This window comes from Elephas maximus, chromosome 5, assembly GCF_024166365.1.
Source record: "Elephas maximus indicus isolate mEleMax1 chromosome 5, mEleMax1 primary haplotype, whole genome shotgun sequence".
Taxonomy (NCBI): domain Eukaryota; kingdom Metazoa; phylum Chordata; class Mammalia; order Proboscidea; family Elephantidae; genus Elephas; species Elephas maximus.
Window position 1 is genome coordinate 158,964,930 of NC_064823.1, and position 55,481 is coordinate 159,020,410.

The 55,481-nt window shown below is 51.0% G+C and overlaps 2 protein-coding genes and 1 non-coding gene across 8 annotated transcripts; 2 read left to right on the forward strand and 1 right to left on the reverse strand.

Annotated features, from left to right (window-relative positions):
• Positions 1 to 12,038: 12,038 nt before the first annotated feature.
• LOC126077618 (U6 spliceosomal RNA) lies at positions 12,039 to 12,142 on the forward strand. Its single transcript, XR_007517793.1, has one exon. It is a non-coding gene; the product is annotated as a U6 spliceosomal RNA (small nuclear RNA).
• Positions 12,143 to 20,974: 8,832 nt separating this feature from the next.
• Positions 20,975 to 49,600, forward strand: IDUA (alpha-L-iduronidase). Of its 6 annotated transcripts, none has more exons than XM_049886532.1 (16): positions 20,975 to 21,265; positions 22,127 to 22,267; positions 36,465 to 36,550; positions 36,728 to 36,835; positions 37,158 to 37,253; positions 37,421 to 37,623; positions 37,755 to 37,934; positions 38,094 to 38,310; positions 38,789 to 39,001; positions 39,137 to 39,258; positions 39,370 to 39,495; positions 39,578 to 39,654; positions 40,871 to 40,971; positions 41,141 to 47,482; positions 47,604 to 47,676; positions 48,568 to 49,600. In XM_049886532.1, exons 1-14 carry the CDS (start codon positions 21,072 to 21,074, stop codon positions 41,245 to 41,247), a joined length of 1,971 nt encoding a protein of 656 aa, XP_049742489.1. In that variant the 5' UTR covers positions 20,975 to 21,071; the 3' UTR covers positions 41,248 to 47,482; positions 47,604 to 47,676; positions 48,568 to 49,600. The 6 variants fall into 6 exon arrangements, with proteins under 6 accessions (XP_049742489.1, XP_049742491.1, XP_049742492.1 ...); XM_049886534.1 differs by having other exon boundaries at positions 41,141 to 47,012; positions 47,239 to 47,676; XM_049886535.1 differs by having other exon boundaries at positions 41,141 to 47,012; positions 47,355 to 47,676.
• Positions 24,423 to 27,711, reverse strand: SLC26A1 (solute carrier family 26 member 1). The gene is made up of 2 exons (XM_049886565.1): positions 27,121 to 27,711; positions 24,423 to 26,062 (listed from the first exon to the last, which is right to left on the reverse strand). Exons 1-2 carry the CDS (start codon positions 27,709 to 27,711, stop codon positions 24,542 to 24,544), a joined length of 2,112 nt encoding a protein of 703 aa, XP_049742522.1. The 3' UTR covers positions 24,423 to 24,541.
• Positions 49,601 to 55,481: the final 5,881 nt, after the last annotated feature.

Here is a 55,481-nt window from a genome sequence, read left to right on the forward strand (position 1 = left end):
CACTTTACCTATTGAAAAGGGTAGTCACCTACCCAGATTAGGGTCCTAAGGACTGGTAGCTCCACCCACATCACCTAGCCACCCATGACAGGGGTCCAAGGATATGTGATACCTCCCAGTCTTTACAGCCAAAAGCAGTGGGTGCCCATGGTCCAGCTGCAGAACCCACCCACCTGTACGCTGTAGGGAACAGGGATGTGCTTTCCTCACAGGCACTTGGGGGACAGTAGTCAGCCCCCTGACTTGTTCAGAGCATGACCCCCTGCTGCAACCAGATACCTGTGCCTACAACAATCACCTCCTCCCCTCTAAGACTGTAGGAGAGAGCCTGTATCACACACTTGATGACAAACTACCTGGACACCTGAGCTGAATCTATACAAGAAAAGTGAATGAACTCCTACGCTCATATACCTGATAACAGCTCTAGCCATCTGGTGACAGGATGTTAGAGCTTCAAAGATGAAAATACTCTAGCTAGCTCACTCCAGCAGCCTATCTGGCCATATCAAAACAAAACAAAGCAAGAAGCTAGGATACAGTAAGCAAACATAAAATAAATTAACATAATAACTTACAGATGGCTTGGAGACAACAGTCAATATCAAATCACATAAAGAAGCAGACATGATCACTTCAATAAGGTCTCAAAACAAAGAATCAAGTAATCATCCAGATGAAGGTGTATTCCTGGAATTACCAGATGTAGAATACAAAAGATTAATATACACAGCTCCTCAAGACATCAGGAACGAGATCAGGCAAAATGGAGAGCAAGCCAAGGACCACACAGATAAAGCAGCTGAAGAAATTGAAAAGGTTATTCAAGAACATAATGAAAAATTTAATAGACTGCAAGAATCCATAGATAGACAGCAATCAGAAATTCGGAAGATTAACAATAAAATTACAGAAGTAGACAACTCGACAGAAAGCCAGACGAGAATAACTGAGGAAATGGAAGGCAGAATTAGTGAGATTGAAGATAAAACAGTTGGCACCAATATATTTGAAGAAAAATCAGATAAAAGAATCTTAAAAAATGAAGAAACCCTAAGAATCATGTTGGACTCTAGCAAAAGAAATAACCTATGAGTGATTGGAGTACTAGAACAGGGAGGGATAACAGAAAATACAGAGAGAATTGCTGGAGATTTGTTGGCAGAAAACTTCCCAGATATCATGAAAGATGAGGAGATATCTATCCAAGATGTTCATCGAACTCCACATAAGGTAGATATCAAAAGAAAGTCACCAAGACATATTATAATCAAACTTGCCAAAAGCAAAGATAAAGAGAGAATTTTAAGAGCAGCTAGGGATAAACAAAAAGTCAGCTACAAAGGAGAGCCGATAAGAACAATCTCAGACTACTCGGCAGAAACCATGCTGGCGAGAAGGCAATGTGATGACTTACATAAAGCACTGAAGGAAAAAAATTGTAAGCCAAGAATCATATCCAGCAAAACTGTCTCTCAAATATGAAGGCAAAATTAGGACATTTCCAGATAAATGGAAGTTTAGTGAATTTCTGAAAATCAAACCAAAACTACAAGAAGCACTAAAGGGAGTTCACTGGTTAAAAAATAAATAATATCAGATATCAACCCAACTAGAACACAGGACAGATCAACCCGATGTCAACACAGATAAGGAAATCACAAAAACAAATCAAGATAAAAAATGCTGAAAACAGGGAAACAACCATGTCATTATGTAAATGATGACAACATTAAAACAATAAAGAGAGACTAAAAAATGTAGTCATAGATCTTTCACATGGAGAGGACGTCGAGGTGATATAAAGAAATAAAAGTTAGGTTTAAATTAGAAAAATAGGGGTAAATATTAAGGTAACCACAAAGGAGACAAACAATCCTACTCATCAAAATAAAATACATGGAAAAAAAAAAAAGACTCAGCAAAAACAAAATCAACAACAACGAATAAGAGGAAAAGACAATATATAAGCTACTCAGCACAAAAAATTAAGTGGGAAAAAGACACTGTCAACAATACACAAAAAAAGACATAAGAATGACAGCACTAAACTCTTCATACCTATCCATAATTACATTGAATGCAAATGGAGTAAATGCACCAATAAAGAGACAGAGAGTGGCGGAATGGATAAAAGAACACGATCCATTTGTATGCTGCCTACAAGAGACACACCGTAGACTTAAAGACACAAACAAACAAAAACTCGAAGGATGGAAGAAAATACATCAAGCAAAAAACAATCAAAAAAGAGCAGGAGTGGCAATATTAATTTCTGACAAAATATACTTAAAGTTAAATCCACCACAAAGGATAAGGGAGGACACTATATAATGATTAAAGGGGCAATATATCAGGAGAATATAACCATATGAAATATTTATGCACCCAGTGACAGAGCTTCAAGACACATGAAACAAACTCTAACAGCACTGAAAAGTGAGAGAGACGGCTCCACAATAATAGTAGGAGACTTTCAGTGAAGGACAGCACATCTGGAAAAAAGCTCAATAGAGACACGGAAGATCTAAAGGCCACAATCAACCAACCTGACTTTATAGACATATACAGAACACTCCACACAACAGTAGCCAAGTACACGTTCTTTTCTAGTGGACATGAAACATTCTCAAGAATAGACCACATATTAGGCCATAAAGCAAGCCTTAGCAAAATCCAAAACATCAAAATATTACAAAGCATCTTCTCTGACCATAAGGCCATAAAAGTAGAAATCAATAACAGAAAAAGCAGGGAAAAGAAATCAAACATCTGGAAACGGAACAATGCCCTGCTCAAAAAAAGACTGGATTATAGGAGACATTAAGGATGGAGTAAAGAAATTCATGGAATCCAATGAGAATAAAAACACTTCCTATCCGGATCTTTGGGACACAGCTAAAGCAGTGCTCAGAGGTCAATTTATATCAATAAACGCACACATACAAAAAGAAGAAAGGTCCCACATCAAAGAATTATCCCTACAACTTGAACAAATAGAAAAAGAGCAACAAAATAAGCCTCAGGCACCGGAAGAAAGCAAATAATAAAAATTAGAGCACAATTAAATGAAATAGAGAACAGAAAAACAATGGAAGAGTTAACAAGACCAAAAGCTGATTTTTTGAAAAAATAACAAAATTGATAAACCATTGGCCAAGCTGACAAAAGAAAAACAGGAGAGGAAGCAAATAGCCCAAATAACAAATGAGATGGGCCATATCTCAACAGTCTCAACTGAAATGAAAAGAATCATATCAGATTACTATGAAAAATTGTACTCTAATAAATTTGAAAACCTAGAAGAAATGGATGAATTCCTAGAAACACACTACCTACCTAAACTAACACAAACAGAGGTAGAACAACTAAATAAACCCATAACAAAAGAAGAGATTGAAAAGGTAAGTAAAAAACTCCCAACAAAAAAGAGCCCTGGCCTGGACAGCTTTCCTGGAGAGTTCTACCAAACTTTCAGAGAGGACTTAACACCACTACTACTAAAGGTATTTCAGAGCATAGAAAAGGACGGAATACTCCCAAACTCATTCTATGAAGTCAGCATATCCCTGATACCAAAACAGGTAAAGACACCACAAAAAAAAGAAAATTACAGACCTATATCCCTCATGAACTTACATGCAAAAATCCTCAACAAAATTCTAGCCAATAGAATTCAACATATGCAAAAAATAATCCACCATGACCAAGTGGGATTCATACCAGGTATGCAGGGATGGTTCGCCATTAGAAAAACAATCAATGTAATCCATCACATAAATAAAACAAAAGACAGGAACCACATGATCATATCAATTTATGCAGAAAAGGCATTTAACAAAGTCCAACACCCATTCATGATAAAAATGCTCAGCACCATAGGAATAGAAGGGAAATTCCTAAATATTATAAAGGGCATTTATACAAAGCCAACAGCCAACATCACCCTAAACGGAGAGAGTCTGAAAGCATTCCCCTTGAGAACAGGAACCAGACAAGGATGCCCTTTATCACCGCTCTTATTTGACATTGTTCTGGAGGTCCTAGCCAGAGCAGTTAGGCTAGATAAAGAAATAAAGCGCATCCGGATTGGCAAGGAAGAAGTAAAAGTATCTCTATTTGAAGATGACCTGATCTTATACACAGAAAACCCTAAATAATCCTCAAGAAAGCTACTGAAACTAATAGAAGAGTTCAGCACAGTATCAGGACACAAGATAAACATACAAAAATCAATTGGATTCCTCTACACCAACAAAGAGAACATCGAAGAGGAAATCACCAAATCAATACCATTCACAGTAGCCCCAAGAAGGTAAAATACTTAGGAATAAATCTAACCAGAGATGTAAAAGACCTGTACAAAGAAAACTACAAGACACTACTGCAAGAAAACAAAAGAGACCTACATAAGCAGAAAAACATACTTTGCTCATGGACAGGAAGACTTAACATAGTAAAAATGTCTATTCTACCAAAAGCCGTCTGTACATATACAATACACTTCCGATCCAAATTCCAATGACATTTTTTAAAGTGATGGAGAAACAAATCACCGACTTCATATGGAAGGGAAAGAAGCCCCAGATAAGTAAAGCATTACTGAAAAAGAAGAAGAAAGTGGGAGGCCTCACTCTACCTGATTTTAGAACCTATTATACAGCCACAGTAGTCAAAACAGCCTGGTATTGGTACAACAGGCACATAGACCAATGGAACAGAATTGAGAACCCAGACATAAATCCATCCACATATGAGCAGCTGATATTTGACAAAGGCCCCAAGTCTGTTAAACGGGGAAAAGACAGTCTCTTTAACAAATGGTGCTGGCATAACTAGATAACTGGATATCCATCTGCAAAAAAATGAAACAAGACCTGTACCTCACACCATGCACAAAAACTAACTCAAAATGGATCAAAGACCTAAATATATAATCTAAAATGATAAAGATCATGGAAGAAAAAATAGGGACAATGCTACGAGCCCTATCACATGGCATAAACAGTATACAAAACATTACTAACAATGTAAAAACATCAGAAGAGAAACTAGATAACTGAGAGCTCCTAAAAATCAAAACACTTATGCTCATCCGAAGACTTCACCAAAAGATTAAAAGGATTACCTACAGACTGGGAAAAAGTTTTTAGCTATGACATTTCCGATCAGCGCCTGATCTCTAAAATCTACAGGATACTGCAAAAGCTCAACAACAAAAAGACAACCCAATTAAAAAATGGCAAAGGATATGAATAGGGACTTCACTAAAGAAGACATTCAGGTAGCTAACAAATACACGATGAAATGCTCACTATCATTAGCCATTAGGGAAATGCAAATCAAATCTACAGTTAGATTTCATCTCACTCCAACTAGGATGGCATTAATCCAAAAAACAGAAAATAATAAATGTTGGAGAGGTTGCAGAGAGACTGAAACACTTAACACTGCTGGTGGGAATGTAAAATGGTACGACCACTTTGGAACTTGATTTGGTGCTTCCTTAGAAAGCTAGAAATAGAAGTACCATATAATCCAGCAATCCCACTCCTTGGAATATATCCTAAAGAAATAAGAGCCTTTACACGAACAGATATATGCACACCCATGTTTTTTGCAGCACTGTTTACGACAGCAAAAAGATGGAAGGAACCAAGGTGTCCATCAATGGATGAATGGATAAATAAATTATGGTATATTCACACAGTGGAATACTACGCATTGATAAAGAACAATGATGAATCCATGAAACTTTTCATAACATGGAGAAATCAGGAAAGCATTATGCTGAGTGAAATTAGTCGGTTGTGAAAGGACAACTATTGTATGAGACCACTATTACAAGAACTCAAGAAATAGTTTAAACAGAGAAGAAAATATTCTTTGATGGTTATGAGAGTGGGGAGGGAGGGAGGGAGAGGGGTAGTCATTTTTTAGATAGTAGACAAGAACTATTTTAGGTGAAGGGAAAGACAACACACAGTACCGGAGAGGTCGGCACAACTGGACTAAACCAAAAGCAAAGAAGTTTCCTGAATAAACTGAACACTTCAAAAGCCAGAGTAGCAGAGGCAGGGGTTTGGGGACCATGGTTTCAGGGGACGTCTAGGTCAATTGGCGTAATAAAATGTATTAAGAAAACATTTTGCATCCCACTTTGGTGAGTGGCTTCTGGCTTCTGGGGTCTTAAACACTAGCAAGCAGCCACCTAAGATGCATCAATTGGTCTCAACCCACCTAGAGCAAAGGAGAATGAAGAACACCAAGGACACAAGGTATTTATGAGCCCAAGACACAGAAGAGGCCACATAAATCAGAGACTACATCAGCCTGAGAACAGAATCAGATGGTGCCCGGCTACAACTGATGACTGCCCTGACACGAACACAACAGAGAATCCCTGATGGAGCAGGGGAGCAGTGAGATGCAGACCTCAAATTCTCATAAAAAGACCAGACTTAATGGTCTGACTGAGACTAGAAGAGCTCCGGAGGTCATGGCCCCCAGACCTTCTGTTAGCCCAAGACTGGAACCATTCCCAAAGCCAACTCTTCAGACAGGGATTGAACTGGACTATAAGACGGAAAATGATACTCGTTAGGAATGAGCTTCTTGGCTCAAGTAGACGCATAAGACTTTGTGGGCAGCTCCTGTCTGGAGAGGAGATGAGAAGGCAGAGAGGGACAGAAGCTGGGTGAATGGACACGGGAATACAGGGTGGAGAGGAGTGTGCTGTCTCATTAGGGGCAGAGCTATTAGGAGTACATAGCAAGGTGTGTATAAGATTTTGTATGAGAGACTGACTTGATTTGTCAACTTTCACTTGAAGCACAATAAAAATTAAAAAAAAAAATCAAATGACGCGTTGCATTGGGCAAATCTACTGCAGGAGACCTCTTTAAAGTGGTAAAAAGTGAAGATGTCACCTTGAAGGCTAAGGTGCTCTTGACCCTAAAAAAAAAAAAAAAATTGCCATCGAGCTGATTTCAACTCATAACAACCCTGTAAGACAGAGTAGAACCGCCTCATAGAGTTTCCAAGGAGCACTTGGTGGATTCAAACTGCTGACCTTTTGGTTAGCAGCCGTATCACTTAACCACTATGTCACCAGGGTTTCCATCTGACCCTAGCCATGGTGTTTTCAGTTGTCTCACATGCGTGTGAAAGCTGGACCATGAATAAGAAAGACTGAAGAAGAATTGACACCTTTAAATTGTGGTGTTGGCAAAGAGTGTTCTTTCTGTATTGGAAGAAGTACAACCAGAACGCTTCTTAGAAGCAAGGATGGTGAGACTACATCTCACATATTTTGGATATACTATCAGGAGGAATCAGTCCCTGGAGAAGGACATCATGCTTGGCAAAGTAGAGTGTCAGCTAAAAATAGGAAGACCCTCAAGGAGGTGGATTGACACAGTGGCTACAGCAATGGGCTCAAGTGTAACAAGGATTGTCAGGTTGGCATAGGACCAGGCAGTGGTTCGTTCTGTTGTACATAGGGTTGCTATGAGTTAGAACCAACTGGATAGCACCTAACAACAACATCTATTCTGCAGCCTATGGATCAAGGTGTATTACTGGCTTCCAAGTCTTATTATTTAAGAAACACATTTCATAAGGTTATAGCTGCCATAGACAGTGATTCCGCTCAGGGATCTGGGCAAAGGAAATAGAAAACCTTCCGGAAAGGATTCGCCATTCTAATTGCCACTAAAAACATTCATGATTCATGGGAGGAGGTCAAAATATCAACATTAACAGGAGTTTGGATGAAGTTGATTCTAACCCTCATGGATGACTTTGGGGGTTCAAGGCTTCAGTGGAAGAAGTAACTGCAAATGTGGTGAAAATAGCAAGAGAATTAGACTTAGAGGCGGAGCCTGAAGATGTGACTGAATTCCTGCAATCTTACCATAACCATAAAACTTTACCGGGCGAGGAGCTGCTTCTTAGGGGCAAACAAAGAAAGTGGTTTCTTGAGAAGGAACCTACTCCTGGTGAAAATGCTGTGACCATTGTTGAAATGTTGACAAAGGATTTTGAATATTACATAAAAGTAGTGGAAAAAGCATCGGGAGGGTTTAAGAGGATTGACTCCAATCCTGAAAGACGTTCTGCTGTGGGTAAACTGATATCAAATAACATCACATGCTACAGAGAAATTTTTCATGAAAGGAAGAGTCAACTGACGCAGAAACTTCATTATGGTCTTATTTTAGGAAATTGCCACAACCCCCCCAACCCTCAGTAGTAACCACAGTCCTGATTAGTCAGCAGCCATCACATCGAGGCATACCCTCCAATAGCAAAAAAGATTATGACTTGCTGAATGCTCAGATGATGGTTAGTATTTTTTAGCAACAAAATATTTTTTAGTTAAGGTATGTACATTTTTTTTTAGACGTAATGCTATTATACACTTAATAGGCTACCATATAGTATAAACATAACTTTTGTATGCTCTGGGAAAAGTAAAAATTTGTGTGACTCGCTTTATTGTGGTGGTCTGGAACTGAATCCACAATATCTCTGAGGTATGTCTGTATTACTATTTTATACAATGTCTGTTTGGATTCATATATGTGTATTAGGCTATTCTTCCGAGATAATTCTAGGATAAGTTTCTTTCTTCTTGAAGAACATCATTTAGAAACCCCCTTGGCATGGGTCTCTTGGGGAAACTTTTGCTTTTTGTTAATTTCCAAATGTCTTTGTTGTTGTTAGGTGCTGTCCAGTCCATTCCAACGCATAGCCACCCTATGCGCAACAGAACGAAACACCGCCCTGTCCTGTACCATCCTCACAATTATTGCTACGCTTGAACCCATTGTTGTAGCCACTGTGTAAATCCATTTCCCTGAGGGTCGTCGATTTTTTTGCTGACCCTGTACTTTACCAAGCATGATGTCCTTCTCCAGGGACTGAATCCTCCCGATAACATGTCCAAAATACGTGAGATATGGTCTCACCATCCTTGCTTCTAAGGAGCATTCTGGTTGTACTTCTTCCAAGACAGATTTGCTTGTTCTTTTGGGACTCCATGGTATATTCAATATTCTTTGCCAACACCACAATTCAAAGGCTTCAATTCTTCTTTGGTCTTCCTTATTCACTGTCCAGCTTTCACATGCATATGAGGCAACTGCAAACACCATGGCTTGGGTCGGGCGCACCTTAGTCCTCAAGGTGACATCTCTGCTTTTCAACACTTTAAAGAGGTCTTTTGCAGCAGATTTGCCCAACCCAATGTATCTTTTGATTTTGTGACTGCTGCTTCCATGGGTGTTGACTGTGGATCCAAGTAAAATGAAACCCTTGACAACTTCAATCTTTTCTCCGTTTATCATGATGTTCTTTATAGGCCCAGCTGTGAGGGTTTTTGTTTTCTTTATGTGGAGGTATAATCCATACTGAAGGCTGTGGTCTTTGACCTTCATTAGTAAGTGCTTCATGTCCTCTTCACTTTCAGCAAGGAAGGTTGTGTCATCTGCATAACACAGGTTGTTAATGAGTCTTCCTCCCATCCTGATGCCCTATTCTTCTTCATATAGTCCAGCGTCTCAGATTATTTGCCTAGCACACAGATTGAATAGGTACGGTGAAAGAATACAACCGTGAAACACACTTTTCCTGACTTTAAACCATGCAACATCTCCTTGTTCTGTTTGAATGACTGGCCTCTTGGTCCATGTACAGATTCCTCATGAGCACAATTAAGCGTTTCGGAATTCCCGTTCTCCACAATGTTACACACGATTTGTTATGATCCACGCAATCAAATGCCTTTGCATAGCCAATAAAATACAGGTAGATATCTTTCCAGTATTCTCTGCTTTCAGCCAAGATCCATCTGACATCAGCAACGATATTACTGGTATCCTCTTGTAATCCAGCTTGAATTTCTGGCAGTCCCCTGTTGATATACTGCTGTAGGTGCTTTTGAATGATCTTCAGCAAAATTTTGCTTGCATGTGATATTAATGATATTGTTCGATAATTTCCGCACTCGGTTGGATCACCTTTCTTGGGACTAGGCATAAATATGGATCTCTTCCTGTTGGTTGGCCAGGTAGCTGTCTTCCAAATTTCTTGGAATAGATGAGTGAGCACTTCCAACACTGCATCTGTTTGCTGAAATATCTCCATTGGTATTCCATCAATGCCCGGAGCTTTGTTTTTCACCAATGCCTTCAGCGCAGCTTGGACCTCTTCCTTCAGCACCATTGGTTCCTGATCATATGTTACCTCCTGAAATGGCTGAATGTCGACCAGTTCTTTTTGGTGTGGTGACTCTGTGTATTCCTTCCATTTTCTTTTGATGCTTCCTGGATCGTTTAATAATTTCCCTGTAGAGTCCTTCAGTGTTGCAACTCAAGACTTGAATTTTTTCTTCAATTCTTTCAGCTTGAGAAATGCTGAGTATGTTCTTCTCTTTTGGTTTGCTATCTCTGGGTTTTTGTACATGTGATCATAACACTTCAGTTTGTCTTCTCGAGCCACTCTTTGAAATCTTCTGTTCAGCTCTTTTACTTCATCATTTTTTTCCTTTTGCTTTAGCTACTTGACATTCGAGACCAAGTTTCAGAGTCTTTCTGACATCCATTTAGGTCTTTTCTTTATCTCCTCTCGAGACTTGAATTTTTTCTTCAGTTCTTTCCGCTAGAGAAATGCCAAGCATGTTCTCCCCTTTTGGTTTTCCAACTCCAGGTCTTTGCACATGTCATTATAATACCTTACTTTGTCTTCTCGAGCCGCCCTTTGAAATCTTCTGTTCAATTCTTTTACTTCATCATTTCTTCCTTCTGCTTTAGCTGCTTGACGTTCGTGAGCAAGTTTCAGAGTCTCCTCTGACATCTATCTTGATCTTTTTCTTTCTTGTCTTTTAAATGACCTCTTGCTTTCTTCATGTATGATGTCCTTGATGTTATTCCACAACTAGTCTGGTCTTCAGTCCTTAGTGTTTGACGCGTCAAATCTATTCTTGAGATGGCCTCTAAATTCAGGTAGAATATACGCAAGGTGGCACTTTGGCTCTCCTGGACATATTCTAATTTTCTTCAGTTTCAACTTGAATTTGCATATGAGTAATTGATGATCTGATCCTCAGTTGATCCCAGGCCTTGTTCTGACTGATGATATTGAGATTTTCTATCGTCTGTTTCCACAGATGTAGTTGATTTGATTCCTGAGTATTCCATCTGGCTAGGTCCATGTGCATAGTCACTATATATGTTGGTGAAAAAAGGTATTTGCAATGAAGAAGTCGCTGGTCTTGCAAAATTCAATCATGTGATCTCCGGCATTGTTCCTATCACCAAGGCCATATTTTCCAACTACCTATCCTTCTTCTTTGTTTCCAACTTTTGCATTCTAACCACCAGTAATTATCAGTGCATCCTAATTGCGTGTTTAATCAATTTCAGACTGCAGATGTTGGTAAAAATCTTTAATTTCTTCCTCTTTGGCCTTAGTGGTTGGTGCATAAATTCGAATAACGGTCATATTAACTGGTTTTCCTGGTAGGTGTATGGATATTATCTTCTCACTGACAGCGTTGTACTTTAGGATAGATCTTGAAATGTTCTTTTTGATGATGAATGCAACACCATTCCTTTTCAAGGTGTCATTCCTGGCATAGCAAACCATATGATTGTCCCATTCAAAATGACCAATACCAGTCCATTTCAGCTCACTAATGCCTAGGATATCAATCTTTATGTGTTCCATTTCATTTTTGACGATTTCTAATTTTCCTAGATTCATGCTTCATATGTTCCACATTCAGATTATCGTGGATGCTTGCAGCTGTTTCTTCTCATTTTGAGTCCTGCCACATCAGCAAATGAAGGTCTTGAAAGTTTGACTCCATTCACATCATTAAGGTTGACTCTACTTTGAGGAGGCAGCTTCTCCCCAGTCATATTTTGAGTGTCTTCCAACCAGAGGGGCTCATCTTCTGACACTATATGAGACAATGTTCCACTGCTATTCATAAGGTTTTCACTGGCTAATTCTTTTCAAAAGTAGACTGCTGGGTGCCCGCTTCGGCAGCACATATACTAAAATTGGAATACAGAGAATATTAGCATGGCTCTTGTGCAAGGATGACACACAAATTCGTGAAGCCTTCCATATTTTTTAGAAGAATAAAGTAGAAGGACTCGAACTACCTTATCTCAGAACCTACTATACAACTGCAGCAGTCAAAACAGCCTGGTACTGGTACAACAACAGATACATTGATCAATGGAAAGAACTGAAAACCCAGATGTAAATCCATCCACCTATGGTCACCTCATCTTTGACAAGGGCCCAAAGTCCATCGATGGGGAAAAGACAGTCTTTTTAACAAATGGTGCTGGCAAAACTGGATGTCCATCTGCAAAAAAATGAAACAGGACCCATACCTCACACCATATACAAAAACTAACTCAAAATGGATCAAAGACCTAAATATAAAGCCAAAAACCATGAAGTTCATAGAAGAAAAAACAGAATCAATGCTGAGGCCTTAACACATGGCAGTCACAGGATACAAACCACAACCAACAACACACAATCTCCAGAGAATAAGCTAGATAATTGGGATCTTCTAAAAATTAAACACTTACGCTCATCAAAAGACTTTACCAAAAGAGTAAAAAGAGAACCTACAGACTGGGAAAAAAATTTTGGCTATTACAAATCAGACAAAGGTCTAATCTCTAAAATCTACAAGAAAATCCAATACTTCTACAACAAAAAGACAAATAATCCAAATAAAAAGTAGGCAAGGGAAATGAACAGACACTTCACCGAAGAAGACATTCAAGCAACCAATAGACACATGAGGAAATGCTCACGATCTCTAGCCATTAGAGAAATGCAAATCAAAACCACAATGAGATACCATTTCACCCCAGCATTACTGGCAGGAATCAATAAAGCAGGAAATAACAAATGTTGGAGAGTCTGCGGGGAGATTGGAAATGTTATGCACTGTTGGTAGGAATGCAAAATGATGCAACCATTCTGGAGAATGATACGGCACTTCCTTAGAAAGCTAGAAATAGAAATACCATATGACTCAGCAATCCCACTCCTAGGAATATATCCTAGAGAAATAAGAGTCATCACATGGACAGACATATGCACACCCATGTTCATTGCAGCATTGTTCACAATAGCAAAAAGATGGAAACAACCTAGATGCCCATCAACAGATGAATGGATATACAAACTACGGTACATACACACAATGGAATATTATGCAATGATAAAGAACAGTGATGAATCTGTGAAGCATCTCATAACATGGAGGAATCTGGAAGGCATTATGTTGAGGGAAATAAGTCAATCACAAAAGGACAAATATTGTATGAGACCACTACTGTAAAAACTCATGAAAGGGTTTACATACAAAAGAAACAATCTGATGGTTACAAGGGAGGGGAGGGGTCGGGATGGAAAAATACTTAATAGACAATAGATAAGTGGAAACTTTGGTGAAGGGTAAGACAGTACACAATACTGAGGAAGCCAGCACAACCTGTACAAAGCAAGGTCATGGTAGCTCCATAGACACATCTAAATTTCCTGAGGGACCGAATTGCTGGGCTAAAGGCTGTGGGACCATGATCTCAGGGAATATCTAGCTCAATTGGCATAACATAGTTTATAAAGAAAATGTTCTACATTCCACTTTGGTGAGTAGCATCTGGGGTCTCAAAAGCCTGTAAGCAGCGATCTAGGATACTCCGCTGGTCTTACCCCTTCAGGAGCAAGGAAGAATGAAGAAAACTAAAGATACAAGGGAAAGATTAGTCCAAAGGACTAATGGACCACACCTACCACGGCCTCCACCAGACCGAGTCCAGGACAACAAGGTGATGCCCGGCTACCGGCACTGACTGCTCTGACGGGGATCACAATAGAGGGTCCCAGACAGAGCTGAAGAAAAATATAGACAGAATTCTAACTCGAAAAGAAAGACCAGACTTGCTGGCCTGACAGAGACTAGAGAAACTCTGAGAGTGTGGCCCGGGAACCCCTTTCAGCTCAGTAATGAGGTTACTTCTGGGGTTTATCCTTCAGCCAAAGATTGAACAGGCCCATGGAACAATACAAGACTAAAAGGGCAGGGACGGGAAGGCAGGAAGGAACAGGAAAGGTGGTAATAGGGAGCCCAAGGTTGAGAAGGGAGAGTGTTGACATGTCGGGGGGTTGTTAACCAATGTCATAGAACAATGTGTGTACTAACACACATCTAATCTTTGGCTGAACAGTGAACCTCAGGAGTGATATCATTACTGAGCTGAAAGGGTTTCCAGGGGCCATACTCTCAGGGTTTCTCTAGTCTCTGTCAGGCCAGCAAGTCTGGTCTTTCTTTCTGAGTTAGAATTTTGTTCTACATTTTTCTCCAGCTCTGTCTGGGACCCTCTTTTGTGATCCCTGTCAGAGCAGTCAGTGGTGGTAGCCGGGCACCATGTAGTTGTACGACAGTTATTTTCTTTCATCACCTTATAGATGTTCCACTATCTTTGGTTCCCATTGTAGTTGTTGAGAAGAATGGTGTCAATTTAATTGTCATTTCTTTGCAGATATCTGACCTTTTTCTCTGGTTGCTTTTAAGATCTTATTGTGGTCTTTACCGTCTGGCTGTTTTGCTCCATTATATCTAGGTGAGAATTTTCTTTTTATTTCTTCTGCTAATTATATGTTGTACTCCCTGGGCCTACAGAATTTGATTTCCCATGAGTTATCTCTTCATATGCCAAGAAATATGGAAGACAGCTTCCTGCCCAACTGACTGGAAGAGATCCATATTTATGCCTATTCCCAAGAAAGGTGATCCAACCGAATGTGGAAATTATAGAACAATATCCTTAATATCACACGAAAGCAAAATTTTGCTGAAGATCATTTAAAAATGGCTGCAGCAGTATATCGTCAGGGAACTGCCAGAAATTCAGGCCGCTTTCAGAAGAGGACGTGGAACCAGGGATATCGTTGCTGATGTCATATGGATCCTGGCTGAAAGCAGAGAATACCAGAAGGATGTTTACCTGTGTTTTATTGGCTGTGCAAAGGCATTCGGCTGTGTGGATCATAACAAATTATGGATAACACTAGGAAGAATGGGAATTCCAGAACACTTAATTGTGCTCACGAGGAACTTTTACATAGATCAAGAAGCAGTTGTTCAGACAGAACAAGGGGATACTGATTGGTTTAAAGTCAGGAAAGGTGTGTGTCAGGGTTGTGTTCTTTCACTGTACCTATTCAATCTGTATGCTGAGCAAATAATTCGAGAAGCTGAACTATATGAAGAAGAATGAGACATCAGGATTGGAGGAAGACTCATTAACGACATGCGTTATGCAGATGACACAGCCTTGCTTGCTGAAAGGGAAGAGGACTTGAAGCACTTACTGATGAAGATCAAAGACCACAGCCTTCAGTATGGATTGCACCTTAACATAAAGAAAACAAAAATCCTCACAACTGGACCAAGGAGCAACATCATGATAAACGGAGAAAACATTGAAGTTGTCAAGGATTTCATCTTACTTGGATCCACAATCAACAGCCATGGAAGCAGCAGTCAGGAAATCAAAAGATGCATTGGATTGGGTAAATCTGCTGCAAAGGACCTCTTTATAGTGTTGAAGAGCAAAGATGTCACCTTGAAGACTAAGGTGCACCTGACCCAAGCCATGGTATTTTCAATCGCATCATGTGCATGTGAAAGCTGGACAACGAATAAGGAAGACCGAAGAATTGGTGCCTTTGAATTGTAATGTTGGCAAAGAATATTGAATATTCCATGGACTGCCAAAAGAAAGAACGAATCGGTCTTAGAAGTACAGCCAGAATGCTCCTTGGAGGCAGGGATGGTGAGACTGCGTCTTACATACTTTGGACATGTTGTCAGGAAGGATCAGTCCCTTAAGAAGGACATCATGCTTGGCAGATTGCAGGGTCAGCGGAAAAGAGGAAGACCCTCAAAGAGGTGGATTGACACAGTGGCTGCAACAATGGGCTCAAGTATAACAACGATTGTAAGGATGGCTCAGGACCAGCAGTGTTTCGTTCTGTTGTGCGTAGGGTTGCTATGAGTCGGAACCTACTCGACAGCACCTAACAACAAGAATATCTCTTCATATCTTACTTCTCCTGCATTCTCTGTATTTTTGCTTTCTGGGACTCTAACCAGAACTGCCCCATGCAGTTTCCAAGAAGCGCCTGGTGGATTTGAACTGCCGACCCTTTGGTTAGCAGCCATAGCATTTAACCACTACGCCACCAGGGCTTCCCTAGTTATATTAAACTAAACCCATTGCCAATGAGTTGATTCCAACTCACAGAAACCCTGTAGGATGGAGAACAGCCCCATAGGGTTTCCAAGGCACCGCTAGTGGATTCGAACTGCAGACCTTCTGGTTAGCTGCCATAGCTCTTAACCACTGTGTCACTAGGGCTCCTGACTATATTAGACCCTTTTATTTTATTTTCCATGTCTCTTCACACCTCATTTGTCATTTCTTTGGCTTTTTGCTGCATTCTGGGCAATTTCTGCAGATAAGCCTTCTAGTTCCCTAATTCTGCTTCCAGTGGTGCCTAGTTTGCTGTTTAACCATTCATTGAGCTTTTTCTTTCATCCGTTCTGCCACTCTCTGTCTCTTTATTGGTGCATTTAGTCCATTTACATTCAGTGTAATTATTGATAGGTATGAGGTTACTGCTGTCATTTCAGTTTTTTTTTTTTGTGTGTGTGTGGTGTTGACCATTTCTTTGTTCCACCTAATTTTCTGTGCTGAGTCATTTTTCTTCATGTATTCTTTTCATCTTTTTCATTATTGTTGATTTTGTATTTGCTGAGTATGTTTTCCTTTTTTTTTATTATTTTGATGGGTAGATTTTTTAGCTTCCTTTGCGGTTACCTTAAAATTTATCTTTATTTTTCTAAGTTTAAATTGATCTTTTATTTCTTGATACTGCCTTAACTTCCTCTCCATGTGGAAGTTCTACGACTACTCTATTTCCTCTTTTTGTTTTGACGTTATCATCATTTACATATTGTCATCTGTTTCCCTGTTTTCAGTATTTTAGCTTTAACTTGTTTTTGCAACTTCCTTCTCTGGGTTGATTTCTGGTTGTTCTGTCCTGTGTTCCAGTCTGGGGTTGTCTGATATTGTTGGTTTTCTAACTGGAAGACCCCCTTTAATGTTTTGTGTAATTTTGGTTTGGTTTTTACAAATTCCCTTAATTTCTGTTTATCTGGAAATGCCCTAATTTCACCATTGTATTCGAGAGACAGTTTTGCTGCGTATATAATTCTTGGCTGGCGATTTTTTTCCTTCAAGGCTTTATATATGTCGTTCCATTGCCTTCTCGCCTGCATGATTTTTTCTGAGTAGTCAGAGCTTAGTCTTATTGGTTCTTTCGTTTGTAGGTGACTTTTCGTTTGTCCCTAGCTGCTCTCAAGATTCTATCTTTGTTTTTGGTTTTGGCAAGTTTGATTATTGTATGCCTTGGTGACTTTCTTTTGGGATCTACCCTGTGTGGGGTTTGTTGAGCTTCTTGGGTAGATATCGTCTTGTCTTTCGTGATATCAGGGAAGTTTCTGCCAACAAATCTTCAACAATTCCCTCTGTGTCTTCTGTTATCCCTCGCCATCCCCCATTCTCGTACTACAATCACTGGTAGGTTTTTTCTCTTCATAGCGTCTGTCTTAGTTATCTAGTGCTGCTACAACAGAAATACCACAAGTGGATGGCTTTAAGAAAGAGAAATTTATTCGCTCACAGTCTAGTAGGCTACAAGTCCAAATTCAGGCATCAGCTCCGGGGTAAGGCTTTCTCTCTGGAGGAAGGTCCTCGTTATCAATCCTCCCCTGGTAGAGATGCTTCTCAGGTGCAGGAATCCTGGGTCCAAAGGATGTGCTGTGCTCCTGGTGCTGCTTTCTTGGTGATATGATGTCCCCACTCTCTGCTCACTTCCCTTTTCATCTCTTGTAAGATTAAAGGTGGTGCAGGCCACAACCCAGGGGAATTCCCTTTACATTGGCCCAGGGATGTGACCTGAGCAAGGGTGTCACATTCCACCCTAAGCTCTCTAACGTAATCTAATCTTGCCGCATTAACCACACGCAGAGATCAGGATTTACCATACAAGTCCTAATCACAAAATGGAGGGCAACCACACAATGGAAATCATGGCCCAGCCAAATTGGTACACATATTTTGCGGGGACACAATTCAATCCATAACAGTGTCCCACATAATTCTTAGACTTTCTTCATTTTGAACTTCTTATTTCAATAAACATTTTTAATACAGAAGTACCATTGTGAGGAGCTTCTCCTCTTCCTGACACTTGCACCAGGCTTTGTCATAGGTCCCCTTCTTTTCTCCGTTTGTATAGCTCCCTTTATAATGGCTCTGTTTTGATGACCCACAATTTTAAATCACCGAAAAGGGGCTGGTAACATTGGTTGCCTGTAGGAAATGGATCCTACTGGCTGGCAGAGGATGACACAGGAATAGGGGATTTTCACTGTGTTTTGAAACTTTATTCTTGAACGATATGATGCTATAACCTATTTCATATATCTATATCTACACTGGAGCCCTGGTGGCACAGTGGTTACGAGCCACAGCTGTTAACCAAAAGGTCAGCAGTTCGAATTCACCTGTTGCTCCTTGAAAATCCTATGGGGCAGTTCTACTGTGTCTTATAGGGTTGCTATGAATCAGAATTGGTTCAACCACAACAGGCTAAATTTTGGGGCTTTTTATATCTGTACCAGTTACATGCCAGTTGTGACTGACTCGGTTCCGATTCATGGCAGCTCCGCGTGTGTCAAGTAGAACTACGTCCCACGGGGTTTATAACGGCTGATTTTTGGGGGAGCAGGTTACCAGTCCTTTCTTCCCAGGTGCCTCTCGAATTTCCAATCTTTTAGGAGCCGAGTGTGTTAATTTAGTCATAGTTATCTGGTGTTGCTGTAACAGAAATACCAAGAGTGGTGGTGGCTTTAGAGAAAAGAAATTAATTTTCTCACAGTTCAGTAGGTTAGAAGTCTAATTTCAGGGCATCAGTTCTAGGGTGGTTCTAAGGGAAGAGCCTTGTCTCTTTCAGTTTTGGCAGCCCCGTTGTTCCTCAGTTCCTTGGTGATCTCCCTGTGGCATCTAACGTCTCTCCAATATGCTTACTTCTGTGTCTAATCTGCTCAGAACTGATCACGCTTAGGACATGCCTTACACTGATACGGCCTCCTGAACACAACAAAGCAAACCCTATTTCCAAAGGGGATCACATCCACAGGAATGGGGTTAGGATTCCAACACATATTTTGGGGGACACAATTCAATCCATAACAACCCATTAACCATTTGCACCAAACCAAAGCCAAACCCACTGTCGTGGAGACCATTCTAAGGCCTGGTGGCATAGTGGTTAAGTGCTACGGCTGCAAATCAAAAGGTCAGCAGTTCAAATCCACCAGGCATTCCTTGGAAACTCGATGGAGCAGTTCTACTCTGTGCTATAGGGTCGCTATGAGTCGGAATCAACTTGGCAATGAGTTAAGTCTTTATAGCAGCAGACGGCCCCATCTTTTTTCCGCGGAGCTGCTAGCGGGTTCAATGCGCCGACCTTTCAGTCATCAGGTGAGTGCTTTAACCACTGTACCACCAGGGGACTTCCATTTGCACTATCCATATCTATATCAACATAAAATATTTACACATCTGACCCTACCTCCTCTTGACATCCAAGCCAGGGCACCCAGCTGCCTGTTAGAAATGGCCACTTAGCATCTCAAAGATGCCTGGTCCCCATTTCACATAATGGAATGTTCCCTCCGCTGCTATGGTTCAAACCCTGCAGGTCACCTTTGATGCCTCTCTTTCCTTCCCATCCCCACCATCCAATTCATCAGTAAGTCCTATAGCTGCATCTTCAAAATGTATCCCCAATGGGACATCTCTCCCCACCTTCCAACCACAACCGGGAGGCAGCCATCTCTTGGCTTCCAGACTAGGCCTCAGGAAGCTATTTCTGGGCAGCCAGGGTGATCTTTCTTAAGTATTAACAAGACAATAACGGCTTACACTCACATACCACTAAAGGGTCGAGCATTTTTCCAAGTGCTTTCCGTGTGTTTAGTCACTCAGTCCTCACAACAACCTAATGAGGTAGGGACTATTATTGTTCTCATTCGGCTGGGAAAGAAGCAGTAAGGGGAGGAACCTGTGGGAAGAGGTAGGATTCCAAGAGCGCTTTCCTTAGGTCGCAGGTTCCCGGATACCTGGGCTTCCTCTAGGCCAGAGGGCTCCTCACCAGGACTGCCCCTTTGCCAGAACCTCCCCCGTCTAAAGCTTCGCAGCAGTCCCAACCGACCCACGCCCCCCAGGCCTCACCCAAGCCCCGGCCCAGCCTGCCGATGACCCTCCTATGCCCCGCCCAGGCCCGCCATGTCGGGCCCCATTTCCCCCTAACCCCCAGGCGCGGGACCCCAGGTCCTACCAGACCTGCCCGGGCCTCGCCCAGCCCGCTGAGGCCCCGCCTAGGTCCCAACCTGCCAGACCCACCGAAATCCCATTTATTCCCCGCCCACGCCCCACCCAGGTATTCCGCCGTCCACTACCTTGGCCCGCCTGGACCCCGCCCCCGGCAGCCTAGATCCCACCCAGACCCCGCCTAACCCTGCCCCAGCCTGCTGAGGACCTGCCGCGGCCCCAACCTACCTAGGTCCCATCTAGTCCCCGCCCACGCCCGCAGCCCCTGCCACCTCGCCCCCGCCCGCCTAAAGCCAGCTCAGACCCCGCCTAGGTGCCACCCGTCCTGCCCCAGGTGCGGCCCTGTCCCCGCCTAGGTGCAGCTCAGGCCCGCCCACTTAACGGCGCTGGCCCTGCCCCCCAGACTCCCGGCCCGCCCCGGTCCACCCCGGTCCCGCCCAGGCATCCCCACACTACGGGATCACGTGGGCGCGCGACCCGGAGGCGGAACTGCGGGCGCGGTGTAGACCCTCAGCTCCGGGAGCGCGGAGGCGCGCGGAGTGCGCGGTGTTACCGCGTCCAGCCATGTGCCCGCCGCGTCCCCCCGCCCCACATTCGGCCCTGCGCCCCCCGCGCTCCCCCACCGCGCTGCTCGCGCTCGTGGCAGCGCTGCTGGCCCCGCACCCTGGGTCCCTCGCCGAGGCCCCGCTCCTGGTGCGCGTGGATGCAGCCCGGGCCCTGCGGCCCTTGCGGCACTTCTGGAGGAGCACGGGCTTCTGGTGAGCGCCCACTCTGTCCATTTCCCGACCTCGCGCTCTTCGGAAGCTGCGGCCGCTGTGTCTCCGGGACCCCTGTGCCCTTAGCGCATAGTCAGTGCTCCCAAACCCAGTGTCCAGGAATGAGCCGGTCACCTTGGAGCCCGGAAAGTCCACCGAACCACTTTCACTCTCATGCCTGCGTCTGGAGATGCACCCTCAGTTAGAGTAGGGCGTCTCCTCTCTGTCTTCTGGACTCCGTGGGGTACTTGGGGTGGGGGTTCTTCTACCTGATGGCTTCCCCCCATGTGGTGGAGGTCTGAGGCCAGGCCCTGAGCTTGTCCCAGCTGGGGGCCTTCAGGAGTCTGAAGAACCCTACAGTGGCTTTAGGGGCAGCCCAGGAAGAGGGTTCAAGGAAGGTGGGCCCAAGACACTGCCTTTTGCAGTGAACCGGGGCCCACACAAGGCCTCTAGGCAGCAGGTGGGAGGTGTGGGGGGGGCGGGGGGGGGTGTGGGTGTGTGTGTAGGACAGCCCAGCCCTGGAGTGGGACCTGTCCCCAGCCCCTGTGTCCCTAGCCACCTTCACAGTAGGTTTTGAGCTGGCGGACAAGGGGCAGGGTCGGGAGGTGGTCCTGTGGGCACCCCATCCGCGTAAGCATGAGCCTTGAGAACACTCGTGGGATGAAGGGTTATTTTACTACCTCCAGGGGCAGTAAAGCCTGCTTCGTGGGAAGCCGCTGGGCCTGTCTGCTGGAGCTAGTTCTCCAGGGAGGCTCGAACACTGGGTTTTTAGGCACCAGATGTGTGTAGTGGCTGCCCTGGTGGCCTGACCCTCGCCCCGAGAGCTCAGGACTCACACAGTCACTGTCCTTGTCCCGCCCCTAGCCCCCCTCTGCCACATGACCGGGCTGACCAGTATGACCTCAGCTGGGACCAGCAGCTCAACCTTGCCTACGTGGGTGCTGTCCCTCACGGGGGCATCAGGCAGGTTCGGACCCACTGGCTGCTGGACCTCATCACGGCCAGGTGGGTGCCGGTTGGGGGGGGTAATTGGGGGAAGCTGGCAAGAGCCCCACTTTACAGAGATGAAGACTGAGGCTGAGAGGGGAGGTGGGACTGGCCAGTGGGAGAGCCTGCTGGCCTCATGGTGGACTGGGGTATGGGGATCAGTGTGGAGCTGGGGGTGGGGTGCTAAAGTGGGGGCACAGGGTGGATGCCTCCCTCTGAGGAAGCACCGCTGCTCCTGATTCCTGCATTTGCCATCAAAGGGCCATTGGGGCTGCCTCTCGTGGGGCCTGGGTCCTGGGGGTCAGCACCTGGACCCTGCCCAGCTACCTTTGTAGCTAGTCCACCTGGCTTCCCTCTGGAGACTCAGGATCAGGGTGGCAGACGGTCGTACCTGGCTCTGCCCAGTTTTTGGTTTTTGCACCCCCACATAGCCTGTGTTGTGTGTATTCACAGGCTGGTCTGTGCCAGGATGCTGTGCCCAAGGGCTGGGCTAAGGTGTGTCCTGGTCCCACCTGCGTTTGGCTCTGACACTGGACTGCTTGCCCTGGTGCAGGTAGCGGCACCATGAGGCTCAGCCTGGGCTGAGGCGCCAGGTGTAAGGAGCACTTAGGTGTGTGGGGTGTGTGCGTAGGGGGTGGGGTTCCCAGAGACACAGAGACCCTGGTGCCCTGGACCAGAGTCCTTGGCTCTTACCCAAGGTGGGGCAGGGGCTGGCCAGGCTGAGTCAGTGGGGTTTCCATATAGCACCTTGGAGACTGCGTGATTTGCGGGGCTATATGCAAAATGAGCTGTCCCTGGTGTGCCAGCGCATTAACCAACACACTTGGGTGCAAACCGAAAGGTTGGAGGTTTGAGACCACCCAGAGGCACCTTGGAAGAAAGGTCCGATGATCCACTTCTAAAAACCCAGCCACTGAAAACCCTGTTCTGACACACATGGTGTTGCCATGAGTCAGAATTGACGCGATGGTACTTGGTTTGTTGTTGTTGCTATGTGCCGTCGAGTCAGTTCCGACTCGTAGCCACCCTGTGGTCGACAGAACGGGACACTGCCCAGTCCTGTGTCGTCCTCACAGTTGTTGCTATGCTTGAGCTCATTGTCGCAGCCACTGTGTCAGTCCATCTCGTTGAGGGTCTTCCTCTTTGTCACTGACCCTCTATTTTACCAAGCATGATGTCCTTCTCCAGGGACTGTTCCCTCCTGATAACATGTGCGAAATATGTAAGACGCAGTCTCGCCATCCTCGCTTCTAAGGAGCATTCTGGCTGTACTTCCTCCAAGACAGATTTGTTTGTTCTTCTGGCAGTCCGTGGTGTATTCAGTATTCTTTGCCAACACCGTAATTCAAAGATGTCAGTTCTCTGGTTTTCTTTATTCATTGTCTAGCTTTCCCATGCATACGAGGCGACTGAAAACACCATGGCTTGGGTCAGGTGCATGTTAGTCCTTAAAGTGACATCCTTGCTTTTTAACACTTTAAAGGTTTTTTGCAGTAGATTTGCCCAATGCAGTGTGTCATTTGATTTCTTGACTGCTGCTTCCGCAGGTGTTATTGTCGATCCCAGTAAAATGAAATCCTTGACCGCTTCAATCTTTTCTTCGTTTATCATGATGCTGCTTATTGGTTCAGTTGTGAGGGTTTTTGTTTTCTACAGTACTTTGGAGGCTGCGTGATTTGCGGGGCCACGTGCAAAAACCAGCAGTCCCTGGTGTGCAAGTCGTTAACCAACACTTGGCTGCAAACCGAAAGGTTGGAGGTTTGAGAACATTTAGAGGTGCCTTGGAAGAAAGGTCTGACGATCTACTTCCAAAAACTCAGCCACCGAACAACCCCACAGCCACTGAACAACCCTACTCTGACACATGTGATGTTGCCATGGGTTGAAATTGAGGCGACAATACTTGGTTTTAGTTGGTGCAAAGTGAGATACAGAGCCCCTGTTCAAGCGTGATTAAGACTTTTAAGACTGGGGTAGATGCGGTTCTTCTCAGTGGGGGCCCTGTGGGTCTGGGATTAGTGCCCAGGACGGCAGCCAGGGCAGCATTTGTGTTGAAGGCAGTGATTCTTGGATCCTTGAGTGTCTGTGGTCCTTGTGTGTGTTAAAAGTGCTGTCTGTCCCTGTTCCCAGTTAGAATTCCGTTTTTTTAGAGTAGGTATGGCATGAGAGGGTGTCTGGTGGCTGACTCCAGCCACGGGCACTGCTCCCTGGGAAGGAGCGTGGCGATTGGTGGAGGATGTGTGCCTTGGGCTCCTAAGAGGGTGTGGTGATGGCCCGCAGGTGCTGACCTTGCTAGAGGGTGGAGTCTGTAGCCGCCAGCTCCCCATGGCGGGCTCGGGCCGCCTGCACTGCGCTGTGCACGCTGTGGAATAACTGCTCCTCCTCGGCTGCGTCCCCCTCGTCCTCCCCAAGGAAGCCCCCTCGCCTCAGCATGTCTGTCACCGAGGGGCTGCAGCAGGCAAGCAACAGGACAATGCCCAGGGCCTCGTAGTTTCTGCGCAGGTCGTGTAGTGCGGCCAGGCCGGCTACATCCAGGAACAGCAGGGGGGCGCAGTCAATGACCACTGTGTGGAAGCTGGCTGCCGAGGACACCAGCACGGATGTGGTGCCTGCTGGGCCCAGGTCCTTGCTGCTGCTGTTCCCCTTGTGCGCCCCTGCATCCAGCCCCCACCTCCTGGCAGCTGTGCGCCCTGCATCCAGTCCCGTGAGGCTATAGAGTGACCGCAGGAAGAAGTCCTTGTTGGCATAGTAGAGCGGCCCCGCAAATCGGAAGATCTGCACCCCCGGCTCAGGGAGGAGGCCCTCGAACTCCATAGTGTCCTCATAGAAGGCAGAACCGCTGATGCGAGCGAGCAGGGTGGCGTGCGGGCGCTGTGTGCGGCCCACCAGGCTGAGCAGCGAGAGGAGCACACCGACCAGCAGCCCAGCCTCAATGCTGACCAGCACGCAGGGTGCCGCAGTGGCCACCCAGACCAGCGCATCGGCCGGGCTGAGCCGCCACAGCTGCGGAAGGTCACCCACCTTGCGCAGGGCCCCGCGCAGGCTGACAACGATGACGCAGGCCAGCACGCACCTCTGCAGGTCCTGGAAGAGGGGCGCCAGGGCCAGCAGCACCAGCAGCACCACGGCAGCGCTGACTACACTGGAGAGCTGCGTGCGGCAGCCTGTGGCTGTCTTCACCAGGCTCTTGGCCAGGGCAGCACTGGTAGCGAAGCAATGGAAGAAGGCAGGCACCACGTTGCAGAAGCCCACGGCCAAGAGCTCCTGGTTTGCACGGACAGAGTAGCCATGGTTCCGGGCAAACATCTCTGCCAGCGAGATGGAGAAGGCAGATCCCACGAGGGCCAGGGGCACAGCGTCCAGCGCCACGCGCCACATCAGCCCGGGGTCAGGCACCTGTGGGGCCAGGAAGCCAGTGGGGATGTGGCCGGCCACACTGGAGCCGAACCTCTCATGGAACTGCCCGAAGTGGGATGCAAGTGTGGCCAACACGATGACCACTAGCTCCATGGGCAGGGGCACCTTTAGGTGGTGCCGGTAGCGGTCTGAGAGCTCCTTGGCAGCCAGCAGCACGGCCAGGCACACAGCACTGGTGACCACGTCGCACACGTTGGCCTGGCTGGCACTGCGCAGGAGACTCAGCCACGTGCTCAGCACCATCCCGGGCCCCTGGTGCCGCGGGACCCGCACACCCAGCAGGTGCTTGAGCTGGGAGGTCAGGATGGTCACTGAGGCCCCCATGGCGAAGCCGTCGAGCAGCGGTGGCGAGAGGTAGGTGGACATAAAGCCCAGCCGGAGGACGCCCATGAGGACCTGTGGACAGAGCGCGGTCAGGGGCCCAGGCCACCCAGACACCTGAAGCAGCCCCAAGATGGGGGTCGGCAGCAGCGTTGAGCCCAACCTCTGGCCGTTGCGGCTGCTTTAGTTCCCTAACTGGACATGGCGGGGGGGGTTTACGCACACCCGCTGCACGCCCCCATGCCTCTGGAGACTCCTGGTACCCGTGTCTTACGTGGAAACTCGGGGGCACACGTGTGTGTGGAACATGGACGTGGTCACTCACAGGAACCCCCCTTCCACTTGCCATGCACAGGAGCTGCTTTAGGTTCAGAAACGGGGCCTCTGGGCTCTGGGGACTAGATCCCCTGTTGCCGTTGAGTCAGTCTCACCTAAGAGCGACCTTGTAGAACAGAGTAGAACTGCCCCATAGGGTGTCCAAGGCTGTAATCTTTACAGAAGCAGACTGCCACGTCTTTCTCCCACAGAGCGGCTGGTAGGTTTGAACCGCTGACCTTTCGGTTAGCAGCTGAGTGCTTTAACCACTGTGCCACCAGGGCTTCTTGAGGATTAGATGGCAACCTCTAATTCTCTGACCTCCCCACCCCAGCATCAGCCCCCTGGGATAGGCTGTCACCCTGCTTAACTTTCCCGGCAGCTTGGGCGCAGTGGGGCTGGGGTGGGAGGCCTAGGACACGTGAGGACCCTGGCGTGGGGGGCCACAGGAAGGACAGCGAAGCCAGATGGGCTGAAGTTGGTCACGTCTGGAGCTGGAGGCTGTGCTCTGCCTGTTTGTCTCTGCCCAGGTAGAGCTGGCCAGGGTTGGGCTGCCTGTACCCCAGCCCTATGGCACCCTTGGGGTGTCTGATGCCTGACCCTGTGTGCCCCTGCTTGTCCTGCCTTTGCACTTGTGTGCTTGCTGGTCTCTCCTTGCCTGTTTAAATACCACCTTTCTTCACAGCCTGACCCTGAGGCTGGGCCAACCTGCCTCTGACTCCGACCTGGTACTTCTTCCGGGGCTCTATCTTGCTGGGTGGGCTGTGAGTGCCCCTGGGGGTGCACCCTTCCCTGCCCCCGCCTGGCCAGCTCCTCACCTGGTAAATCCCAGCCACCAGCGTGAGGGCGGTAGCCACACGGATGGCGTAGCAGTCCCGCCCGCAGTCCTGAGACCCAAGCGCCAACCCTGTGGCTGAGGCGTTGAAGGTGCTGTTGTTGGACCCTGGCCACAGGCTGTCCTGGGTGGGGTCTAAGCCAGCCAGCTGGAGCTCGCGGTCCACCACCTGGCCCACCATGAGGCAGAGCAGGCTGAAGATGCCCACGGACACATGGCGGGAGGTGCCCAGGAGGAAGTAGATGAGGTTGGCGAAGAAGGACGTATAGAGGCTGTAGAGGGGCTGGAGCCCGGCCAGCAGCGAGTAGGCGATGGCCTGTGGCACCAGGATGATGCCGATGACCAGCCCGGACATAACATCACCCGCCAGGTCCTCCTGCAGGCGGTACCGGGGCAGCCAGTGCGTTGCAGGCACCAGGTCCTGAACCAGCGCCCAGGCCTTCCGCCCGCGGCATGTGCAGCTCTGCTGCAGCCGGCCCTTCAGCGTCTTGCGCAGGCTCTGGGGGGCTGGGGGCCGCCGGCGGACCAGCCCCAGCCCCCCATCCTGCTGTGTACACTCAGGGGATGCTTCCATCCTGCGGCGCCAGCCCCCTCAGGGCCAACCTGCAATGGAGAAGTGGGCATCATGACTGGGGTGGCCACGGGCGCGGGCCCAGGGCCAAGGAAGGCAAGTTCAAATGAGAAAGGCCCAGGCTGGGGAGCCATTGCTCATGGATCCCAGGGCAGCAGTCAGAGGTCCCCTGGTCCCAGGAGCTGAGAGGACTGAGTGGGGTGGACTGGGCACTGGGCCCCCGCTCATCTCGTTGGTGGGGGCCACAGACCTGCTACCCAGAGCGGACAGTGCCCCATCTACCTAGAACCCAGCGCAGATGACGTCAGGCCTCCCTCCAAGATTTTCAGTTTTTTGGGGTGAAATCTAAGCATGATAACAATAAGCCACGTGTCTCAGAGTGTGCCGAGGTCGGCGCAGCTAAGGGGTGGCCCCAGAAGACACTCCTCCCAGGCGGCCACCTCCCATGAGAAGAAAGGAGCCCTGGTGACGAAGTGATTAAGAGCTTGGCTGTTAACCACAAGGTCAGCAGTTCGAATCCACCAGTTGCTCCTTGGAAACCCTATGGGGGCAGTTCTACTCTGTCCTATAGAGTTGCCGTGAGTCGGAATCGACTCTACAGCAATGGGTTTTGGTTTTTTTGAGAGAGAAGGAGCCCTGGTGGTGCAGTGGTTAAGCACTTCACTGCTAATCAAAGAGTCAGTTTGAATCCCCCAGCCGCTCCATAGGGGAAAGATGTGGCCGTCTGCTTCCATAGAGATCACAGCCTTGGAAACCCTATGGGGCAGCTCTACTCTGTCCTCAAGCATCTCCATGAGTTGGAATTGACTCAATGGCAGTGGGTATGGATTTCTATGAGACAGGGAACATAATGGGCTTTTACCATCCGCACATACAGGACTTGGGGTCCGAGACCGTCCCAGAGATCAGGCCCACACGTGCCCAGAGCTGGGCTCCCTACTGTTCCCCCGTTCAGCTCCCCAGCTTGTGAAGGCCCCTGCTGCCCTCCTGATTCCCATACCAGAGACTCCCTCTCCATCTAAGCTGTGAGCATCTCCAGGCCATCCCTCTGGCTCCAGCTCCACAGCTCCCTCTGTCACCTCTGCCACCGCAGGCCCTGGTACCAGGAGAGGGGCACTTGGACACCAGGGCCATGTCCCTCCCCGGTCCTTGTGTAGGATTCCCAGCACACGCCTTGAGAGGAGCGACCCAGGCCCAGGCCAGCTTGGAGGGGAGGTGGGTACACAGTGGTTGCCACTCCTACCCGGTTGGTTTTTCCCCACGGACACACACACGCATCTCAGAGGTCGCCCCAAACAGCATAAGCCACTTGTCGAATGCACGTGCCAGACGGTGTCTGCTGTCCCCCTCTGGGGCCAGTCCTCTGCAAACAGCCCTGGCCGCCCTGTGGCGGGGAGGTCTCCTGACTTTGCCCTAGCTCCAGAGAGCAAATCACTGGGTGGCGTCACGGAGGTGGCAATCCACAGGCCCAGATCAGAAGTTAGCGCACCAACGGCCATCTTTGTTTGCACTGTTCTCGGCTGCTTGACACTGAGCAACCATGAACTTCAAATTTTAGAAGCTTCTTTCATGGTGGCATGAAGCAAAACCTCTTGGCTCCTTAGAGCCCAGGACACCCAGATACCAGTGCTGAGTATGCTGTCTCTGTGCTGCCCGGGACGCGGCGGGGGTGGGGTGAGGGGCGGGCACAGCCAGCTTCCTCGGGAGTGGAGGACAGTGGTTCCCTGGCCTGATGGGGAGGGGGTGCTCTAGAGGGGTGAGTCCTGGCCCTTCAGGGAACTTACGGAGAGGTGTTTTCCCGTTCTCCACTAAACTGCCTCAAAGACCTCACCCACTTGGGGGGTCCCTGGCCACGCTGAAGCTCCCGAGCCTCTGGGGGTCAGGCTGTGTGGAATGAGGACTGCTAAGTGCCACCTGTCTTGGACCTGAGGGCCCCCAAACTCCTTCCCCACACGGACTTTTGGCCCCTGATAAGCCCTGGAGTTGGGAGCGTTTTCTGTTCACATCCTGGACAAAGTTGCCCCTAAGCTCAGCGTCAGCCTCTGCTCTTTCTGCCCAGTGAGCTGGCCTCTGCCAGAGAGAGTTGACCCCAGCGGGGACCCCAGATGGTTCTTACCTAAGGGAGCCACCGGAGGGTTGGGTGGGCGGCAGGACAGTGGGGGCCCGGCCCTGCTGTGCATCCAAGGCTGGGGTCTGCTTGGGCTGTGCCGGCCAGCCTAACCCCTGAGACCCTGTGTCTTCTAGGGTCGAGCCAGGGAGCCAGGCGGCGGTGCTCTACGGTTCGGACTGGCTGCGTGGCCTCGGACTGGCTGCGTGGCCGTGCTGGGCTTGCAGTTAAATTATTTACTCCCAAGACTGCTGAGTCACATGTTTCCGCAGACAAGTGTTACCTGAGCGCTAATCCAGTGGGTTGTACTGTAATCAGGATCCCGCAGTGACAATGGTGTGAGCCCTTGATAAGCTTCCAGGCCTTCCCGCTCCCCCCACGAGCTGCAGGTGTAGTGGCTGGGGCCCTGCAGGCTGGCACCGGCGGGTGGAGTGAGTGGCCCGAGCAGGATGCCTGGGGGTTTCGGCCCCTTGTGGAGGGGAGACAGAAGGTGCTGCAGGTGGGCCAGTCTCAGGCTGAAGACAGCCAGCATCTTCACCCTTCAGCTCTGGGGCTAAGTGGGGGCTCCACCATCCCCAGCATCTTCCCTGTTCGAGTCCCCGGTGGGAGCTTAGGGCGCATAACAGAGCCAGGCTGTGTCCTGGGTCTCTGTCCTGGGTCTCTGTTCTGTGTCCTCGAGCGGAAAACTGGCACAGGGCTGTTGGCGGGGGTGTGTATGTACGTGCACTTGCCGGGGTCTGGCTGCCACCCCCTCCCTTGGCTGGGGGCTGCCAGGCATCCAGATGACGTTACCAGCCAGGTGTGCTCTTCCTGCTGAGGGTGTGGGGGACAGGGCCCCCTGGGGTCTGACCCCTGGAGCCTGACCAACTGCTTAGATTCCAACCCAGCCCCAGCACTGACTCGCTGAGACCGGATTGCACCGGCCTCTGCACTTCTCCACAGCAGAGGGGACCAGCGGTACCTGCCTGGTAGGGCTGGTGTGAAGATGAATTGACCTGCTTATTTATTGTGCTTTAAGTGAAAGTTTACAAATCAAGTCAGTCTCTCATTCAGACACTTACACACACCTTGCTATGTACCCCTAGCTGCTCCCCGCCAATGTGACAGCATGCTCCTCTGCACCCTGTGTTCCCCGTGGAATTGACCTCTTTAAATGAAGTAAACTAGTGCCCCCAAGATGCTGAGGATGGTGCCTGACACACAGTAAGCGCTAAGGGTAAGCTGGAGTCCCTGAGTGGTGCCAACCACTAACATGCTCGGCTGCTAACCAAGATGTTGGAGGTTTGCGTCCACCCAGGGGTGCCTCGGAAGAAAGGCCTGGTGATCTATGTCTGAAAAACCGGCCACTGAAAACGCTATGGAGCACAGTTCTGACACACGTAGGGTCGCCATGAGTTGCAGTCAATTTGATGGCCCTGGTGGCACAGTGGTTGAGAGTTTAGCTACTAACCAAAGGGTCGGCAGTTCAAATCCACCAACTGTTCCTTGGAAACCCCACGGGGCAGTTTTGCTCTGTCCTGTAGAGTTGCCATGAGAGAATTGACCACAGCGGGTTTGTTTTTTTGGTTTACTGCCAAGGGTGAACTGCTATTTTAAAATTTATTATTCAGAGCCTCAGGTCCCCCATCTTTAAAATGAAGAAATGAAAATAAAACCTCCGTCACCGGCTGCTTGAGGGTTAAGTGAGATGACGTATAATGTCTGAGTCACAGCCCCCGGGGAGGTCGAGAGGCTGGACAACCCCAGCTGGCCTGGGCATCTTGGCAGCCTCAGGCCCGGGGACAGCAGGCTACAAGCCCCTGATTTTCCTGTCCCCTTGGGGAGTTGATAGGTCTTCAAAGGGGAATTAAGATCCTGTGGCACCCCCGTGGCCCTGGGCCTCCATTCTCCCAGGATCGGGATTGTTTCCTTCGGGCTCCGCCCCCCTTCAGCTCCAGGGATATCTCCCTGCAGTGCCTGCCTCTCATCTTGCAGAGTCTGAACACCACCCCCCTCCCCAGGACAGGGCCTGGGGGCTTCTCCTCTGTCCCTCAGTTGGGCCCTGGTGGGGGAAGTTGTTTGCCCATGAGTAGCGGTTGGGAGCTGTGGTTTTGGAAGCAGTTTGCCAGTGGGTGGGTGAGTCACCCAGTTCAGGGCCTCAGGCCCCTCCCTGGTACAGATAAGGGGCACCTTGAAGGGGAGGGGAGGGGAGGGCTGCACCTTGTAGGGCAGCTACTGAGGGGCCATAAACACTTATCTCCTGGCCCAGCTACCAGCAAGGGGCAGTGGGAGAAGTGCCAGGGGTTCCTGTGGGCAGAGCTGGGTCTCACCAGGCCAGGGCCTCACCACCCCACCCCCCAGGGCTGGGTCTACTCCCCCTGGGGTGGCTCCTGGAAGGAGGGCTGGCTGGGTTCCCTAGCTCTGCTGCGGGGGCACATACATGTATGCTGTGATGGGCAGTGATGTGTGCCGAGGCCCTGTGCAAGTCAGCATGGGGGTGGTCACCTGGGGGGACAGAAAACTTAGTGGGAGAAGCAGCCTCCCCCATCAGGAAGCAGGACCCACAGGCCCGGTCCACAGGGAGGGGGTGGAGGCTTCAGGAGGGTCCTGGGGTTGGGATTTTAGGCAGGTGGGGGGGATTTCAGGTAGAGCAATTCTCTGTGTGTAGCCCTTTCCCAGCCCCCCACCATCCTCAGCTGCACTGTGGGTGCCTGGGTGCATCATGGTGTCCCCACCTTGGTTATCCTCAGTGGCAGGGACTGGGCCTTACTCCGCCCTGTGCCCTGAGTGTCTAAAGCAGGTGAGGAAATGGAATCGGGTCACACTTGCCCTGTGAGAGAATCATAGGACCCCCTAGGGCCTCAATCCCCCCCTGAACTGCAATGGTCCCTGCATCACTTTCCCTGCCTGTGTATAGAGATGGTGCTCTACAGCCTGGCCAGGCACACAGACTAAGTGTCTGGGGGTCCCAGGGACTTGCTGGCTGGAGAGGACAGGGAGGCCCACGTTCCCCTCCCCAGGCTCCATCCAGACTTCTCACTCCCCTGCCCGGTGGGGGTGGCTGGGAGGGGACAGTGGGGTCCCCAGTGCCTTCCCACTGCTGGGACCCCCTCACTGCAGCCTTGAGCTCCCCTGTGTTGCACAGCATTAATGTTTTTATTTATATCAACTCCTTCACATTTGAGCCTATTCATTTGGAAAGGAAACACTGTCCCTACTGCAGGTGAAAAAAGGCTCCACCGACAAGTGCATTTTGGCTTCAGGGCTGAGGGTCAGACCTCAGTTTCTCCCCAAAGACCTGTTGCCACGTGGGTGTAGTCCTGGTTTCCACTTGAGGAGACAGAGGTCCTGAGAGGACCCACAGCATATAGGGCTGGTCCAAGGGCCAGGGCTGACATCCCCGCCCCCCCCACGGCCCAGGCCAGGCAGCAGATTATTCTAAACGACAGGTCTGTGTCTGCAGGCCTCTGGCCCGTGCACCCACCTCAGATCGTGAGGTCCCGTCAGCCCCCACCACCCCCGCCTTGGGCAGACCCGGCGCCCCTCCTCCCAGTAGTGCAACCATGTCCCCCGCCCACCCAGCCCTGGGCCCGCGCGGCCCACCCCAGGCACACATGCCTCCAGCGTGCGCAGCACCGGCTCCCCAAGCCCCCGACCCTGCCCTCGCGGACCCCGCCTACTCCCCCGCCGTCGGGCACGCGCGCCCCTAGGCCCCGTCTGCCTCCCCGCCGCCGAGCACGCGCGCCCCAGCCAGCCAGCCACTCACCCGGCCAGGCGCCCGGCGGCGGTGGGCTCAGTTCTGGCGGCGGTGGGCACCGCGGGCGGGGAGCAGGGAGCGGGACCGGGCGCGGTGCAGCTGAACGGCCGACTGCGCGGTGAATGAGCCCGCTGTGCAGCCAGCACGACCCGGACCCACGTGTCGGCCAGAGACAGGAGGTGGCCTAGCCCGGGGCGGGGGGGTGGGGCGGCAGGGCCTGGGGCCCTGAGCCTTCTTGACCCCGGGCGGGGTCGCTCACCTCCCCTCGACGGAGCAGCCTCTCCCTTCCTCCCTGCACCCCCACTCCGGGTCGGGTCTCTCCAATCCCTTCTCGACGGGGTAGGCCGGGGACTGAGGCACAGTACAGGGGGCCCAAGTACCGCGCCCCGTGGTTCCTGGGCCTAGGGTTGCCCCTGGGGTGGGTCTCCTGGCCCCGGGCGGGGGACATCCCTGGCTGCCGGGGCGTGACAGCCTGTGGACCCTCAAGGCCACCCGGGGTGGCAGGCTGAGGACGCGTCTGGCTCTCAGGCGCCCTCCCGTGGCGGCTCTGCTGCCACACCTATGTGCGGCACCGGTCGGGGTTATCACTCCAGGGCCCAGGAGAACGCTTCACTTTCCCTCCTTGTACAGCCTAGGCTCCGTTTAATGTTTATCCAAATGGTAGTTGTTTTATTCCTTTGCTACCGGTTGTGACCTTTGGATGGGCAAGGGAGGGAGCATGGGGAGGTGACGGGTTCCGGGGGAGGGCTGTGGAGCTCCTGCTGTCCGCGGGCTGGTACTGGCTGACCTTGGGGTGGGAAAGGAAGACCAGCCCCTGGGCAGAGGGACAGCGAGGGCAAGCGGAGGGTAAGAGGAGGAGGAACTGGTGCCAGGGTGGGGGGTGGAGGGCAGTGGCTGGACCTGGGCTCCTGGGGCCTTGAACGCTGGGCCCAGGATCGCACAGTGAGGGAGGACACCCAGACCCAAGTGCGGTGTTGAGTTGTGGAGACTCCTTCTGGGGGAGGCCTCTGGGCATGGGGTGTGAAGACAGGCCAGCCCAGCGCTGTCTAGGGCCAGATTCCAGCGTCCATCATTGTGACCCCCCCCCCACGGCACATAGATGACAAACCCAGCTGCTCATCTGCCCCACCTGGAGGCTGGCACCCAGGGCCTCCCACAGATCCCCCTGCCCCCCAGCGCTCCCACTCACCTCTCCTCATTTCGCACACAGAGATCTGGGCGCATCTTCAAGGGGAACACCCTCGGACTCCCACCAGCACACCTGTCTGTGACCTCCGCGCCCCCTCCCCAAGCTCAACACTTGGTCCTCTTCTCTCCTCCATCACCCCCACCCCTACCCCCATGCCTGGGGACATGAAACGGTCCTCAGACCCCTGAGCACCGGGTTCGTTCCTTAAGCCACCAATGCAACTTCCATCCGTACTGGGATGTCCAACTCCACGTGACCAAAGCCCTGCCTCACTGTACCCCAAGCATCTCCTCACTTGCCACGGCTGTCTGCACCCTGTCCACCCAGCTGCTCAAGCGCACATCTGCAGAGTGGTGCTGGACTCCCTTGTCCAGCTCACATCACCTCTACTTGTAAACACACCAGCTCTGATTCTTCTCACTGCCTCCATGGCCACCACCCCAGGCCAGGCACCAAACCGCTCCGTGGGTGACCACTGTGGCCCTAGCGGTATTGCAGCTCCTGCTTTGGCTGCACTCAGATGTCAGATGGCATCCTTTCAGAATGTCATGGTGCTGCTCTGGTCAGAACCCTGTTTTGCCTAGATTCAAAGTCCCACTCTCACTGTGGCTACAAGGTCCTGTGTGACCTCATCTCCAAGGACTGGTACTTGTGTTCTGCCCCAGGCCCACTGGCTGCCTTTCTGGGGCTTGATTACTGCAAGCTCATTCCTACCTCAGGGCCTTTGCATGTGCTGTCCCTGCTCTCCCCCCACCCCGACCCCAGACATCTCATGGCTGGCCTGTCCCATCATTCAGCCGGTCTTAGATGTTACCTCCTTGGAGAGGCTTTCTTCCTTGCCCCTCTGTTGCTGGGTGAAAGCCCCAGGTTTTTCTTGGTGTGCCTTGTTAACAGCCAATAAACAAAAGGCAAAGGTGGGAGATCAGAAAGATGCCTTTATTTCAAGGGAGGGTCCAAGGAAAGGAGCAGTCAGGGCTGCTGCCTCCAAGGGCCGGGCTCTGGGGCTGCGTGCCTCACTTCTGCCCTCTGTGCTCTCTGTCACATCTCCTTCGAGGTTTGTCTGATGCCTTATAGATTCACATGGTTGTCTGGAGACATCCCTTCTGTGTTGGGAATGTGAGCCCCATGAAAACTGGGATCAGGCCTATCCTAGTCTCTGCTGGGTCCAGGCCCTGGCCAGGATGAGTGCAGGGTGGAGTGTTCCCCTTTCCTCTCTTTTCTGCCCACCCACGCTGTGGGAGGGGGTGGGGGTACTGCTGGGCCAAACCTGGGGCCCTAGCCTCCAGGAGGCACAGCAAAAGCAGTGGGCAGCGTCCACTGGGTCCAGCTTGGCACCCGTCCCATGGGCCACACTCCCAGGTCAGCGATCTTCAGTATGCCTTGTCCTCCCCCATTCCTGTTCTATTGTATCTTTCCCTCAGCGTCTGCCTGGAGGTCCCAATCCTGAGCCCCCAGGCTGTTCTGAGTCCCCCAACCCAAATCTCTAATCTGAAGACTTGGGGGCAGTTTCATGTGTACATGCACCAGTTCACACCAGACTGTGAGTGACTGATAGGCTTTTGTAGTTGGTGTTTTCAAAGGGGAGGGACTCCTTACCTGCTTAGATGTGGCCCCAGTTCCAGCCAGGGAAACAGATACACTGTGTCAGCACACCAACACCCCCCAACACACACACACACACACACACACACATACACACACACACACTGAGTGTTCTTCTACAGGGGGATGGCTGGGTGGGGCCTGAGCTACAACTTCACCAACCTGGACGCATACCTGGACCTTCTCAGGGAGAACCAGCTCCTCCCAGGTGAGCGGCCAGCGCCTTGACCGCCTGCCCAACCCCCCTCTCCCCACCCCCTCTCCTCACTGGTTGCCTGATCAGGACTGGCCGCAGTGCTGGTGTGTTAGCATCCCAAGAAGGGGGGAGTGGGGGGGGACAGTATGGGTGGAGCCGGGGGGCGGTCACCCTGTGACTGTGTTATAGGTTTCGAGCTGATGGGCAGCCCCTCGGGACGCTTCACAGACTTTGAGGACAAGCAGCAGGTGTTGGAGTGGAAGCGCCTGGTCTCACTCCTGGCCAGGAGATACCTCGGTGGGCAGGCACAGCCCTGGTGGGCAGGCACAGCCCTGGTGGGCAGGCACAGCCCGGGCTGGGCGGGGTGCTCCTGAGCAGGCTGTCCTCTACCACACTTGAAGCTTCCTCTCCCCCCACTTCATCCAGCCATCTCCGGACTCAGGCCCTCCTGATGAAGTGGGGCGCATCTTGAATCAGACACCCCCTTCATGTCCCTTGGGAGCCCCCGTATAGGCCCAGCACTTCTTCATCCCAGGGTTGGGGCCTAGGCTGGGCCAGCCCCCCATAGCTCTGTGTGGGGCCCACCAGTGGAAGCCAGGGCACTGAGGCACCTTTGCAGGTAGATACGGGCTGGAGCACGTTTCCAAGTGGAACTTTGAAACATGGAATGAGCCAGACCACCATGACTTTGACAATGTGTCCATGACTACACAAGGTGAGCAGTGCTTCCAGGGGTCCCACCGAGCTGGGGAGTAGAGAGGGTGGTCCAGGGACCAGGTCGGGGAGGGGAGACAGCAGGGCCACCTTCGGGGATGGAGTAGAGCCTGGGCCACATCGACGGCCCCTCGGGCAGTGGTGGACGTTGTGGTTCCACCTGCCCAGGATTCCTGAACTACTATGACGCTTGCTCCGAGGGTCTGCGAGAGGCCAGTCCAGCTCTGCGGCTAGGCGGTCCCGGCGACTCCTTTCACCCTCCACCCCGCTCCCCCCTGTGTTGGAGCCTCCTGGGGCACTGCCACAACGGAACTAACTTCTTCACGGGGGAGGTGGGCGTCCGCCTGGACTACATTGCGCTCCACAAAAAGGTGCGGCCAGTCCTTCCGCCCGGAACCCCAGCTTTCCGCCCAGGACCCCGCTGGCTGCCCCTTCCTGCCTCCCACCAGCCGAGGTCACGTGAGTTGACCCTGGCGGTGCTGAGGCTGGCTGCTGCCCACAGGGCGCAGGGAGCTCCATCTACATCCTGGAGCAGGAGCAGGAGACCTTGCAGCAGATCCAGCGGCTCTTCCCCAAGTTCACCGACACCCCAGTCTACAACGACGAGGCCGACCCGCTGGTGGGCTGGGCCCTGCCGCAGCCGTGGAGGGCCGACGTGACCTACGCAGCCATGGTCGTGAAGGTGGGCTCGGCCCCGCCCCGGTGCTTCTCCCCGCCTGTGCAGTTGCTAGTCGCTGGGTTTTGTAGGGCACCTCTCCAGGAGCGGCCTTTCTACTGGGGTGCTGGTGTGGGAGCAGGTGGCCGCGGCGGACATGGTCCTAGCCGCCTCCGACATCTGCAGGTCATCGCGCAGCACCAGAATCTGCTGATTGCCAACACCAGCTCCTCCACCCGCTATGCGCTCCTGAGCAACGACAACGCTTTTCTGAGCTACCACCCACACCCCTTCTCACAGCGCACGCTCACTGCCCGCTTCCAAGTCAACAACACGCGCCCGCCCCACGTGCAGCTGCTGCGAAAGCCGGTGCTCACTGCCATGGGGCTGCTGGCCCTGCTCGGTGAGCCCCGCTCCTATGCCCCCAGCACTACTTGTCCTGGCTCCCCCCCATGGGGCTGCTGGCCCTGCTGGTGAGCCCTGCCCTGTGCCCCGGCATTGCGTCCTCTGCTCTGGGTCAGACTGGAAACAGAATATGCAGACCCTGGGATGGGGTGAGGACTAAGAAGGATCAGGTGGGGCCAAGGCCTCCCTGAGGTGGGGGTGGATAGGCGGGGAAGTCATTCAGGCAGAGGCCCTGAGGCGAGGGGGAAGCAGGAACTGGCCCTGTTTGGGGCTATGCTTGCTGCAGTGCCTGCTTTTTGGGGCTGCCTATCCAAGCCTTTCTGCACCCCCCAGCTCTGTGGGCTACAGAAGCGGTGGAGTGGCTGGGTGACTCCTTTACCAAGAGGAGGAGATGCAAATAGTGGGAAGCCAGGCCTGGAGGCGGGGGGGAGGGCTCCGACCTCTGCGCGGTGACCCCTCCCTTGAGCTCCCCGCAGATGGCAAGCAGCTCTGGGCGGAGGTGTCACAGGCTGGGACAGTGCTGGACAGCAACCACACGGTGGGCGTCCTGGCCAGCGCCCACAGCCCCTCGGGCCCCGCTGACGCTTGGCGAGCCACGGTGCTGGTCTACGCGAGCGACGACACTCGCGCCCACGCCAATCGCAGCGCCGCCATGACCTTGCACCTGCACGGGGTGCCCCCAGCCCCAGGTGAGCTGCTGGGCTCTTGCCAGCGCGGGTTCGGGCTCCGAACGTGACCGCGAGGGGGTGTGACCGCGAGGTGAGGGCGCGGGGCCGGGAGGGGCGGGGCCGGGGAGGTGCCGGCCCCAGCGTCCTGCTCCGCAGGGCTCCTCTACGTGACACTCTACCTGGACAACCGGCTGTGCAGCCCTCACGGCGAGTGGCAGCGCCTAGGCCGGCCCGTCTTCCCCTCGGCCGAGCAGTTCCGGCGCATGCGCGCGGCTGAGGTTCGAGGGCGGAGGCGGGGTTTGCACGGGGTGGGATGGAGTCGTCCCTAAGGTCCGGGGGAGGGACGCCAGCCCTGGCCGCGAGGCCCTGAGGACCGCCGCCACCCCCAGGACCCTGTGGCCATGGCCCCACGCCCCTTCCCCACTGGCGGCCTCCTGACACTGCGCCCGGAGCTGCCGCTGCCCTCCCTGCTGCTGCTGCACGTGTGTGCGCGCCCGGAGACGCCGCCAGGCCAGGCAAGTGGCCGCGCTTCGCCCGCCCGGCCCCCAGGCCAGACCCTGCCCCGCCCTCACTCCGTCACTGCGCCCCCCTCCCCAGGTGACTCGGCTCCGGGTGTTGCCCATGACCCGCGGACAGCTGCTTCTGATTTGGTCAGATGAACGCGTGGGCTCCAAGTGCGTGAGTGGGGTCGCTGCCCCCAAACTGCACCTGCTCTTTGGTCCCTAGGCTTTTCCTCTTGCACCATGTTTCTTTGCCTAGCCAGTGCACCCACCTCGCCACTGTGTGCATCTCCCTGCCTTGTGTACACTCCTCTGTCCTGCGTACACCTGTCCTGCCCCGTGTGCAGCGCCTTCATCTCTGCGTGCATCTCCCTGCCCTGTGTACCCCCCCGTGCCCTGTGTACACCCCCCTGTCCTGCGTACATTTTTCCTGTCCTGCGTACATCCCTCTTGCTCCATGTGTAGCACCCTCTTCACTCCTGCGTGCATCTCCCTGCCCTGTGTACACTCCCCCTTCCTGCGTACATCCCTTCTGCCCCGTGTGCAGCACCCTCTTCACCCAAGTGCATCTCATCTCCCTGCCCTGTGTACACCCCCCTGCCCTGTGTACACCCCCCTGTCCTGCGTACATTGTTCCTGCCCCGTGTGCAGCATTCTCTTTGCCCGAGTGCATCTCCCTGCCCTGTGTACACCCCCCGTCCTGCATGAATCCATCCTGCCGGTTTGCAGCACCCTCTTCGCTCCTCCATGCATCTCCCTGTCCTTTGTGCACCCCATGTCCTGTGTGTACCTCTCAGTCCTTTGTGCACTCCCTTGCCCCCACGCACACCCCCTTGCTTCTGCATGCATCCCCTTACCCCTGCATGCATTCTCTGTCCAGGGCATACCTCCCCTACACCCCTGCATGCATCCTCTGTCCAGGGCATACCTCCTCTACACCCCTGCATGTATCCCCCAGTCCTGTGCTCCTCCCTCCCCCACGTGCACCTCTCCTCCCCTACGTGCACCTCTCCTCCCCCACATGCACTCTCCCTGCCCCCATGTGCACCCCCCTCTCCCAGGTGCACCCCCCTCCCCCAGGTGCACCCTCTCTGTCCCTGTGTGCACCCCATTTCTGCCGTGTGTACCCCCCTGCCCAATGTGCAGTCCCTCAGTGTGCACACACCAGTGCAAATCAGTGCAGTTGGTCTCTGATCCCTGCTACTCCACCGGTCAGGCCTGTCATCCTTGCTGAGAGTGCCCAGAGGTGTGGGAAGGGCTAGGAAGGGGGGCAGAGGGAATAGGGCCCTGGGTGGCCCCTATGCCTCCCACTCCAGGCCTTCAGGGACCCACCCTTGATATGAATTCCCAACTCTGACCCCAGCCTTGGTCCTGACTTTGACCTCCCCAGGTGCCTGTGGACATATGAGATCCAGTTCTCCGAGGAGGGTGGGGTGTATACCCCAGTGAGCAGAAAAGCATCGACCTTTAACCTCTTCGTGTTCAGCCCAGGTGAGCTCACCACCCATACCTGGGCCGCCTTGTTGCTGGGCCTCAGGAAAGCACTGGGTGGGTGGGCACCCAGAGACTTGCTTAAGCTTGCGCGGGGGGAGCTTTGGAGACTTGGGTGGGTTCAGGTGGGCACACACTCACGGATACACATGCATCTTTGTTGCCTCAGGCACAGGTGTTGTCTCCGGCTCCTACCGGGTTCGAGCTGTGGACTACTGGGCCCGGCCCGGCCCCTTCTCAGATCCTGTGCAGTACCTGGAGGTCCCTGTCCCGTGAAGGCTGCCACCAGGTGACCCTGTGAGCCTGCACTGACTCTTGAACCTGGGGAAGACCGGGAGTCAAGATGGGCTGGGCGGCCATCAGCTGGTCAGTCGTCAGCTCCGTTTGTCCTATCCTGCCCCTACCACTTAAACTGCTTTTTCTACACGGTGGTCTCGAGGTCAGACTTCGTGAATGAACAAGGGGCAGACCTAGGGGTTAGTGTCCGAGGGTGAGGGCCTGGCTGGGGCAAAGCTGATATTTCCACTCAGAGCCCACTCCCCATACAGACACCCAGGTGCCTCCACTTTGATTTGTGGGACACGGCTGTTGAGCCAAGAGAGGTCTGAGCTGCTGGCAAAGGCCCACACATGCTCTTTGCTGCAACTGTGCAGCCCCTGGGGAGAATCCTGGTATCACACAGGGCTGGGGAGCCTGCCCAGCCAGGCTGGACACCCCATCGCCACTGGGTGAGGGAGGCCCCACTTGGAGCTCCAACCCCTGCATTCCTGACCCATCGTGCAACATGGGGAGCTCAGCCATGAGGGAGGATGTGTGCCTGGGTGCTGAGGCCCTGCTGGGGCTGTTCCTGCACCCTGCCACAGCAGAGGGTGGGGTGGCATCCTTGCAGCCTGGCCCAGACTGGCCAGTGACAGGAAGGGTCGGCAGTGTCCACAGTGGTCTCTGTCACCACCGTGGGGTCATCTCGAGCTGTCTGGGGCCTGGAGAAAGCAGATGGTGTGCTCAGATGAGGATGGCTGGAGAAGAGTTTAGCAAAGGGATTCTTTACAGCTGTGTGGCCAGGGGCAGGGAAACCACAAGAGAGGGTGCAGAATCTTGGGGGCTGTCCCCCCAGGCCAGAAGGGGCAGGGGAAGAAGAAGCCACCCTTTGAGGAGTGGAGACTCTCAGGGATGCCGCCAGCCAGTGGGGCCCTGCTGGGTGGGAACCAGGGAATAGGGACCACCACTTGTGTCCTGCCCCCTCTAGTGTACTCTCCTGGCCACAGTCACCCACCTGGAAGACAGAGGCATCACGGGATACTGTGCGTTTCCCTGGAGGTTGTCTTCACATGACTCAGCAGGGGGAGGGGAGCAAGCATTGGGAGGGGCTGGCGAGATGGCACCGGTAATTCTGTTTGCTTCTCCGAATCTACTTCCTTCTCCGTCCAGGCGAAAAGTTCACGTCACTGTGTGTTTCTGACATGCGGGCCACCAAGTCCCGCCAGCTGCCATATCATGGGAGGGAGATGTCAGCTTGGTCATAGTTCCACCTGGAATCCAAAGCCATCACCCATTTCCTGCCCCCCTTTCCCCATCGGCGCCTTAGGGCTCTGGGCTGAGTGCCTGGTGGGGCACCCAGACTGTCACCCTCAGGGCCCTGTCCTTTGTGTCTCTGTGGTGGCCAGTTTCGCGCTGACTGTGGTGATTGCACAAGGAGCCATGGCACCATCTCTGAGGTCCAGGCGTCGGCCTCCCTGCCCCCGTTGTGGAGTGGCAGCCCTATTTCTCCATAGTAATTAGGACCCGTCACCCTGACCAGTAAAATAGCCCCTTCTCCGCCTGCTGCTTTTGTGGCTCGAGGAACCTCTAGTGGCCAGGAGGGCATCTCAGCTTCCAGTTTATCCCTGGTGAATACGGCCCGTCCTTGGATACCAGGACTGTCAAACCAACTGAGCCCAAGGCTGGGGGGACAGGGAGGAAACTCCAGAGGTGGACAGTTGGGTGTGGTGGTTCCAGGCCCATGTGTCCTGGCTTTCAACAAAACAGCCATGCGTTTAAGTGTCCACCTCATCCTGGAGGTAGCAGCCCAACCTCAGGTGGTGGTCCCCTGCTGGGCATCAGGAGTCCATCCTGCCACCTGACCAAACCAGGGGCATCCACAGACACCTGTATGAGCAGATTTCACAGCACAGCATGAGCCCCAGGCCACACATCTTGGGTGGTAAATGGGCTCCTGTTGGAAATGATGTGTGGAGGTGCCTTGGCAATAAGTGATCGTCCTGTTCAAAATGACCAACACCAGTCCATTGCAGCTCACTAATGCCGAGGCTATCAATCCGTATGCGTTCCATTTCATTTTTGATGGCTTCCGATTTTCCTAGATTCATACTTTGTACATTCCACGTTCCCGCTATTAATGGACGTTTGCAGCTGTTTCTTCTCATTTTGAGTCGTGGCACATCAGCAAATGAAGGTCCAAAAGCTTTACTCCATCCATGTCATTAAGTTGACTCTACTTTGAAGAGGCAGCTCTTCCTCAGTCACCTTTTGAGAGCCTTCCAACCTGAGGGGTTCGTCTTCCAACGCTACATCAGACAATGTTCTGCTGCTATTCGGGAGGTTTTCACTGGCCAGTTTTTTCAGTGGTAGACTGCCAGGTCCTTCCTAGTCTGTCTTAATGTGAAAGCTTCGCTGAAACCTGTCCACCAAGAGTGACTGTGCTGGTATTTGAAATACCGGCAGCGAAGCTTCCAGCATCATAGCAATACATAAGCCACCATAGTACGACAACCTGCAGACACGTGGAAGCAAGAAATACTGAGCCCAAAAATGGTGGTGCTGGCAAGGGCATTTCGGGTAGGGATGGAAGTCCACTTCTGCAGTAGGTTCCCTTTTTCCCGTGGGATAACCACCACCTCCTTCGTGATAAAAGGCTGCAGTGTAATCAGGCAGCCACCAGGTTGCTGACTCCCCCCACCCTTCCGTGGAGCCATGCTGGTGGCAGGTTGGGCTTGGAGCAGTAGCGAGAGGCAGGTTAGTTTTGGTCAGGGCAAGTCCATGTTGATGAGTCCATACATAGCTTCCATCCCTGCTGCCACCACCACTTTGCATGGGGCCGGCCCGTGGAGTGTTCACTGCGTGTCTTAGTTATCTAGTACTGCTACAACAGAAATACAAGTGGATGACATTAACAAGGAGAAATTTACTTTCTCACAGTCAAGTAGGCTAGAAGTCCAAATTTAGGGTGTCAGCTCCAGGGGAAGGCTTTCTCAGTCAGCGCTGGAGGGAGGAGGTCCTTCTCAACAATCTTCCCCTGGACTAGGATCTTCTCCACACAGGAACTCTGGGTCCAAAAGACGTGCTCTACTCCTGGTGCTTCTTTCTTGGTATGAAAACCCTAACTCTCTGCTTGCCTCCCTTTCCTTTTATCTCCTGTAGGATAAAAGGGGTTGCTCTGAGTTGGAATCGACTCAATGGCAGTGGGTTTAGAATAAAAGGGGAAACTCTGATGCATATTGGTTAAGAGCTACAGCTGCTAACCAAAAGGTTGGTAGGTTGAATCCATCAGGCGCTCCTTGGAAACCGTATAGGCAGTTCTACTCTGTCCTATAGGAGCGCTATGAGTTGGAATCAACTCCAAGGCAATGGGTTTGTTTTTGTTTTAAGATAGAAGGTGGTAAAGGCCACACCTCAGGGAAACTCCCTTTACATTGGATCAGGGATGTGACCTGAGCAAGGGTGTTAGTCCCACTCTTATCCTCTTTAACCACAGGCAGAGATTACGATTTATAACACATAGGAAAATCATAAAACGGAGGACAACCACACAATACTGGGAATCATGGCCTAACCAAGTTGACTCGTATTTTGGGGGGACATGATTCAGTCCATGAAGATGGGGAAGAGGCTGACATCCAACATTGCCATTGTTGAGCATCTTCACTACGGTGGATGCCCTCGGGGTGAATGCAGCATTTTTGTAGGGCACGATATTCTCTGTACCCATCCTAAGAGCACATCTACTGCGTCTTTTCCAGACCTCCTTGGCACCAAGCTTCCAGGTTCCCATCTTGGTTTTTTTGAGTCTGAGCAAGTGGACAACCTCTTGGAGGCTGCCCGTTGTAGAGACATTCCTCAGGCCAAGTGAATCACTAAGTTCTGCCCACCAAGGATGTCCCTCCACTCAGGGCCACCCAAGTGGGGCTCTAATGCAGAACCATCCCCTGCCAGGCAATGCCAGTGTACCACACAGATACACCCATGAGCCAAGTCTGCACTTTGCTCACCTCTCTCAACAGCCAACAGGAAACTCCTTAGGAAGCCATAGGTGTGCTTGAGGGAGAGGTGGCAATACAGAAGAGGCAGGTAAATGGGAGCTTGAGCCTCCCGTTCATACAATTGACTTGTACCTGGTCTTCTATATGCCCGTTGGTCTCATATCAGAATGCTGCAGAGCACCCAGTTCAGGTCTCCTGGTCATCCACCTAGTGAATCACAGTTAGACATTCAGCAGGGCCCCACAGCAAGTGAGGAGCTACTTTTCACGTGGAGAGCTATTTTTTAAAATTTTTACCGTGCTTTTTTTTTTTTTTTAAGTGAAAATTTACAAATCAAGTCAGTCTCTCACACAAAAACTTATGTACACGTTGCTGAAAATACTCCCAATTTCTCTTCGGCTACTGAGACAGCCCGCTCCCTCCCTCCACTCTCTTTTTATGTCCATTTCTTCAGCTTCTAACCCTCTCTACCATCTCATCTCCCCTCCAGGGAGGAGATCCCAACATAGTCTCAAGTGTCCACCTGATCCAAGGAGCTCACTCCTCACCAACATCCCTCTCCAACCCATTGTCCAGTCCAATCCCTGTCTGAAGAGTTGGCTTTGGGAGTGGTTCCTGTCCTGGGCCAACAGAAGGTCTGGGGGCCATGACCACTGGGGTCCTTCTAGTCTCAGTCATACCGATTAGTCTGGTCTTTTGACGAGAATTTGGGGTCTGCATCCCACTGCTCTCCTGCTCCCTCAGGGGTTCTCTGTTGTGTTCCCTGTCAGGGCAGTCATTGGTTGTAGCCGGGCACCATCTAGTTGGAGAGCTGTTTTTGACAGGAGGGAATGGCCTTAATCCAGAATGCTAGGGTGTCTGTGCTGTGTATCTCCTACTGGTGCTCACCAGAGGCTCCATGGAGCATCTCTGTCTGCCACAGACACTTTAGACAACATTGGGCCTGCTGGGTCATAAGACCTGTCTTAGTCTTCTAGTGCTGTTGTAACAAATATCACAGGTGGCTGGCTTTATAAAACAAAAATTTATTTTCTCACAGTTCAGAAGGCTAGAAGTCCGAATTCAGGACAGTGGCTCCAGGAGAAGGCTCTCTGTCGGACATCCGTGTCTCTTTCAGCTTCCGTAGCCCCTGTGTTCCTCGTTTCCTTGGAGATCTTCATGTGGCACCTATCTTCCCCTGTTTGTGCTTCCTTGTTTCTGTCTATGGTGCTTCTTATAAGTCAGATGTGATTAGGATTAGGGCACACCCTGTACACGGGCAAGGCTTCTTTGACATTACAAAGAAAACCCTATTTTCAAACAGGATTACATCCACAAGTATAGGTGTCAGGATTCCAGCACATATTTTTGGGGGAACATAGTTCAATCCATAACAAGACCCAAGTGGCAAGGTAGCTTGTGTTGCAGCCTAGACCTGCAGAGCCCCTTCTTGCCAACATTATCATTCCTCAAGCAGTGGGTCAGAGCAGCAGGTTCAGATGTGGTATATGTTGCACCCCAAATCCAGAGTCCCGTCAAGCTTTGTGCCTCTAGAAGTGGGTGGCGTAAGCTATGACTTACCTCACTTTAAAATAGAATATACCAACACACCATAGACTATGGATCCCTGAAAACTTCACCGAAGGCTCCCAAACTTGGCCATCTACCCTCTGGTAAGCATGTGTTTTCTTTACTAAGGCATTTTGAGTGCTTGCTATGCAACCAGCATAATGTCATCGAGAAGATCGAGAGCTCTCTAGATGATGACAGCAGGAGAGTTGACATCATTCGGGTTGAACTGTAAAGGTATGCTGAAACCCTGGTGGTGTAGTGGTTAAGCACTACAGCTGCTCACCAAAGGGTTGGAAGTTCGAATCTGCCAGGCGCTCCTTGGAAACTCTATGGGGAGTTCTACTCTGTCCTGTAGGGTCGCTATGAGTCGGAATCGACTCAACGGCACTGGGTTTGGTTTTTTTTTGGTTTGGATGTCTCTGTCGCCTGAACGCAAACTGCTTATCTTCTTTATTGATAGGGATAGAAAAGAAAGCATTTGCCAGGTTAGGAGCTGCATAGCAGATGCCAGGGTGGTTGATTTTCCCCCATAAAGATACTATGTCTGGACCTCATCTACGAGTGGCATCCCCACAGGTTAAAGTATGATAATCCAGCGTCACTTCACGTCCATCTGGCAACTTACATGAAGAACATAGAAGGACACCCCTCCTTGCAGCTTCCAATTTTTTGATGTTGGTCGGGTGGATTATTCAATGAGCAAGGTAAGCACAGTGCTTACCTTGCTTACCAGATCATCTGTAATGAACCACTTCACATTTTTCACCACATCAAAGATTCTGCTTCTAGGTATGTCTGGCATCTCTCTCTCTCCCAACCCCACAGCACCTTCCTGCAGAATCAAAGCCTCTTTTCAAATGTACAATCCCTGACAGGGATGGATTACCCAGTACGCAAGGTAAGCATGGGCTTACTTGTGCTTTACCAATCTGTAGTGAAACTGCTCATCACAGATGACCTGGGAAGCATGGTAAGCATTGTATTTACCTTGCCTGTTGGATAATCTGTCCCTGGTTGGCATTAATCTCTTAAATTTCCCAGGAAATGATTTAGTTTAGCATGGGGGGGGTGCAGTTCCAGAAGCTTCCATGATGGCCCTCCATCCACAGGTCAGAGAACTAATGTGGAGATTCTGCCAGTGGTTAAGTATGAATGTTCCCAATTACATCCTTGGGACTAGAGAAATATCTACAGGGTAGGTCTATAAAACCACTGGATTCACAGTTAGAGCCAGGTCAATACCCCGCCTATTGCCAGATCTCCATAAGTCTTTTCGAGCCACAATGGTTTTCAGGTGACTGGGGACTAGCAAGAGTTCAGAGCCATTATTCAGTAGTCCTTGGAAGGTCTGTGTCATGGATTGAATCATGTCCCCAAAAAATATGTGTCAACTTGTCTAGGCCATGATTCCCAGTATTGTGAGGTTGTGTCCTCCACTTGTGATCTGATGTAATTTTCCTAGTTTTGTAAATCCTGATCTTTGCTTGTGGTTAAGGAGGCAAGATTAGGTTATGTTAAAGAGAATTAGGGTGAGATGCAATATCCTTACTCAGGTCACAGCCCTGATCGATGTAAGGGGAGTTTCCCTGGGGTGTGGCTTGCATTACTTTTTATCTTACAAGAGATAAAAGGAAAGGGAAAACAAAAAACCAAACCCACTGAGTGGATTCTGACTCACAGTGGCCAAATAGCACAGTGTAGGGAAACTGCCCCATAGAGTTTCTAAGGAGTGGCTGGTGGATTTGAACTTTTGGTTAGCAGTCATAGTTCTTAACCACTGCGCCACCAGGGCTTCAAGCAGAGAGAGGGGGACCACCTCATTACCACCAAACAAGAAGCACCGGGAGTGGAGGGCGTCCTTTGGACCTGGAGTCCCTGCGCTGAGAAGCTGCTAGACCAGAGGATGATTGATGACAAGAACCTTGCCTGAGAACTGACAAAGAGAGAAAGCTTTCCCCAGGAGGTGGTGCCCTGAATTTGGACTTATAGCCTCCTAGATGTGAGAGATTAAACTTCTCTTTGTTAAAGTCACCCACTTATGGTATTTCTGTTATAGCAGCACTGGATGACTAAGCCTGAGTCTTTCCCTCTCCCCAGGGCAGAATCACTCATACACCTGTGGCTATGTTGTAGGGGCCTTCAAAGGGATCCAGCCTACTTCTGTCAAGGGCTCTGGGTCTATGGACTGGCTTAAGTCTGGGAGCTAGATAAGAGGCCCTGAAGCCCCCCTGGGCACTTTCTGTCAGATAACTGCCCACTAGACCTAGAATTTTTCTGCCCACATGCACTTCAAGCAGCACTTAGTAGGTGCCCATCTGTTTGATTTAGTCAATCTCACCGTGGCCATAGATCCCTGAGGGCACATTGCTTCTGGAACATTCATGCGCCCATGAGTACCTGGGATCCTGTTAAAATTCAGACTCTGATACCGTAGGCTTCGGGTGCGGGCTAAGAGTCCACATTTCTTACAAGCTCCCCAGTGCTATTGCTGGTCCATAAACCACCCTGCTGAGTAGCCAGGTGACGGTGTGCTGGGAAGTCCCAGCATCTCAGCCTCATTGACTGCAGGCCATGGTTGAGTCCAGGCCCCAGCCTAGTGGATGATTAACCCCAGTCCTGGGTACCCCTGCCAACACATTACTCCGGAATCCCAGCGAATGCTCCCATTCAATACAACGGCTAATGATTTTAGAACCCACTCCCATGGACGCAGGCCCCCCTGCTCCCCGAGCTGATCTGGGTTAGCTTGGCCTGTAATTCTTCACTGCATTTGCTTTCTCTTCCTGGGACAGCCTCAGTCTTGGTCTAACTCTCTTTTTGGTTCAGGAGGCAAAGAGGAATGGTGGGTGGGGTGGGGTGGGTCATAAGGAGGACTGGCAGCTTCCCTGGGGTGCAGACACAGGCTTTTACACGAGGAGGGGCCCCACCAGCAAGGGAAGCTGGGGCTCCCGGTCTCACACACGTCTGTCTGTGAGTCCCATGGTCTCATGTCTGCATGTCCCGGGGTCTCAGAATGCCCCTCCTTCCCGATGTAAACTGCCTTGTCTCAGCAAGTAAGAGCCTCAGTGGGATGAGCTTTCAGGTGGGGCCGCAGCACATAGAACCAGGCCCTGGGCCGACCAGCTGTGGCCACAGGAAATGGGCCTCAGAGGCCTGGTTCTCCCACATGCTGCAGCTGCCCAGCCCTAGCTCTCGATTTCACCTTTTTCTTTTCATGGGCCGTTAGCGGAAGAAGCAAGGTGACGCCAGTCTTTAGAAGTACCTGTGTTGCCACAGCAACCAGGTGCCACAGTCACTTGATCTCCCAACCCCTTGCCTTCCACCTGTACCTCATCCCACACTACCGCCGTGGTAACCGGAGTAGCCATGGTGCCGGTTCCCACTGTAGCAGCTTGGCCCTGGGCCCCTCAGATCTGTGAGTGATCTGACCCCAGGACCCCATCTGGAGGGTCTGTGTCCTAGGACCACTGCTAATATGGATGATTCTGTCATTAGGGTCCATCGAGGGGTTTGGGGAAAGAGTCTAACTACAAAGGTGTGGTCAGGATGCAGAGAAGCACAAGGATGCACCTAAAAGTGGGGGGGGGGGCAGAGCACTGCCCCTCCCAGGTGGGTGCTGGCACCAGAGGCAGAGGGACAGAGCACCATCTAAAAGGGCTCCCCATGGGCCTGAGGCCTCTGACGCTGCAGGAAGGGTGCTGGGAGAGTGAACCCCAGTCTCACTCTCCTCCCATGCTCTGATGCCTTTCCAGTTTGTGCACCGGCCCAACCCAAGAGAAAGCCAGCTGCGTAGGAGCCAGGGAGGCCGCCCGTCCAACCTGGGCCCAGCAGATTGGAGAAGGGGGGCGTAGAGCTGGGAGGGGAGGGGCAGCGGGAGGACAGGGAAGGAGGGAGAGGAGCTGGCGGGTGCCCTTGTCTCCCACTTGGGCAGGGGCTAACCAAGGCTCCATCCAGTCGTATGTGGGTAGAGTCTAGCACCTGGCAAGACGGCCTCTTCTTGGGGTGCCTGGAAGCGAACACTCTCCCCCACTGCTGGGACATGCTCCGGGTAAAGCCCTGAGGGTCCACTCACCCCTCCTAACTCGGCCCTCCACCTAGACATTACCACCCGCCCTGCCCTCCTGGGATGCAGCCTGAGCGCCCCAACACCAGGTCAGAAATCTCCCCGCAGCCTCCCAGTCAAGGGGCTCCAGGAGAGGGAGGCGCTGCCAGAGAAGCGCCCAACGCTGACACCCCCAGCTCAGCAGCCCCACGGCAAAGTGCGGCTCACGCTGCACTCCACGCCCTGGACGCTGCACTCCACGCCCTGGTGAGGCCTCTCCTCCTGGGGCCTCTGCGCCTGGCTTGCGGGCCTCTGGGTCGAGCCCAAGAGAGCACACGGGAGGGGAGGAGAGGGAGAACCCCCATGGCCGTGAGTGCCAGCACTGCCCACCACACCCCCTCCTGCTTGCCCACCCCAGACCTCCTGTCCCCCACCAGGCCATTATACACCCTGACAGATGCCATGTGGATGGCCAGGCTTCGAGGGTCTGTGAGCCCCAAGAGTTGGAGAGATGTGCCCGCTCATCAGCCCTTGGCCAGGAAGGCCTGGCCTGATCAGTGTCCTGCTCTGGCCCCCGGCAAGGACCTGACTGCGGAGAGGAAGCAGCTATGGGAGGGCGGGGTCCTATCCCAGCAGGGCCCTGCTCGGTTCTTGGTCCTGCCCAGGAGCTCTGCCATGTCCTGGATGGCCGCTGGGAGGCAGCACCAGGGTGGGGACCCCATTTCAGCAGGTCCCCGCTCAGCCCACTGTCCTGCCCAGGAGTTCTGCCATGTCCTGAATGGCCAGCTAGGAGGCAGGACCAGTGTCACCACCTTTGAGTCCCTGTGGGGACAGCTAACCTTCCAGAAGGGGACGCTGGGTCAGGTCTTAGAAACGTCTATGCCCTCAAGTTCACCTCAAAGATATGAGCAACCCAGGCCCAGAGGGGTGGGCACAGGCCGCCCGTGGCTACAGAGTCTGTGACGAGAGTCCCTGTGGCTACCCAAGTGTCCACTGTCCCTCCAAACAGTGTCCTAGAGCAGGTCCAAGAGGGCAGCCCCTGCTCTGATACGGCAAAGGCTTCTGGGAGGCTGTCACAGGAAAGAAGTTCCTCATGCACAGCCCCCACCTGTCTGTCAGTGTTACTGTGATGCTGAACAGGTTTCAGAGAGCTTCCAAACTAACACAGACTAGGAAGTAAGGCCTGGCGATCTATTTCCAAATATCAGCCAGTGAAAGCCCTGTGGATCACAACAGTCCGATCCACATTCGGTCCTGGGGAGGGCACAGGACCAGGCAGTGTTTGGTTCTGTTGAGTGAATCGGGCACCGACTCGATGGCAGCTAACAGCAAGGAGAAAAGGTGAAACCCAATAAGCTTATTTATGCACTAAAAAATCTAAAATGATCAACACCAAGCTATTCCGGTGTTATTATGAGTCAGAATGGATTCAACAGCAATGGGCTTCTTTATTCAGGAGTTCGTTTATTCACTCAGCAAATGCTGACAGAGCACCTGCTACGTCTGCAGACCGTGGTAGTCCTCAGCCATTCATCTGCCCCCTCAGCGGTCCTCCCAGACCAGCCTCTATGGGAGCCGCCTCACCTTCTTTTTCTAGCACATCGACCTATTGTTATTTTAAGTAACAACTTTATTGAGGTACAATCGATATACAATAAATAGACATATTTAAAGTGTACAGTTTGCTAAGTTTTGCCATGTATAAAAAACCTAAAACCAAACCTGTGGAGTCGATTCCGCCTCATAGTGACCCTATAGGACAGAGTAGAACTGCCCCATAGAGTTCCAAGGAGTGGCTGGTGGATTCAAACTGCTGACCTTTTGGTTAGGAGCTGTAGCTCTTAATCACTCTGCTGCCATGTATATACCCATAAAATCACAATAATCTAGATAGTGAACACAGCCATCACCCCCAAAAGATGCCTCACACCACTTTGTAATCCTTCCTTCTGGATCCCCTCCACATCCTACCTCATCCTCCGGTAACGACTCACTGATCTGCTTCTTGTCACTATAGATTATTTTGCGTTTTCTAGAATTTTCTACAAATGGCATCATAAGGTAGGTACTCTATGTTGACTGGCTTTGATTCAGCATAATTATTTTGATACCCATCAATGTTGCTGCGTGCATTAATAGTTCATTCATTTTTACCGTTGAGTAGTATTCCATTGTATGGACGCAGCACAATTGGTTTGTCCAGTCACTTGTAGATGGCCTTTGGTTATTTCCAGTTCTGAGCTATTACAAGTAAGCCTGCTATGAACATCTGTGTACAGGTTTTTGTAAGGGCACGTGATTATACCGTTTTACGTATCTGACAACAATGTATGAAAATTCTGCTTGCTGTATATCTTTATCAACACTTGGTATGGTCAGTCCTTTCAATTTTGTTATTGTTGTTAGGTGCTGTCAAGTCGGCTCCTATTCATAGCCACCCTGGGCACAACAGAACGAAACACTGCCTGGTCCTGCGTCATCCTCACAATCATTGTTATGCCTGAGCCCACTGATGCAGCCACTGTGTCAGCTCATCTCATTGAGGGTCTTGCTCTTTTTTGTGACTGTGTACTTTACCAAGCATGATGTCCTTCTCCAGGGACTGATCTTTCCCAGTAACATGTCCAAAGTATCTGAGACTTAGTCTCGCCATCCTTGCTTCTAAGGAGCATTCTGGTTGTACTTCTTCCAAGACAGATTTGTTTGTTCTTTTGGCAGTCCATGGTATATTCAATATTCTTTGTCAACACCACAATTCAAAGATATCAGTTCTTCTTTGGTCTCCTTTATTCATCATCCAGCTTTCCCATGTACCATGGCTTGGGTCAGGCGCACCTTAGTCTTCAAGGTGACATCTTTGCTTTTCAACACTTTAAAGAGGTCTTTGGCAGCAGATTTGGCCAAAACAATGCATCTTTTGATTTCTTAACAGCTGCTTCCAGGTGTTGATTGTGGATCCAAGTAAAACAAAATCCTTGACAACCTCAGTCTTTTCTCTGTTTATCATGATATTGCTTATTGGTCCAGTTGTGAGGATTTTTGTTTTCTTTATGTTGAAGTGGCATAGCGGTTAAGAGCTATGGCTGCTAACTAAAGGTCGGCAGTTTGAATCTACCAGGTGCTCCTTGGAAACCCTATGAGGCAGTTCTACTGTGTCCTGTTGCGTAGCTAGGAATTGGAATCGACTCGACACCATTGGTTTTGGTTTTGTTTTGGTTTTATGTTGAGGTATAATCCATACTGAAGGCTATAGTCTTTGATCTTCATCAGTAAGAGCTTCAAGTCCTCTTCACTTTCAGCAAAGAAGGTTGTGTCATCTGCATATCACAGGTTGTTAATGAGTCTTCTTCCAATCTGGTGCCCTGTTCTTCATATAGTCCAGCTTCTTGGATTATTGCTCACCATACATATTGAATAAGTATGGTGAAAGAATACAACTGTGATGCACACCTTTCCTGACTTTAAACCACACAGTATCCCCTTGTTCTGTTCAAAGGACTGCCTCTTGATCTATGTACAGGTTCCTTATGAGCACAGTTAAGTGTTCTGGAATTCCCATTCTTCGCAACGTTATCCATAATTTGTTATGATTCACACAGGTAAACATCTTTCTGGTATTCTCTGCTTTCAGCCTTTCGTGTAGGTATATGGATATTATCCTATCACTGACAGAGTTGTACTTCAGGATAGATCTTGAAATGTTCTATTTAATGATGAATGCAACACCATTCCTCTTCATTATGTCATTGCCGGCACAGTAGACCACATGTTTGTCTGATTCAAAATGACGAATACCAGTCCATTTCAGCTCACTAATGCCTAGGATATCAATGTTTATGCGTTCCATTTCATTTTTGATGATTTCCTATTTTCCTAGATTCATACTTTGTACGTTCCACATTTCGATTATTAGTGGATGTTTGCAGCTGTTTCTTCTCGTTTTCAGTTGTGCCACATCAGCAAACGAAGGTCCCGAAAGCTTTACTCCATCCATGTCATTAAGGTCAGCTCTATTTTGAGGAGGCAGCTCTTCCCCAGTCGTATTTTGAGTGCCTTCCAACCTGGGGGGCTCATCTTCCAGCACTATATCAGACAATGTTCCGCTGATATTCATAAGGTTTTCACTGGCTAATTCCTCTTAGAAGTAGACTGCTGGGTCCTTCTCCCCAGTCTGTCTTAGTCTGGAAGCTCAGCTGAAACCTGTCCACCATGGGTGACCCTGCTGGTATTTGAATAGCAGTGGCATGGCTTCCAGCATCACAGCAACCTGCAGGCTGCCATAGTACGGCAAACTGACAGACACGCGGAGGTAATTTTAGACGTTCCAATACATATCTTAAGGAGCCCCGATGGTACAATGGTTAAATGCTCTGATGCTAACTGAAAGGTCAGAGGTTCGAACTCACCAGCTGCTCTGCAGGAGAAGAGACCTGGTGATCTGTTCCCATAGGGCTACATCCTAGGAAACCCCACAGGGCAGTTCTACTCTGTCATATAGGGTAACTATGAGTTGCAGTTGACTTGATGCACATAACAATAACAATAGGTGTATAGTGATAACCTTGTGGTTTTAGTTTAATTTTATGTACTTATTTCCTATTAGTGTATGTAAAAATGGTGTGGAGGGGGCATCTGACCTTCTCTAACTTAACAATGGGGGA

What these genes read in the sequence shown, in the direction of transcription:
- IDUA (XM_049886531.1), top strand. Translation starts at nt 21,072, where the DNA reads ATGTGCCCGCCGCGTCCCCCCGCCCCACATTCGGCCCTGCGCCCCCCG. An exon ending in GGAGAACCAGCTCCTCCCAG is followed by an intron (nt 36,551 to 36,727) that starts GTGAGCGGCCAG and finishes ACTGTGTTATAG; the next exon opens with GTTTCGAGCTGATGGGCAGC. An exon ending in CCTCTTCGTGTTCAGCCCAG is followed by an intron (nt 40,972 to 41,140) that starts GTGAGCTCACCA and finishes TTGTTGCCTCAG; the next exon opens with GCACAGGTGTTGTCTCCGGC.
- SLC26A1 (XM_049886565.1), bottom strand. Translation starts at nt 27,711, where the DNA reads ATGGAAGCATCCCCTGAGTGTACACAGCAGGATGGGGGGCTGGGGCTG. An exon ending in TGGTGGCTGGGATTTACCAG is followed by an intron (nt 26,063 to 27,120) that starts GTGAGGAGCTGG and finishes CTCTGTCCACAG; the next exon opens with GTCCTCATGGGCGTCCTCCG.